At 39.1% G+C, this 71,882-nt stretch overlaps 2 protein-coding genes across 3 annotated transcripts; both read right to left on the bottom strand.

Moving 5' to 3' along the window:
* Window positions 1–13,533: 13,533 nt before the first annotated feature.
* LOC131995048 (tensin-1-like) lies at window positions 13,534–15,551 on the bottom strand. The gene has a single exon (XM_059362708.1). The coding sequence runs from the start codon at window positions 15,409–15,411 to the stop codon at window positions 13,630–13,632; it is 1,782 nt and encodes a 593-aa protein (XP_059218691.1). The 5' UTR covers window positions 15,412–15,551; the 3' UTR covers window positions 13,534–13,629.
* A 33,272-nt stretch (window positions 15,552–48,823) lies between these two features.
* Window positions 48,824–67,828, bottom strand: LOC106090590 (uncharacterized). Of its 2 annotated transcripts, none has more exons than XM_013256830.2 (6): window positions 67,559–67,828; window positions 63,384–63,537; window positions 49,641–49,833; window positions 49,426–49,578; window positions 49,213–49,364; window positions 48,824–49,149 (listed from the first exon to the last, which is right to left on the bottom strand). In XM_013256830.2, exons 2-6 carry the CDS (start codon window positions 63,455–63,457, stop codon window positions 48,915–48,917), a joined length of 807 nt encoding a protein of 268 aa, XP_013112284.1. In that variant the 5' UTR covers window positions 63,458–63,537; window positions 67,559–67,828; the 3' UTR covers window positions 48,824–48,914. The 2 variants fall into 2 exon arrangements, with proteins under 2 accessions (XP_013112284.1, XP_059218708.1); XM_059362725.1 differs by lacking the exon at window positions 67,559–67,828 and adding an exon at window positions 64,251–64,328.
* Between the last annotated feature and the right edge of the window lie 4,054 nt (window positions 67,829–71,882).

The following is a 71,882-nucleotide window of genomic DNA, read 5'->3' as shown; positions in this document are numbered from 1 at the left end:
ATCGGTTTATATGGCAGATATATACCAATTTGCGCCATACTTAGCACAGTTATTAGAAATCATAACAAAACACCTCATGCAAAATTTCAGCCCAATCGGATAAGAATTGCGTGCTCTATAGGCTCAAGAAGTCAAAATCCAAAATCGGTTTATATGACAGCTGTACCAGATTATAAACGGATTCAAATTATACTAAACACAGTTGTTAAAAGTGATACCAAAACACTACGTGCAAAACTTCAGTCAAATCGGATGAGAATTGAGCCCTCTAGAGGCTCAAGAAGTCAAGACCCAAGATCGATTTATATGGCAGCTATATCAAAACATGGACCCATTTAAACCATCCTTACAGCACTAATTGGAAGTAATACCGAAACACCAAGTGCAAAATTTCAGTCAAATCGGATAAGAATTGCGCCCTCTAGGGTCTCAAGAAGTCAAGACCCAAGATCGATTTATATGGCAGCTATATCAAAACATGGACCAATTTGGTCCATTTACAATCCTAACCGACCTACACTAAAAAAAAAATTGTGCAAAATTTCAAGCGGCTAGCTTTACTCTTTCGAAAGAAAGCGTGCTTTCGACAAACAGACTACGGACGGACGGACATGGCTAGATCGACTTAAAATGACAAGACGATCAGGAATATATATACTTTATGGGGTCTCAGACGTATATTTCGAGGTGTTACAAACAGAATGACGAATATACCCCCTTCCTATGGTGGAGGGTATAAAAATTGTGATGTGTTTAATATAAAACTACCGGAGTCATCCATTGGCGTTAATTTTTTTGACAGGTGAGGAGGAGCTCAAAATTCTACAACTACTTTGAGGCACCCCAGCACGGGATAAGCTCCAATTTGTGTCGAAATTTGCAGAATTGCGCTAAAGAAAGATATCCATAAATTGACAACCTTTTTTGGCCCCTTATTTTTATCATAAAATCCGTGGTGTGAATCTAAGGATCTTAAATGTTAATATATGTATAACTTTATGACATCAATACCTATAATACCCCACCCACTACTGTGGTACAGGGTATAATAACTTAGTGAATTAGATTGTAACACCCAAATGGAAGAGATATAGGCCCATTGGTAAGTATATCGATCGATTCAGAATCATTTTGTGCTTCGATTTAGCTATGTCCGTCTGTCTGTCCGTTTGTCTGTCTGTCGGTCTGTCCATGTTAATTTGTATACAATGTATAGGTCGCAATTTTCATCAGATCGTCTTCAAATTTGGTATGGTCATGTTTTTCGGCCTAGAGACGAAGCCTATTGAAATTGGAAAAAATCGGTTCAGATTTGTATATAGCTCCGATATATATGTGTTCGTCCGATTCGCAGTAATACTGCAATAAAATGGCCATTTATTAACAGATTCTCTCGAAATTTAACAAAATTGATTTTTCTATGATTCCCGACATTACGAATGAATTTCATCGAAATCGGTTCAGACTTAAACATAGCTCCCACATGTATGTTCGTCCGATGGCTATTTGTTAACCGATTCTCTTCAAATTTGTTAGGAAGGATTTTCTCTTGACTCTCGATAATATTAGTGATAAATTTCATGAAAATCGGTTCAGATTTAGATATAGCTCTAAAACCAATTGACCAATCTTACCAAAATTTTGCACAACGGCATTTTTACCAAAATTTATTGACCAATCTTACCAAAATTTTGCACAACGGCTTCATCGACTACTACTACAATATCTAAGAAGTTTATTCGCAATCGGTTCAGATATAGATATAGCTCCAATTCATATTCTCATCAGATTTTGGGTAATTTGCATTAACATTGTCATTTGTCAACCATAGTTATTGCAGTTTGAACATATTTGCTCGAAATTTGATACGGATTCCTTAATAACCCATCTAAAAACATCCGCCGAGGTCCATCAAGATTCGTTCCGAATTGGATATAGCTCCCACATTGTATTTATAGGGTAGGTATTATACAGTCCGCACCGCACCGGGTAGGTCCGCATCGCCCGACTTTTGCCCTTCCTTACTGGTTGCAAATATAAATCTTGCTCGAAAGCAAATTATCAAGTGACTGGTTTTGACATTTTCTTCGCGTTGTTGACATCAGTTACGATATACATGAACCCATTTTTGTATGGGAATGCTTACGTTTTTGTTCGGTTTGTCTTTCGAGAAATTCGTCGTTTAAAATGAGATACAAAAACCCAAATCAGTTTCGTTTACAGGCCGAACGAACGCTTGCATTCGACGTTGACAAACTGGCTAGATGTACCCCTCTCTTAAAAGACTTTATTTGGGCCCAATATTGCCATGGGGAATTTAGGAGTTGGACGGCCCCGTAGACATTTCGCCTCAAATGTGGATATAGAATTCGTTCTGTACTCCAAAATACCTTTCATTTTACCCCTTATCTCCATAATTGGCAATTATATACAGTTTTTAGTGGGTGGGGCGGCCATCCAGAAACTTTACCCTGAAAAAATATCAGCATGGTGCTCTACTCTCAAATATCATTTATTTGAACCCCATATTGTCAATGGTTTAAGGGCAGTTTATGGAATGAGGCGTCCCCCAAATACTTGGACCAACTTCGAATTTGATATCAAAGTCGGCAAATATGTTTAGTTTGGTGGTGGGCCTTTAAAAACTAACAACATCGTGCTTCTCTCTTTTTGAGCCACAAATTGCCATGGTCTGCACATACGTGGCACATGTCACGCGTTTCGTAATTGTATTTAGAAGTACTCATCAGTCATAATAGGTGTGAAGACTTCAAGTACCGTACCTTGGTATGTTTTACTTGTTCCCAATTTATTGCGATATGATACAAATACCACATTAGATACGCTCGACAACCCTGTCTATTAGTTTTACTTTTCCCAATGCATTTGTTTTTGTGTAATGGCAATTCTATTTTTATACCCTCCACCATAGGATGGGGGGTATACTAATTTTGTCATTCTGTTTGTAACTACTCGAAATATTCGTCTGAGACCCCATAAAGTATATATATTCTTGATCATCGCGACATATTATGTCGATCTAGCCATGTCCGTCCGTCCGTAGTCTGTCTGTCGAAAGCACGCTTTCTTTCGAAATAGTAAAGCTAGCCGCTTGAAATTTTGCACAAATACTTCTTATTAGTGTAGATGGCGCAATTCTTATCCGATTTGAATGAACTTTTGCACGAAGTATTTTGTTATGATATCCAACAACTGTGCCAAGTATGGTTCAAATCGGTCCATAACCCGATATAGCTGACATATAAACCGATCTTGGGTCTTGACTTCTTGAGCCTCTAGAGTGCGCAATTCTTATACGATTTGGATGAAATTTTGCACGACGTGTTTTGTTATGATATCCAACAACTGTGTCAAGTATGATTCAAATCGGTTTATAACCTGATAAGCTGCCATATAAACCGATCTTGGGTCTTGACTTCTTGAGCCTTTAAAGGTCGCAATTATTATCCGATTTGCCTGAAATTTTTTACGACGGATTCTCTCATGACCATCAACATACGTGTTTATTATGGTCTGAATCGGTCTATAGCCCGATACAGCTCCCATACAAATCGATCTCTCTATTTTACTTCTTGAGCCCCCAAAGGGCCCAATTCTTATTCGAATTGGCGGACACCCAAAAGGAAGATAGCTAGACCCATTGTTAAGTATACCGATCGACTCAGAACCATTTCCTAAACAGATTTAGCTATGTCCGTCGTTCTGTCCGTCCGTCTGTCTGTCCATGTTCATTTGTGTACAGAGTACAGTTCGCAATTTTCATTCGATCGTCTTCAAATTTCTTTGGCCTAGAGACGAAGCTCATTGAAATAGGAAAAAATCGGATCAGATTTGGATATAGCTCCCATATAAATATATGTTCGTCCGATTTGGACTAATACTGCAATAGTACTGTCATTTGTTAACCGATTTTCAATAAATTCGACACAAGGGAGTCTCTTATGAGCCTCGACATTACTGGTGAATTTGATAGAAATCGGTTCAGATACAGATATAGCTCCCATATATATCTATTGCCCGACTTTCACTTCCAGAGCCTTTGCAATCACAATTATCGATCTTCTCAAACCTTTGCTTTGCCACTTTCCTCTACGACAACCACAAATGAGCAGATTTTTGTCGAAATCGGTTCAGATTTGGATATAGCTCTCATATATATGTATTTGTCCGATTTGAACTAATATTGTAATAACGTGGTAATTTGTTAACCGTAATTTGTAATCACATGTAATTTGGCGCAAAGGATTCCCTTACAACTCCAACCATTACTGTTGAATTTCATAGAAATCAGTTTAGACTCATATATATATCACTTTTATACGTTTCAATCGATTTGCATTTTTAGAGCCAGTCAGCGTATTTCTTAACAGGTTTTCTCTAAATTTTGCACAATGTCATCTATAAATTTTACTATGTGTGCCGATTTAAGTAAAAATTAAATGTATTTTCCATACATATTTTCGTCCGATTTTGACTAAGATTGCAATAACTAGGTTATTTGGTAACCGATCCTCACAATTTTCCAATATTCCAAAGTTTCTCCTCGGATTTCATAGAAATCTGTTCAGATTTAGATATGGCTCCCATATATATGTATCTCCCGATTTTCATTTAGAGCCTATGCTGACACATTAATTAACCAATATTTTCAAAATTTCGCAAAATGATTTTCACTATGACTCCAACAATATGTCCGGATTTTGATTAAAATTCTACATTTCGAGTTTTGGAAAACTTTAGTTTCGAATACCAAGCCTACATACCCAATACGGTGAAGGATATCAAAAGGTCGGCTTCGGTCGACATTAGCCCGTCCTTGCGTGTTTTCATGGCTTTTAATAGTCAAGTACGGTCCATATCAGTCTATAACTTGAAATATCTTCTTTATAAATTAAAAAAAAGTCATTCCAAGAACGTGCCAAATGCGATTTATTGTGGAGGGTATATAAAATTTGGTCCAGCCAAACCTAACGCTCTTTTACTTGTTATATATGTATATGGAAGACTAGGGAGGCCGGTGCGTTTCGTTACATTCCTAAAAGGCTTTTTAAAAATAGATTATGCTTTAAATATTTTAAGCTAGTGCCCTGATGATCAACCCAACATGCTTATTGGTCCTTCTCATATCTACACGCAAAAATAATGCTATAAAAACGTTTGTAACATTTTTACAATAAGCAAAATACTTTTATTATGAAGATTTTCTTTATTTTAACTTGAAACGTTGCGCTTCGAAATATCAAACGTTAGCCAAACGTAGCATAATTGAACGTAACTTACTTAGTTTGTTGAAAACCATTTAGCAGCTTCGTCTATAGTAATAGGACCCTTCTTTTGTTGTAAAACGAAAAAACTCTTTTATGGCAAAAGTGTTTGGATAGCTGCAAACGATTACTCGTTTACCCGACAACTAATTATTCTTTGAGTCTCTCCTACTATAAAGAATGGGTGCGTAGTTAAGCCTATAGACCAGAGATGGCCTGTCAGAAACAGTGACGTATATGACATACATTTCCGACGTATATTACATACGTCGAAAACGTCGCAAACCTAGCCAAAAAACTAGGTTTCTGACAGAAAAAAAAATTCGAACGAAAATATGTCGAATTTTTGATCTGATTAACTAAAAATTTTGGCATAAGTAATTTTTTCCTCCTGGAGACGAACAATATTGAAATTGGAAAAAATCGGTTCAGAATTAGAAAAAGCTACCGTAGGTTTACACGATTTTTACCAATATTGCAATAATGTGGTCATTTGTTAACCGATCTTCACGAATTGTGGCACACGCAAAATCCCTCGCTAAATCCCTCTGGCTGTTGCGAGTTATTGGGTGGTTGCAACATTTTTATTTATTAATTATTTCTTATCCTTTTGCAAAATTATTTGTTTCTCCCGCTTTAATTTGCTTTTTGACAGCTGTTGACAACGACATATGTTATAAAATGAATGACATCTGAGGTAGTGTCAAGTGAAATGGTAGATGGCGTGTTAAGTATGCTAATGTGAGGTAATGTCAAGTGAAATGGAAGATGGCGTGTTAAGTATTTTATTGAATAAGTAATGTTATTTTTAAGTATTGTTATTGAATAACATAATTAACACTCCATGTACCATTTCACTTGACACTTCCTCAGATGTCATGCATTTTTAACATATGTCGTTTACAACAGCTTTCAAAAAGCAAATTAAAACGGGAGAAGCAAATAATTTTGCAAAAGGATACAAAATAATTGCAATTTCTAAATATAATTGATGAAAACTAATAATTTATTGATTTTTTGTTTCACAAAAAAATCCTTAAAAGTTACTTTATAAATTGACTTGAAATTTGCGTATATTTCCAATTTATTGTGTGAAAAATGTAAATGCAAAAATTAAAAAAAAAACTTAATATTTCTTTTATTGCGAAATTTCTATATACAACAAATAAGTGACAATAATATTTGTTTAAAATCAAACTTTTACACTGAGTTATTAAGGTTTATGACGTTTGCGACTTTTTCTACGTTTTATACAAGCATACGACGTTTTCGACTTTTACAACTTTTTGACAGTCGGAAACCTAAAAAATCGTCTTACGAACCGTCTCTGCTATAGACCGATGATGGGGAAAAATGCTCACACTACTGCATATTACGGCATACGTACACAAGAAATTAATCATAAGTATGTTCATGGGATTGTACATAATTGTAATTGTGTGCTCGTCACTGGTAGAAGCACACTAAATATTTTCCTTTATTTTGAGTCAGCAAAGAGCAGTCAGTATGTTGAGCAGCTCGGTCGAGTGCGGATGGTAGACCCGAAAAGTGAAAATTTTGAAAGTTTCGCCATAGGAACAACAAGTAAAATCTTGCTAAGTTCGGCCGGGCCGAATTTTGTTGGCCCACCACCATGGATTCTGCCAAAAATTTATGCAAAATAAATTTAGTTGAAGGGGTTAACTTTATTTTATATACCGAACTTACGTCAAACTAGCAAAAATTAAAGCTATGGTCCCGATTAGCAATTAAAGAGAGTTTTTGGGGCTTAGGCTGCCCCCAGACGCTTGTACACAAATATTTATAATGGACGAGCAGTTTACTCGCTAAGACCTTTCATTTGAGTCCCAATTTGTTATATTGAACAAACATGTTCAATGGGGGATTTTTTGGGAACTGAACGTGCAAATTTTTATACCCACCACCGAAGTATGGGAGTATATTCACTTTGTCTATTCGTTTGCAACACATCGAAAAATCCATTTCCGACACCATAAAGTACATATATTCTTGATCGTCGTAAAAACCTAAGACACCATGTCTAGTTAAGTCCGTCCAACTGTCTGTCTACTGAAATCACGCTACAGTCTTTAAAAATAGAGACATTGAGCTGAAACTTTACAGAGTTTCTTCGAGAGAAAACTCTGGGTCTTGGCCCATTAAAGGCGAATTTATTATATGATTTCGCTGAAATTTGACACAGTGACTTATGTTATGCTTTTCGACATCCGTGTCCTTTATGGTTCAGATCGGTCTATATTTGGATATAGCTGCCAAAAAGACCAAAATTGAACAGTGACTTGTACTTAGTAGACCACTCAATGTCCGTGCCGAATTTGGTCAAAATCGGACCATAACGCATTTTTCATTTTTCACGGATGGGTATCCAAAGTTCGTCCCGGCGAAACTAAATGCATTTGTACTTGTTTTTTTTAATTTTTTAATAAGATTCGTATCCAACTCTTTAATACCTTCTATTTGACACCCATATTATGCGTGGGGTGGGCGGACTAGTGTGCCGCCCACCCTTGGGACCAAATTATTATATCAAACTCGAACGCTTCTCTAAAATACCAGTCATTTTTATACCCACCATCGAAGGGTGGGGGTATATTCATATTGTCATTCCGTTCACAACACATCGAAATATCCATTTTCGACCCTATAAAGTATATATATTCTTGATCAGCTCAAAAATCTAAGACGATATAGACATGTCCGTCCGTCTATCTGTTGAAATCACGCTACAGTCTTCAAAAATAGAGATATTGAACTGAAACTTTGCACAGATCCTTTTTTTGTCCATAAGCAGGTTAAGTTCGGAGATGGGCTATATCGGACTATATCTTGATATAGCTCCCATATAGACCGATCCGCCGATTTGTGGTCTTAGGCTAGTAAAAGCCACATTTATTATCATATAGACCGATCCTCCGATTTAGGGTCTTAGTTCCATAAAAACCACATTTATTATCCGATTTTGCTGAAACTCGGGACAGTGAGTTGTGTTCGGCCCGTCGACACTCTTCATCAGTTTGGCTCAGATTGGTCCAGATTTGGACATAACTGCCATATAGACCGATCCTCCGATTAAGGGTCTTAGGCCAATTTATTATCCGATTTTGCTGAAATTTTGGACAGTGAGTTGTCTTAGGCCCTTCGACATCATTCTACAATTTGGAACTGATCGGATCAGATTTGGATATAGCTGCTATATAGACGGATCCATCGATTTAAAGTTTTGGGCCCATAAAATGTGCATTTAATGTTCGATGTCGGCAAAATTTGGGACAGTAAGTAGGGTTAAGCCTCTTGACATACTTCTGCATTATCGCACAGATCGATCCAGATATGAATATAGCTGCCATATAGACCGATCTTTCGATTTAATGTTTTGGGGCCATAAAGGCACATTTATTTTCCGATGTTGCCGAAATTTGGGACAGAGAGTTAATTTAAGTCAGTCCACATATTTCTGCAATTTGGTCTAGATTGATCAAGGTTTAGATATAGCTGCCATATTGACCGATATCTCGATTTAAAGTCCTGCCCCCATAAAAGGCGCATTTGTAATCCGATTTCACTGAAATTTTACATAGTGACTTATGTTAGGCTTTTCGACATCCATGTTGTATATGGTTCAGATCGGTTTATCTTTAGATATAGCCACTAAAAAGGTCAATATTCTGTTATAAACAATTGAACAATGACTTGTACTTATTAGTATTTGATCCAAATCGGACCATATTTGATATTACTGCTATTGGGCATATGGTATGCAATTTTCACCGGATTTTGATGAAAGCTGGTTTACATATATACCCGAGGTGGTGCGTATTTAAAGTTCGGCCCGGCCGAATGTAACGCCTTTTTACTTGTTTAATACTCATATTGCCACATTCGGTAAAACTTTCTTCTTGGAGGTTTACTGTGGGGGCTACCTTGGTGCTATTTTTATACCCATCGCCGTAGGATGGGGGTATATTCATTTTGTTCCTCCGTTTGCAACACATCGAAATATCTATTTCCGACACCACAAAGTATATATATTCTTGATCAGCGTAAAAATCTTAGACGATCTAGCCATGTCCCCCCGTCTGTCCGTCTGTCTGTTGAAATCACGATACAGTCTTTAACAAGTAAAAGCGCGCTAAGTTCGGCCGGGCCGAATCTTATATACCCTCTACCATGGATCGCATTTGTGGAGTTTTTTTCCCGGCATCTCTTCTTAGGCAAAAAAGGATAAAAGAAAAGATTTGCTCTGCTATTAGAGCGATATCAAGATATGATCCGGTTTGGACCACAATTAAAATATATGTTGGAGAACTGTGTAAAATGTCAGCAAATTTGAATAAGAATTGCGCCCTTTGGGGGCTCAAGAAGTAAAATAGAGAGATCGATTTATATGGGAGCTTATCGGGCTATAGACCGATTCAGACCATAATAAACACGTATGTTTAGGGTCATTAGAGGATCCGTCGTACAAAATTTCAGGCAAATCGGATAATAATTGCAACCTGTAGAGGCTCAAGAAGTTAAGATCCCAGATCGGTTTATATGGCAGCTATATCAGGTTATGAACCGATTTGAACCATACTTGCCACAGTTTTTTGATATCATAACAAAATACTTCGTGCTTAATTTCATTCAAATCGGATAAGAATTGAGCACTCTAGAGGCTCAAGAAATCAAGACCCAAGATCGGTTTATATGGCAGCTATATCAGGTTATGGACTGATTTGAACCATACTTGGCATAGTTGTTGGATATCATAGCAAAATATGTCGTGCAAAATTTCGTTCCAATCGGATAACAATTGCACACTCTAGAGGCTCAAGACGTCAAGACTCAAGATCGGTTTATATGGCAGCTAATCAAAACATGGTCCGATATGGCCCATTTATAATACCTACCGACTTACATTAATAAGAAGTATTTGTACAAAATTTCAAGCGGCTAGCTTTACTCCTTCGGAAGATCGACATAATATGTCGCGATGATCAAGAATATATATACTTTATGGAGATATTGAGCTGAAACTTTGCCCAGATTATTTTTTTGTTTATTAGTAGGTTAAGTTCGCATTTATTATCCGATTTTGCCAAAATTTGAGACAGTGAGTTGTATTGGGCTCTTCGACATCCGTCTTCAATTCGCCGTAGATCAGTCCAGATTTGGATATACCTGCCATATAGACCGATCTCTCGATTTATAGTTTTGAACCCATAAAAGGCACTTTTATTGTTCGATGTCGCCGAAATTAAGGAGAATGAGTTGTTTTAGGGCCTTCGACATTCTTCTTTAATTTGGCCCAGATAGGGTCAGATTTGCATATATCTGCCATACAGACCGATCCGCCGATTTAAGGTCTTGGTCACATAAAAGGTGCATTTATTGTCCGATTATGCCAAAATTTGGGACAGTTAGTTTTATTGGGCCCTTCGACATCCTTCTGCAATTTTCCTTAGATCAGTCCAGATTTGGATATAGGTGCCATATAGACCGATGTCTCTATTTATGGTGTTGGATCCATAAAAGGCCCTTTTATTGTCCGATGTCGCCGAAATTTGGGTTGTTAGGGCGTTCGACATCCCTCTTCAACTTGGCCCAGATCGGTCCAGATTTGGATATAGCTGCCATATAGACCGATCTCTCGATTTAAGACCTTAGCCCCTTAAAAGGCGCATTTATAATTCGATTTCGCTGAAATTTGGCACAGTGACTTACGTTAGGCTTTTCGACATCCGTGTCGTTTATGGTTCAGATCGGTTTTTATTGGGATATATAGCTACCACTAAAACCAATATTTTGTTCTACAAAATTGAACAATGACTTGTACTTATATGGTCCAAATCGGACGATATTTCGATATGGCTGTTATGGGGGCATAGATTATGTATTTTTCAGCGGATAATGACAAAAGGTGGCTGGCATATATGCCAGAGGTGGTGGGTATCCAAAGTTCTGCCCGGCCGAACTTAACGTCTTTTTACTTGTTTTTGATATTTAGGATCTAACATACCCTTCATTTGATACTTAGTATATTGTCCAATTCGAGTTACATACCGGTGGGCAAAGGTCATTTGACCCCGAAGCCAGATTTGTGTTTTTGGATTAAAATAAGGATGCAAACAACATTTCACCTAAATCAGTACACGCATCCCCGACATAAAACTTTTTCAACATTGTTTTCAGGGGAATACGTAGTTCTTTCTGCTTCAAATACTGTGAAATATATGATAGATTTTTTCAAAATCGCTTTTTGTTGTGCAATCTTTTAGGAAACATTCGAAGGTGAACATTTCAAAATTGCCCTTTTCATTGAAATGTATATCCAGTAAAACACGACAACAGAAACGTTGAAAAATTAACAAGTAAAAGCGTGCTAAGTTCGGCCGGGCCGAATCTTATATACCCTCCACCATGGATCGCATTTGTCGAGTTCTTTTCACGGCATCTCTTCTTAGGCAAAAAAGGATATAAGAAAAGATTTGCTCTGCTATCAGAGCGATATCAAGATATGGTCCGGTTTGGACCACAAATAAATTATATGTTGGAGACCTGCGTAAAATGTCAGTCAATTCGAATAAGAATGGGCCCTTTGGGGGCTCAAGAAGTAAAATAGAGAGATCGATTTATATGGGAGCTGTATCGGGCTATAGACCTATTCAGACTATAATAAACACGTATGTTGACGGTCATGAGAGAATCCGTCGTACAATATTTCAGGCAAATCGTATAATAATTGCGACCTCTACAGGCAGCCATATCAGGTTATATGACAGCCATATCAGGTTATGAACCGATTTAAACCATACTTGGCACAGTTGTTGGATATCATAACAAAACACGTCGGGCCAAAATTCATTCAAATCGGATAAGAATTGCGCCCTCCAGAGGCTCAAGAAGTCAAGACCCAAGATCGGTTTATATGGCAGCTATATCAGGTTATGAACCGATTTAAACCATTCATGGCACAGATGTTGGATATCATAACAAAACACGTCGTGCGAAATTTCATTCAAATCCGATAAGAATTGCGCCCTCTAGAGGCTCAAGAAGTCAAGACCCAAGATCGGTTTATATGGCAGCTATATCAGGTTATGGACCGATTTGAACCATACGTGGCACAGTTGTTGGATGTCATAACAAAACACGACGTGCAAAATTTCATCCCAATCGGATAAGAATTGCGCACTCTAGAGGCTCAAGAAGTCAAGACCCAAGATCGGTTTATATGGCAGCTATATCAAAACATGGGCCGATATGGTCCATTTACAATACCAACCGACCTACACTAATAAGAAGTATTTGTGCAAAATTTCAAGCGGCTAGCTTTACTCCTTCGGAAGTTAGCGTGCTTTCGACAGACAGACGAACGGACGGACGGACGGACTGACGGACAGACGGACGGACATGGCTAGATCGACATAAAATGTCACGACGATCAAGAATATATATACTTTATGGGGTCTCAGACGAATATTTCGAGTAGTTACAAACAGAATGACGAAATTAGTATACCCCCCATCTTATGGTGGAGGGTATAAAAAGGCAAACTAGTGCAACTTTAACTCAATAGAATTTATTATACAAAGTATCAGGGGCATTCCATAGTAAACAATTGCTGAAATCAGACTTTCTATGTAGACTTGTTTGCTTTAAAAGGCCTCAAAGTACAAACCCTCGCAAATTCCTTCTGTGAAAAGATTATACATACTCGTTAATACACATGTACATATTTCATTTATGCGTGACGTGTTTTTCTCCGTGACATCAAAGAAAAAAGCACGAACCAAGGCAGAGATTTTTAATGTGTAATTTTATTCCTTAGAAAAAAAACTGAAAAATGTCCACAACGCGACATGGAATAAAAACTAAAAACACGATTTAAATAATTTACCATAAAATCTTTGTATTTTCTTCAGAACAATACACTTTAGTTATGGGAAAACAAATGTTCACTATAAATTTGGCCTTTGGCGGCAATGTGTTTTAAAATCAACCACTGTGCTCATACATTTTCCCACGCAAAGCGCCACATACGCCCATGTAAGTTTTTATGAGGGCGGGCTGAATGTCTTTTATTAAAAATATTTTAAGAACATTTGCAATCGTTTATCAAGGGATTTTTTTTTTTTCGTCAAATTTGATATTATTGCGAAAGACATTTTTGATCTTTATTTCATTTTGCAAAAAAACAAATAAAAAAAAAAAAAACATGGGAGGTAGCATGAAGAACAAAAACTGTAGTCACCACTTGTTTATTTCAGAGAATTACAAAAGCATTTCTATTTTACTTTCAAACCGACCTTTCCTAATGTATGACTAAAGTATAACGCGCCTAGAGTAGTTCGGCGTTTTTATTTAAATGCAAAATTTTCTGGGCGAATGACACGATCGCCGATGCAGGTTGCGTTACAATCAAATCGCAAAATATGTGGCACTGATTATCTCGGCTACCTGCAGCAGCTCGAGCCACAAATGCAAATAGGGTTTTGTTGACTGCTCGACCCAGCCCTTCGTCGTTCGCCAATACACTCCAAAATCTATTGTCCGGATCCAATCCAATGTGTGATATGTTGTTGGGCGTGTAGTGGCGGCGAAAGAAAGCACGCCTCTTATTGTCGGTCAGTGTGATTCCATTCTGAGACACTTTAAAGTGCACCTCCACAGGGGCCCCCATTGCGGGCTGCAAGAACATTTCGTGTACGGCTCGTCGAATGGCCTCGTCGCCAGTCAACGACTCCATATTCATACTGAATAAATATAAAACGTTACAGGCGGCCCCTTGCTCCAGTAGTTGCCTTTGCCTATGAATGATTTCAACATCTTCTTCGGAAAGCATTAGATCGCTGTTTGGAATACTTAGGCGGCAGGGCAATGCCATTTGATTGATGGAGTGTTGGTAGACCAGGGCTGAGAGTGATGTGAAAGTGGGCTCGTTTACACATCCCTTAAGACGAACACCTCTTGTTGTGGGCTCCAGTAAAAAATGGCGAACAAGGACATCATTGCCATTCGCAGTATTTTCGGGCACGGGAACACCATGGGGCAGCGTAGCAACACGCAGCACCAGCCCGAAGGCACCCTTATACGTGGTGGAATTGCGAATAATGAAGGTGCCTGGCTCAGCATTCCTTAGAATAGCCACCGCCTCTTCGCGAGTCATATGGGGCTTATACCAAAATTGCGAAGAATCTCTAGCGAATTTAACGAGATGAGGAGCTACATCATGTGGAATATCGATTGGTACATGTTCTCTCGGCTTGGCTGCGACGATTGAGGACAAGTCAGGAATTTTCAATGGAGAAAGTTTTCTCTCCTTGTGCTTGTGTGTCAGAGAGTTATTTCGCTGAAGTTTGGGCGATGTCGGAATTGTCAGTTGATATGGACTGACGCAGCGCTCCTCTAAAAGTGCTTTCGATGCAACCGGAAATGAGGGCGTATCGGGTCTCATGACTTCCGATACTATGAGAGCAGATTCGTATTTGCTCGGCGCCTCAACAATAGCGTTCGACGGAAAATTCTCTTTACCGTCATGGAATTTTTCGTCAGGCAAATCTATTGTTTCCACAAGTTTCACCACTTCCCTGCAGAGATTCTCACTGGGCTCTTGTTTCAGTGTCTCCTCTTCCGACCTCAATAGCAATGCTCGTTTATTCAGTTTCTCCTGCAACGCATCCAGGTCCTTTTGTATGGACGCATTCTGAGCTTCCTTTAACGCAATATTTTGTTCCCTTAAGGACTGCTCTTGCCGTTCCCTTAGCATTTGCTCGAACTCCTCTCGAGATGGTGTCTTTCTTATAACTGGTCTGGAAGGCGAAACACTTGGTCGTGTATTTCTTCTTAGCGTTGAAGGGCTAAGTGGCAAAGCTGGTGGCGGTGGTCTAGTCACTGTCGCATTGGTTGGCAGAGCATCCGGAATATCCTCCAAGGGCACGTGATTCAAATCGCTCTTTTTGAAACCTTTGGGTAGTTTGCCATACGTAAAAGGTCTGGCATGCTCCCGTGCGTGATACGGAATTTCGTTTTCCGTCTCGTCAGTGTCGGATGACTCAAACCCGCTATGCTTCGGATCACTGTCATTCAAAAAAGGATTTCGCGTTTGCTCCAGTGTAGCCATTTCGCAATAATTCACAAATATGTATATTGTACTCCCAAATCACTTTTTCCAATCACTAATCATTTATTCCGTTCTAAAATAGATCTGTGCGCCTAGACAGCAGCGCTCCTCACGAAACACTAAGGCCATTGGGCACACACTCATTTGCCATCTGTTTGTTGCTCAGACAGCCGTTGGGCGGAATGAGAGCATTTGCGCTCTAGTGATACGAAAACATGAATATCTGGCACACTCTGAGCAGATCGAGATACATACGTACCAACAAACATGAATATATATAAAGGTACATCGCAAGATATACATTCAAGTAAGGCGCCTCCCACGGCAAATAACAATTCCATAACGAAAATGCAAAAAAAATAAATAAATATTCCCCGAAAAGACAACTGTATCCCAATGTACTCCTAGCTGTAACACACAGCTGTAAACTTCCTTGGAAAAATACTTATTTCAATATATTTTAACGTTTTGCTTGCCCGCCTATGAGGCGGTCTATTAAATCATCTCATGTGTATATTTTTATTTTTGTATTTACATCAAACGCACTGAACTACTATGCCGGTGTTCTGCCATCTACATACACATATGAGCAGTGGTGTGAACTCATTACTGATTCCTAGCGATTCACTAAATCGTATAGAAAGAACACCGCAGCAAATGACACTGGAATAAATGCTTTTCGACAAACGCTTGTACTTGCTAGTACATGTGTATATCAAATGTTATTTTCAAACATTACTTTATCGCATTTAATAGGTAAATACTACAATTTCCAAAATGTTTCCTTTGGAAGCTTTCTAATACATTACTGATCTTGGGCAGAATAGGCCAAATCCCATTATGGGACAGTAATGGCATTTGGCGTACATCTCGAAAAATGCGTCCATTTAATTCGCCAAGTACCAGCAGACTTCAATTCTGTTAACATAAACTCAAATAAGTTTGTTTGGCTACTCAGCATAGACTCAAACACGGCTGCATCAAAAAAATTAACTTGTTATATTCACTTGGGGTGAAGCAAGCTGGGCAAATGTCCAACCCCAAAACCCACCCAAATGGACATGTATCTCGATTGGGGCAATTGACATACAAATGAAAGGTATTTTAACGAAGAAATTGATTATGATATAAAAATTCGGCCAAAAAAACGCCCCTATATATCAATTTGACTGAATTTTCATATATTTATGAAGGTAAACGTGCTTCAATATTTGAACAGTCGCCCAACAGCCCACCATCTCGGGTATATTGCCCAAAAAGTAATTGCGGATTTTTCATATAGTCGGCGTTGACAAATTTTTTCAACGGCTTGTGACTCTGTAATTGCATTCTTTCTTCTGTCAGTTATCGGCTGTTACTTTTAGCTTGCTTTAGAAAAAAAGTGTAAAAAAAGTATATTTGATTAAAGTTCATTCTAAGTTTTATTAAAAATGCATTTACTTTCTTTTAAAAAATCCGCAATTAATTTTTGGGCAACCCAATATATGTAAACCCCATTTCGTCACAATCCGGTAAAAATTGCATAACTTATCCACCCAAATTCGGCACGGATATTGTGTTGTAGATGTATCCAATTATAACCAATCTGAACCATATTAAGATCGGATATGGTGAGGCTCAGAAAAACTCACTGTTTCAAATTACAGCGAAATCGGGTAATAAATAAAGCTTTTATGGGCTTCAGTCCCCTTATCGGCAGATCGGTCTATATGGCAGCTATATCTAAATATAATCCGATCAGAACCATATTTAGGTCGGATGTTGGGAGGTCTTAACCTACTCACTGTTTCAAATTTCGCCGAAATCCGATAAAAAATGAAGCTTTTATTGGCTTCAGACCCCTTATCGGCAGATCGGTCTAAATGGCAGCTATATCTAAATATAGTTTGATCTGAACCATATTTAGGTCGGGTGTCAGGAGGCTAAAAATAACTCACTGTTTAAAATTTTATCGAAATCGGTTAAAAAGTAAAGCTTTTATGGGCTTCAGACTCTTAATCGGCAGATCGGTCTATACACAGCCATGTCTAAATATAATCCTATCTGTACCTTATTTAAGTCGAATGTTGAGAGGCTTAAAACTGTGCACCATTCCAAATTTCAGCGAAATCGATTAAAAAATAAAGCTTTTATTGGCTTCAGAACCTTAATCGGGGATCGGTCTATATGGCAGCTATATCTTAATATAGTCCAATCTGAACCATATTTAGGTCAGATGTTGGGAGGATCAAAATAACCCAGTGTTTTAAATTTCAGCGAAATCGGGTAATAAATAAGGCTTTTATGGCCTTCACACCCTTTATGGGGAAGTCGGTGTATACGAGAGATATATATAAATAAAGTCCGATCTGGACCATATTTACATCAGATGTCGGAAGGCTTAAAATAACCCACTGTTGCAATTTTCAGCGAAATCGGGTAATAAATAAAGCTTCTACGGTCTCCAGACCCTTTATCGGTAGATCGGTCTATATGGCAGCTGTACCTAAATATGGATCGATCTAATCCATATTTAGGCCCAATGTCGGGAGGCTTAAAATAACCCACTGTTGCAAATTTCAGCGAAATCGGGTAATATCGACTTTATCGCCACATAGGCGATTACGCTTGACGAAAGAGAATTTGGCCGAAACTGACATATTTTTGATCCGAGGACATTCAACAAGTGGATGATTGTCGGTTTTCTGAGGTGACCTAGAGATTTTAGAAGAACTCGCGTTGGCCATATGAGATTGGACCTTTTTACATTCGGACTGGATGCTTGTTCAGTGCCTTTCATATCCTGAAGACACAAAGTTCATATTCTCTCGGTTAAAAGCCATCTAAATCCATTCAAAGTCAAATAGCTGATTTGTCCCTAACACTTTGTTCCCATAAAGTTTGCGTTATTTTCGGTAGACGTTGTAGACATAACAAGGAAGACCGTGCTAAGTACGGTCGGGCCGAATCTTATATACTCCCCACCATGGATCGCATTTGTCGAGTTATTTGCGCGTTATCTATCGTTATCTTTAAAGGCAAACAAAGAATAATGAATAAGAACTATTATGTTAGTGGAGCTATATCAAGTTATAGTCTGATTCGGATCATAAACGAATTGAATGCTGAACATTGCAGAAGTCATTGTATAATAATTCAGTTCATTCGGATTAGAATTGCGCCTTGTAGGGGCATAAGAAGCAAAATCGGGAGATCGGTTTATATGGGAGCTGTATCAAGCTATAGATCGATTTATACCATATTAGACACGTATGTTTAATATCATGAGAGAAGCCGTTGTACAAAATTTGTGCCAAATCGGATGAGAATTGCGCCCTCTAGAGGCCCAATAATTCAATATCCCAGACCGGTTTATACGGCAGCTATTCCTGGTTATGAACCGATTTGCGCCATACTAAGCACAGTTGTTGAAAGTCATAACATAACATAACATCTCATATAGAATTACAGCCAAATAGGATAAGAATTGCACCCTCTAAAAGCTGAAGAAGTCAAGGCCCCAGACCGGTTTATATGGCAGCTATATCAGGTTAAGAACCGATTTGAACCATATTTAGCAAAGTTGGTTGAAGTGATACCAAAACAACGCGTGCAAAATTTCAGTCGAATCGGAAAAAAATTGTGCCCTCTCGAGGCTCAAGAAGTCAAGACCGTTCAAAAGTTAGCGTGCTTTCGACAGACAGACGGACATGGCTATATCGACTTAGAATATCATGACGATCAAGAATATATATACTTAGACGCATATTTCTAGGTGTTGCAAACAGAATGACGAAATTAGTATACCCCCATCCTATGGTGGAGGGTATAACTGGCCAATAACGAATCCCAGTTTCCCATGGGTATGTCACACACCGACATTGCGGGTAAACTACCATTAATATCTCGTTGCAAAGTTTTAAGACCAGAACTTGACTCATTTTAAAGCACCGGTAGACGGAAAAGTTTCTTAAGTTGATTGTGGACAAGTAACTGCGCACTAGCACAAGTGTCCTTTAAAGCATTTCACGCTAGACCAAAACTCCATTGGGTCGGAGGAAATTTCGAGACAATTTCTCGATCCACACCAATGGTTTTTGGGCACTAGATGAAAAGGCGCTCTATATCGCTCCAATGTGAATTGTTTATATACACCGCGCTAAAAAGATCTAACGTAGGCCAAGTTTAAAAGTCGCCCTAAAAAACATCAGTATTACTCGGAGGCAATGCTAGTTTATGGACACTGCCAATATTTGGTAGATCAATTAAACTCTGACAAATACTAGAATTCCCAATACCTCATATTGGAGAGTTTATATCCAAAGCTACATCCGATTGCTTTAATTCTGTAGAAGTATCACGGGGATGCTGCGATAGCAAAGCTACTGAACTATAACTAGTGGAGTTCAAATAAGATTTCCTCACACACCGAAATTCTGAGAGTTAATGTTAGTTAAGCATTTCATATATTTCTGATACACTACATCATATTTACTATCGGCGGCCTCGATAACCTCATTAGTTCCATTATCAGATGTTTCCAAATAAACCATACGCACTTTAAAACTATCCTGCAATTCTTTCCACACCTTTTCTAATTCTGAACTACGATTTTCCAACGCAAAGAGGGAAGGTTAGATTTAAGTGGCAGTCTGCAATCAGACTCACTAAGACGTTTTTGTCCATTGTGATACCACAGGAACAGAAGAAGGAAGATGCCTCCTAGTTCCTACCGTTGAACGATCCAGATCGTTTTAAAAAGCCCAACTACTTGCGAATGTTCAACTCCGCTAAATCAGACAGGTTCTCAAAGAAATGAGAACCTAAAGTGGAACTCCTTCTGACTGGCAGTGCAGGACACACACACAGAAGGTGTCCTATAATCTCTTCTCTTCGATGTTGTCGCAGCTTCTACAAAAGTCGTTGCTGGCAACCTTGTTTTTCGATCAGACATGACGGACACAATGCCTGAAACGTCTGTTCTAGCCAGTGACAGCAAGACGGTAGATAAGGCCACATAGTTTTGGAATGCTTACGGCCCCTTCTTTGCGACCATCTATCATTCGTTGTCCTTCGGTCATGGTCCTGAAAACTTAGCTTACATGTCGCTGGAGCCATACCCACAGATTCTAGTTTGCCTGAAATGTGAAAGGAAGTTACTATTCTAGCAAGCTCGTCCACTTTCGTCCCGGCACTCAGAACAGGTGAATTTTGAATTGTTCAACCATCTCGTTGAGAGATCTGCGACAGTCGAGGGATGTTTTTGTGTTCAGGGATTTAATGGCTGCCTGAATGTCTGAGAAAATATTTATAGCAATCGTACTTATTACATTATATCTAAGCCATTCCACTACTTCCTTAATTGCAAGGATCTCCGCTTGATACACACTGCACTGGTCAGGTAACCTTTACGACATGGCCAGTTGTAGATCTTTAGCGTTGTCTAGTTTGGAACCACCCGTATAGAAGTCTATCTAACTTCTGTTACCAGGGATATCGTAGCTCTAATCGGTTCTATCAGGAATAATGGTACAGTACTTTTTATCAAAAAGCGACTCAGGTAGAATATAATCCACACTGCCTGGAACATCGGATATTGTATCAAGGATAACACTGTGACCGTAGCCGCCACATGACCATAGAGAAAGCACCTTTAGCCTCACGGCAGTGGTCGCACCAATTTGTCTAACCACAAAGCATTAAATTCAGTGCAACAGTAGGTGGACTTTAGAAGCGCCGTCCACCAGACCACAACACCATATAGCATTATAGGTCTGATAACTGCAGTATATACCCAATGCATGACGCGAGGCAGAAACACCTAACTTCTGCCAATGGCTCTCTTGCAGGTGTATAGGGCAAGAGTTGGCTTCCGTGCCCTTTCAAAAATTTAAAAAGCTTGACGTAATGCATCATACTACACGCATGGCAATATCCAGGGATCTTTGCCCTAAGATATGTTTCTTTCAACCTCTCAAGGGTCTTCAGCATAAAGGATGACAGACTAATGGGACGAACATCATTCGTCTTCGTGTGGTAGGGTTTTCCTGCTTTCGGAATGAAAATGACCTTTGTGTTCCTCTATCCCTCAGGTCTATCAGCCACAGCTTGTAATTCAACCCGTGATATATCATCACGGCGTGGCGACTTAAAGGAGGCGAAACTTCTTGTCGGTTTAAGGATTTTTGGCTCAGACACAATTTCCCCAATAACCACCGACGAATGCATAATAGGGACAACCCCTTCGGGAGCCACGTTGTCCGTTGGAGAAAATCAACGAGAAGTTCTAGTGTTTCCTCAGTAGACATTGTCCATACATTCTTCGACTTCAGAATATATTCCACCGTAATTGGTCTCTAGGACAGAATCTTTCTTAGCCTAGAGGCCTCAGATGTATCCTCCACGGAGCTGCAGAATTCCCTACAGGATTAGTTCTGAGCCTTTCTCAGCTTGCCCTTATATTTCCTTAGCTCACCCTTATACATAGCACCAATTGTGTGGTGCTCTTGTGGCTTTCGTCTGTTGAAGAGAAGTCTTTCCTTAGACTAACCGAGGGACCACTTCTGCAGTGTTTCCTCTAAGGCTGAAGCTAATATAACGACATCCAACACTTCCCAGTCGCATATTCTTGCGCTTACATCATCCGATATATAGATAATATCTAGTACCTCCTGCCAGTTCTCGGTAATAAAGATCAATTTATCCCCTTTATTACAAATCGCCATATTGAAACTTATAATATATTCGATAAGCAGCTCACCCATTTCATTTACATCCGAACTCCCCATATCTGGTGGCTGGCTGGCTACTACTGAATCTTCAGTGCTTTAGAGAAGGAAGAAGAAAACAAGTATGAGTAATCCACCATGGATCGCATGTGTCGGGTTCTTGCGCGGTATCTCTTTTTAGGCAAACAAAGAATAATTAATGTTATGCTATTGGAGATATTGAGTAATATTTCGGTCCATTCGGATAAGAATTGCGCTTCGTAGATGATCGAAAAGCATAATCGAGAGATCGGTTTATATGGGAGCTGTATCAGGCTATAGATCGATTAAGACCATATTAGACACGTATGTTGAAGAAGCCGTTGCACGAAATATCAGTCAAATCGAATGAGAATTGCGCCCTCTATTGGCTCAAGAAGTCAAGGTCCAAGATCGGTATATATGGCAGCTATATCAGGTTATGGACCGATTTGAACCATATTTGTCGCATTTATTGGATGTCGTAACAAAATACTTAATGCGAAATTTCAGCCAAATCGGATTAAAATTGCGCCCTCTAGTGGCTCAAGAAGTCAAGCTCCGAGGTTGGTTTATATGGCAGCTGTATCAGGTTATAGACCGATTTGAACCATACTTAACACAGGTTTTGGAAGTCATAACAAACAACCTCATGCAAAATTTCAGACAAATCGGATGAGAATTGCGCCCTCTATTGGCTCAAGAAGTCAAGATCCAAGATCGGTATATATGGCAGCTATATCAGGTTATGGACCGATTTGAACCATAACTACCAAAGTTGTTGGAAGTCATAACAAAACACTTCGTCCCTTCGCGCCCTCTAGTGGCTCAAACAATCAAGGCCCAAGATCGGTTTATATTGCAGTTATACCAGGTTATAAACGGATTTGAACCATACTTAGCACAGTTGTTGGAAGTGATGTTAAAACACCACGTGCAAAATTTCATCCAAATCGGTATATATGGCAGATATATCAAAACATAAACCGACTTAGCCCATTTACAATTCCAAGTGACCTACACTAATACGAAGATTTGTGCAAAATTTCAGGAGTCTAGCGTTACTCCTTCGAAAGTTAGCGTACTTTCGACAGACGGACGGACGGGCATGGCTAGATCGACTTAAAATGTCATGACGATCAAGAATATATATACTTTATGGGGTATTAGAGGCATATTTGGAGGTGTTACAAACGGAATGACGAAAGAAGGAAGGAATATCTTCCTTCTGGACTAAATCTAGTGCTGCGCCTGGCCAGATTTCACCAATCTTTTTTAAGACACAACAATACATTTCAATTGATCGTTGATCCCCGAAGGCAATTAGTCTGTATCGGCCCCGATACCAGCCTGCATCGTCATAAACCCAGGACATTCTGCAAGAAGATCGCAGTATACTGATACACCACGTTGAAGAACATCGGACCATACTTGTCATGTCTGTTAGAAGTCATAGATAAATACCTCCTCCAAAATTTCAGGCAAACCGAGAACAAATTGCGCCCTCCAGTGGCTCAGAGTGACACTCTTAGGAGATCGGCTTATCATATTATCAACCGATTTAGACCATACTTGGCACAGTTATTGTTAGTCATACCAAAACGATGTGTGCAAAATTTTAAAAAAATTGGATAAGAAGTGCGCCCTCTAGAATCTCAAGAATACTAATCGCGAGATCGGATTATATGTCGGCTATATTAGGTTATAAAATGATTTAGACCATACCTAGCACAGTGGTTGGAAGTCTTTCTTCAACGGACCTGATGGAATATTTCCGGCGTTACTACAAAAAGAGGCCGACTATCTGGCGCCTCATCTGGCCAATACTTTCACAGTGTGCCTAGGACCACAGGGGGCATTTTATCATCACTCCTTTGTGTGACCACCATAAATAACCTATTACGGATGCTGACTAAGTAGGGATTTGAACCCGTGCAGACGATGTTATAATACTTCTTAGAGGTAAGGATCTGAACCAGCTGTACAGAAGGGCCGAAAGGGTCTTGCATATGACGATTGGTTGTTCACGAGAAAGACCAAGGTGAGGCAATTTGACGTTTTCTCAATAAAACGATTTCAATATCTGACAAGGTCAAATACTTAGGTGTGATCTTGGATAGGAAACTTAAATGGAAGTGTCACATTCAGAAGCATACGGAGAAACCTCACTGATGTTGGGCACTACATAGACGGGCCGTAGACTCGGGCCTCATCTGGCCAATACTTTCACAGTGTGCCTAGGACCACAGGGGGCATTTTATCATCACTCCTTTGTGTGACCACCATAAATAACCTATTACGGATGCTGACTAAGTAGGGATTTGAACCCGTGCAGACGATGTTATAATACTTCTTAGAGGTAAGGATCTGAACCAGCTGTACAGAAGGGCCGAAAGGGTCTTGCATATGACGATTGGTTGTTCACGAGAAAGACCAAGGTGAGGCAATTTGACGTTTTCTCAATAAAACGATTTCAATATCTGACAAGGTCAAATACTTAGGTGTGATCTTGGATAGGAAACTTAAATGGAAGTGTCACATTCAGAAGCATACGGAGAAACCTCACTGATGTTGGGCACTACATAGACGGGCCGTAGACTCGGGCCACTGGCTCTATAGGAGCGTGATAAGACCAATACTTACTTACGTCTCAGTAGTTTGGTGGACTGCTTTGGAGAAAAAGTGCAACGTTAGGACCATACAACAAGTTCAGTGAACATGTTGTCTTGGCATAGGCGGAGCGATGAAGACCACGCCCACTTGGGCACTGGAGACTATTCTAATTATCCGACCCAATGACATACAGATTAAGTTTGAGGCAGCCACTGCGGCTATGAGACTTAAGACGATGGGAGAATGGATTGAGGATGGAATCAGCTCATACCATCGCGATATAATCGAAGGAACGATAGGAAACCTCTAAATAGGGAAGGTTTCCAATCGGATACCTGAGACGACACTTGAGGTCGAATGCAAGGCTCTGTTGCCAGCGACACAGTCTTGGACCGACTGAAACCTTGTATTGCCGTCTGGAAGATCATGTTACACGGATGGATCAAAGCTAGGTGAAAGAGTGAGCCTGGAAGTCTACATTGAGAACCCAAGGACTGAGATCTGTTTCAAACTGCCTGACCAAAATACGGTCCTGCAGGCGGAAATCCGGGCGATCACGGAATGCGTGAAGTGGTGCTAGCGAGGACCTCGAGTGTGAACATCTTTACGAACAGCAAAAATTGCCATAAGTGCAATTACAACCAGGACGGCAATGTCACGAACAGTCTTGTAGTGTAAGAAGAAGATTAACGCCTTCTCTGAGGATGACATAATCCGCATCGTTTGGGTTCGGGCCATAACGGATTAAGGGACCAGAGAACTTGTTTAACCCGAATTATTTCGGGTCGATGCAGTCCGCTTTAAGAGCGTGGGCGACAAACGCATGTAACACTGTGGAACACCGAAACAGTCGGTAGGACGGCAAAAATGGGGTGATCCGGATCGTGAGAGAACGAGGCTTTTACTGAAAGGAAGCAAGAAGGAAGTCAGTATAGATTTTGGTGTCATAACGGGACACATAAAACTACAAGCTCACGTATGCAAAACCGTTGCGGCATGTGAAGGACATGTGGGGAAGATGATGAGGCGTTAGAGCATTTCCTATGTCATTGCCCGGCTCTCGCGGCTAACAGACACCGATACTTAGGTGGGACACGATACCAGATATGAAACAACTTAGGGGAGTGGTATGGAAAACAATTAAGGATTTTGTAAGTAGCACGGAATTCCTAAATTAAAATCTCCTAGGTTACTTTTTATACCCTCCACCATAGAATGGGGGTACACTAATTTCGTCATTCTGTTTGTAACACCTCGAAATATGCGTCTGAGACCCCATAAATATATATTCTTGATCGTCATGTCATTTTAAGTCGATCTAGCCATGTCCGTCCGTCTGTCTGTCGAATGCACGCTAACTTTCGAAGGAGTAAAGCTAGCCACTTGAACTTTTGCACAAATACTTTTTATTAGTGTAGATCAGTTGGGATTGTAAATGGGACAAATCGGTCCATGTTTTGATATAGCTGCCATATAAACCGATCTTGGGTCTTGATTTCTTGAGCCTCTAGAGGGCGCAATTCTCGTCCGATTTGACTGAAATTTTGCACGCGGTGTGCTGTTATCACTTCCAACAACTGTGTTAAGAATGATTCAAATCGGTTCATAATCTGGTATAGCTATCATATAAAACGATCTTGGATCATGACTTCTTGAGCCAATAGAGAGCACAATTCTCATTCGATTTGGCTGAAATTTTGCATAAGGTGTTTTGTTATGACTTCCAATAATTGTGCTTAGTATGGCGCAAATCATTACATAACCTTATATAGCTGCCACATCTAGGCGGCGCAATTCTCATCCGATTTGGCACAAATTTTGTACAACGGCTTCTCTTTTGACCTTCAATATGCGTGTTCAATATGTTCTGGATCGATCAATAGCTTGATACAGCTCACATATAAACCGATCTCCCGATTCTGCTTCTTGAGCCCCTACAAGGCGCAATTCTTATCTGAATGAACTGAAATATTACACAATGACTTCTACAATGTTTAGCATTCATTTATGGTCCGAATCGGACTATAACTTGATATAGCGCCAAAAGTATAACAGTTCTTATTCAATATTCTTTGTTTGCCTGACGGACGGGCATGGCTAGATCGACTTAAAATACCATGACGATCAATAATATGCATACTTAATGGAGTCTTAGACGAATATTTCGAAAAGTTACAAACAGAATACCGAAATTAGTATACTCCCATCCTATGGTGGAGGTAATAAAAATATATAAGTTTGTATATAAACTCAAATAAAATATTGAATACAAATTTCTATTTTCACAATTTAATAGAAAAAATATAAAAAATGCGAAAAATATCGGTGCGATATAAAATAATACGAAAAATTATTATTTTTTTTAACCGATCAAAAATGTGACCAATGCGGACTGTAGGGTACACGATAATTATTTTTCCCACAACAAAGTTTGTTAATACTCATACACACTCCACTAATATATTTATCAAAAATTTCGACTTTGTTACAAACGTGTCAATCAACCACAATCGACCGACCCGAGTAGTGTGTCGTTCATGCAACAAAGAAGAAACCAGGTATAAATGCTTAATGGGCAAGCGGTGGCTGCCTAAACCAGATTTTTATGCCTTTAACTTCTATCATTTATATATTGCCATAGACAAAGGAAATCTATACACTTATAACTTATAAAAGCTCTAACAGATGGGTGAAATGTCAAATTCTCAGTCGTTTATATGTAAGTGCGCAAGGAACACGAGCGACGCGAAACGGAGAACTTTTGAATTATTTCATTAACATTTTGAGTTTCAAAGTCTATAGATATCTATTGTCTATGACAAGTGTGTAATTAAAGCTTCTATTAAGCAACAGAGACAATGTAGCATGATAATTATAACAATGTTAAAGCCTATATCAAGCAAAGAGCGTTTTAAATATTGGGTTGCCCAAAAAGTAATTGCGGATTTTTCATATAGTCGGTGTTGACAAATTTTTTCACAGCTTGTGACTCTGTAATTGCATTCTTTCTTCTGTCAGTTATGAGCTGTTACTTTTAGCTTGCTTTAGAAAAAAAGTGTAAAAAAAGTAAATTTAATTAAAGTTCATTCTAAGTTTTATTAAAAATGCATTTACTTTCTTTTACAAAATTCGCAATTACTTTTTGGGCAACCCAATATTTAAAACGCTCTTTGAGGTGAGGTGTGTTTGTCGCAATATTTTAGACAAAGGAAATCTATAGACTTTGAACCTCAAAATGTTAATGAAATGACTCAAAATTTCTCCGTACCATGTCGCCCGGGTTTCTTGCGGGCGACATGTCAAAATTTCTCCCCTCTATTAGAGCTTTTTTGAACATATTGTTATAAGTCTATAGAGTTCGGCGTTAAGTTCGGCCGGGCCACCACCTCGGGTATATATGTAAACCACCTTTCATCAAAACCCGGTGAAAATTGCATGCCTTATGTCCCATAGCAGTTATATCGAAATATGTTCCGATTTGAACCATATACTAATGAGTACAGTAGCTGTATCTAAAAATAAACCGATCTTCTTCGTATTATACGACACGGATATCGAAAAGCCTAACATAAGTCACTGTTTAAAATTCAGCGACATCAGACAATAAATGCGCCTTTTATGGCCCCAAAAACTAAAACAGAGCGATCGGTCTATATGGCAGCTATATCCAAATCTGGACCGATCTGGACTTAATTGAAAAAGATGTCGAAGGGCCTAAGACAACTCACTGTCCAAAATTTCGGCAAAATCGGATAATAAATGTGGCTTTTATGGGCCTAAGACCTTAAATCGGAGGATCGGTCTATATGGCAGTTATGACCAAATCTGGACTGATCTGGGCCAAGTTAACGAAGGATGTCGAAGGGCCCAACACAACTCAAGGTCCCAAATTTCAGCCAAATTGGATTATAAATGTGGCTTTTATGGGCCTAAGACACTGAATCGGCGAATCGGTCTATATGGGGGCTAAATCAAGATATTGTCCGATATAGCCCAAAAAGCCCAAAAAAGAATCTGTGCAAAGTTGCAACTCAATATCTATATTTTTAAAGAGTGTAGCGAGATATCAACAGATCGTCTTAGATTTTTACGCTGATCAAGAAAATATATATTTTATAGGGTCGGAAATGGATATTTCGATGTGTGGCAAACGGCATGACAAAATGAATATAACCCCATCCTTCGGCGGTGGGTATAAAAATATTATTTTCTAGAAAATTTGCACAGATGTAATCTACGCGTTTTTGAAGTATTTTTGCATTTGTAGGCTTCAATCAACATTTTACCATCTGAAAACAGCAGAAAATAATTGCTGTTTTAGAAAAAAGTTACTGCTGTCCCATATTCAGCAGACGTTTTCTACTTTCTGCAAACATTTTTGCTGTTGTTATTAACAAATTTCTCTGCGAAACATTTTCGACGCCGATACTTTTTGTCAAAAGTTGTATATATTTACACATGATCATCTATATAGTTCCAGAAAAAAACACACATAGTGGGAAAAATCAAAAAAAAACAAGTAAAAGAGTGTTAAGTTCGGCCGGGCCGAATCTTATATACCCTCCACCATGGATCGCATTTGTCGAGTTCTTTCCCCGGCATCTCTTCTTAGGCAGAAAAGGATATAAGAAAAGTCTTGCTCTGCTATTAGAGCGATATCAAGATATGGTCCGGTTTGGACCACAATTAAATTATATGTTGGAGACCTGTGTAAAATGTCGGCCAATTCGAATAAGAATTGCGCCCTTTTGGGGCTCAAGAAGTAAAATAGAGAGATCGATTTATATGGGAGCTGTATCGGGCTATAGACCGATTCAGACCATAATAAACACGTATGTTGATGGTCATGAGAGAATCCGTCGTACAATTTCAGGCATATCGGATAATAATTGCGACCTCTACAGGCTCGAGATGTCAAAATCCCAGATAATTTTATATGACAGCTATATCAGGTTATGAACCGATTTAAACCTTTTTTGACACAGTAGTTGAAAGTAAGAATGAAATACGTCATGCAAAATTTCAGCCAAATCGGATAAGGATTGCGCCCTCTAGAAGCTCAAGAAGTCAAGTCCTCAAATCTGTTTATATGACAGCTATATCAGGTTATGAACCGATTTAAACATTATTTGACACATTTGTTGAAAGTAGAAATAAAATACGTCGTGCAAAATTTCAGCCAAATCGGATAGGAATTGTGCCCTCTAGAAGCTCAAGAAGTCAAGTCCTCAGATCTGTTTATATGACAGCTATATCAGGTTATGAACCGATTTGAGCCATACTTGGCACAGTTGTTGGAAGTCATAACGGCACACGTCATGCAAAATTTCAGCCCAATCGGACAAGAATTGCGCCCTATAGTGGCTCAAGAAGGCAAGATCCAATATCGGTTTATATAACAGCTATATCAAAACATAGACCGATATGACCCATTTACAATCCCAACCGACCCACACTAATAAGAAGTATTTGTGCGAAATTTCAAACGGCTAACTTTACTCCTTCGACAGATGGAGAACGGTTTGTATGGGAGCTGTATCAGGCTATAGACCGATTCAGACCATATTTGACACGTATGTTGAAGATTGTGATCAGCCAAATCGGATAATAATTACGATCTCTAGAGACTCAAGAACTTAAGACCCAGGTCGGTTTATATGAACGCTATATCTGGTATGGACCAATTTGAACCATACCTATCACAGTTGTTGGAAGTCATACCAAAACACGTCGTGACAGATCGGATAGGAGTACCACCCTCTAGAAGCTCAAAAAAATTAAGACCCCAGATCGGTTTATATGACAGATTTATCAGGTTATGGACCGATTTGAACCATGTCTAGCACAGTTATTGGAAATCATAACAAAACATCCCGTGGGCCCATAATTCCCATTTAAAATCCCAACCGACCTACACTAATATGAAATATTTTTGCAAAATTTCAAGCGGCTAGCTTTACTCCTTCTAGAGTTAACTTGCTTTCGACAGACAGACGGACGGACAGGGCTAGATCGACTTAAAATGTCATGACGATCAAGAATATATATATACTTTACGGGATCTTAGACGAATATTTCGAGGAGTTACAAACAGAATGACGAAATTAGTATACCCCCATTCTATGGTGGAGGGTACCCAAATATGCCCTGTGAGAACGGGTAAAGATATATCCTTGAAATTTGAAATGGTTAGAGCTGAGGTTTTAGCGAGATTCAATGACCTTGATTGTTCGGGCCTTTTGGAAAGCCCCTATTGTTGGTCACCACAGTATTTCGAAAATTTTTGGGGCCGCCAAATCTTTGCTTGTGGTCCGATTTTCAATTTTTTTGCTGGATAGTGCTTGAAAATCCCTACAAAAAGACACCGCTTGAGGTCTACAATATCTCGTCCTTGTTTCGGGGATATTCGACTTTAAGTTTTTTTTTTGCAATTTTGACCGAGTCTGCTTCGTATTTTGCAATTCACAAAGCCAAAAGTGTCCACATCTGACTATTCAGTTAAAATTTATACAAACTAGTGCTATAAGTACTTCAAACTAGGCAATTTTTTATTAAAAAATTGATAAACCACTCGAATTCTCCAACTCCAAAGCCCAGATCACCTATTCGGGTTAAATTTTTTTTTTTATTCCATATGTCCCCTAAGCCCATGCAAAATAATTTTGTAAACCTTACAATATTTGTTACCTCCACAGCAAATTTACTTAAAAATGCCGCTCATATTTGCCCAAAAAGGAGTATTTAAGGATTTTTGTAAACAAATTGGGCGGAATTTATTTTAATGTTTTAAGAGCACTTTTATCTGCAAAATACAAAAATTACCATTAAAATATCTCTATTCGTTTTTTTTTTCTTTGAATTTTTGAAATTGGACCACAAACAAAAATTTGGCAGCCACAGAATTTTTCGAAATACCGAGGTGACCAACTTCAGGGGCCTGCGTCCGGACATCTTAGAACCTTAAAACTTTGCACACCCTCTCGACAACAAGGCTACCTCTCGACAGATGAAGACTACACTTTACAAGACACTGATACTACCCGTGCTGTTATATGGTTCTGAAGCATGGGTATTTGTAAAAGCAGATGAGGCAGTGCTTGGAGTATTTGGGAGAAATATTCTTCGTAAAATATATGGACCAGTTTGCGATAATGAAGAATATAGGCGACGTATGAACCACGAGCTGCATAATGAAAATAGCATAGTTACACGCATCAAAATACAACGGCTGTGTTGGGTAGGTCATGTTGTCAGAATGGATGAAGAAGCTCCAGCAAAGAAGTCTTTTGAAGGCAAGCACGGTGGTACACGCAAACCAGGAAGACTAAAAGCCCGATGGAAAGATCAAGTTGTAGGAGACACCTCGAAACTTGGTGTCAGAAATTTTAGAATGAGCGCAGAAGATCGAGGCGCTTGGAACGCTATTCTACTTTCGGCTAGTGGAACAAATATTCTGTCATAGCCAATTAAAGTAAAGTAAAGATTTTCACACCCGACGTCATCCAGTGAAAAACACATTACCTCACGCATTCCGTGATCCCCCGGATCTCTGTCTGCAGGATCGTATTATGGTCAGACAGTCGAAAACAGAACTCAGTCTCTGGGTTCTCAACGTAGACCCCCAGTCCCACTCTGTCCTCTAGCTTTGATTTATCTGTATAGCATGATCTCCGAGATGGCAACACCAGAGTTCCGTCAATCCAAGACTGTGCGTCTGGCAGCAATGTAAGTAAGTGAGGTGTAAGTAAGTTTTGGTCCAACCACGCTCCTGTAGAGCCAGTGGACTATCCTCGTATTCAAGCCAAATTTCGAGCCTACGGTCGGCCTACATAGTGGCCAACATATATGACACTTCCAATTGAGTTTCCTGCACAAGATTACTCCTAAGTATTTGACCTTGTCGGATATCGAAATCATTCTATCGAGAAAACGTGGTGCGGCAAATTGGACCACCTTCGGCTTTCTCGTGAACAGGCAGTTTTCAGTCTTTTTTGGGTTAACATTGATCAGCCCTTCTGCATAGCTGATTCAGATCCGTATCCATAAGCGGTCATTTATGGTGGTCACCCAAAGGAGTGGCGATAAAATGTCCCATGTGGCGTGTCTTGTGCCACTTTTCCCTTACATTTATGTTATGGTTAGATTAGGTTAGGTTGAAAAGAGGGTGCAGATATTAGTTCGCCCCATGCCACAATGGACATACACCTAAGCCAGTAATCGGCTTGTTGGGCGCTCTAAAAACTGTATGTCATACGACGCACAATTTGTACACCTGTTCCTTAGCATGTTTATCCAGCCTCTAAGCACCAGGTCCACCCGATACTGTTCTAAGTATTGGATCAATGTGCCGGTCTGCACATTGTTAAATGTCAATTCATACCTCCAATGAGTGCGTCTTAGTATCGAAGGATTCTTCTTTTTTATGCTTGACATAGGCATGTTGTTTGTATTTGAGCAGTTCGCTGGATGCCCTACTCATTATCATGGTATTCACAATACGTTCCATGGTTTTGAGTAGAAAGGACATAAAGCTTATAGGTCTGTAGGCCTTTTGTGTCGCATACTTGCCTTGCCGTTCTTGGGTATACATACAACCCTTGCCTCCTGCCAGGCTTTCGGAGTATATGCGCCAAATAGTCGGCCTCCCTCTGTAGAAACGAAGGAAATATTCCATCAGATCCGGGTGACTTAAATGGCTTGAAGCTCCTCAAGGCTTCCCCTATCATATGCCTTCGATCAACCCCATTATTCCCAGATTCCGGTGTCTCTGTGAGTCCCTCAACATGTATTCCGTTGTCTCTGCTCTATCTTCCATGTCGTCTACTAGCGTTTCAGTTTGGATATAGGTTGTTGAGAGAAAGGTTTGGTTTGGTTGGCGGCGTCATTAACGCTATCAACCCGGTCATAGAAAAGCTTCCAGGATGCACGTTTTGCCGCTCTGGTAATCTTATTGTATTCCTTGAGACGCGTATAATAAACATCCCAATAAACGTCCGCTTTTTTAAGACGTGCTCTGTTATAAAATCTGCGGACCTCTTTCCCAATATTGCGAGACTCCCCGGTCATACAGATTTTTTCTTGGGCTGATTTCCTTGCTCGAGGAGGACAACTGTCTTCGAAAGATCCTACTAGTGCAGGAAAATATAAATTATATTGCCCTAGCTTTCTTCTGAGTAGTCTTCCGAGTTTTGTCCGGTTGGTTTTATTACGGAAGCTTATCAGATTCGGCGCTGGCCGTGCCATTCTAAACCTAATGAAGCGATAGTCGGAGAAAAAATGCTCAATGGAGGCCCTCCAATTCTGAACCTCATCGACTGGATTTGCCGAACATATTGTAAAAGTTAAAAAGTTAATTTCATTGTTTTGTCTATATAAAAAAAAATACCTAAAGCTTTCGATTAGCTTATAAAAGAACGTTTACTTAATCCGGATTTATGATCTTTTCGAGATTTAAGTGCTATATGATGTATTTTTTTGCAGGTTTTTGCATAGAAAAATACATCGCCTTTTTGCAGGATTTATTTTTGAATCCCACATAAATAATCGATAAAAATAGCAAATCACATCTGTCCAGATGACTGCGAAATTTTGCACTGGGTGTTTTGTTATGATTTCCAATAACTGTGCTAAGTATGGTTCAAATCGGTCCATAACCTGATAAACCTGTCATATAAACCGATCTGGGGTCTTGACTTCTTGAGCCTCTAGAGGGCACATTTACCATCCAATTTGGCTGAGTTATGACTTCTAACAACTGTGCTAAGTGTGGTTCAAAACGACTCATAACCTGATTTATCTGTTATTGAAACCGATCTGGGGTCTTGATTTTTTTGAGCCTCTAGAGGACATAATTCCTATCCGATCTGTCACGATGTATTTCGGTATGACTTCCAACAACTGTGCATGCTTCAAATCGTCCATAACCTGATATAGCTGTCATAAAAATCGATCTAGGGTCTTGAGTTCTTGATCCTATGGAGGGCGTAATTATTATCCGATTTGGCTGAAATTTAGTACAACGTCTTCTCCCATGATTTCCAATAAGGTGTCAAATATCGTCTGCATCGGTCTATAACCTGATGAAGCTCTCATATAAGCCGATCTCCCTCTGGCGAAAGCGCGCTAACTTTCGAAGGAGTAAAGCTCGCCATTTTGAATTTCGCACAAATACTTCTTAATAGTGTAGGTCGGTTGGGTTTGTAAATGGGACATATCGGTCTATGTTTTGATACTGCTGCCATATAAACCGATCTTGTGTCTTAACTTGTGAGCCACTAGATGGCGCAATTCTTATGCGGATTGGCTGAAATTTTGCTTAACATGTTCCATTATGACTTCCAAAAACCGTGCCAAGTATGGTTTAGATCGGTTCATGACCTGATATGGCTGCCATGTAAACCGATCTTGAATCTTGACTTCTTGAGCCTCTAGAGGGCGCATTTTTTTTCGTTTGCTTATTACTTCCAACAACTGTTTTAAATAGGTCCATAACCTGATATAGCTGCTATATAAACCGATATGGGTACCCACTTATAGTGAAGGAAACTCTTGATGACTAGGTTCTAAATCACAACGAAGAAAACAAATACTGTGGCCTTTTTGGATATTTTGCTTTTTGATTTAGATCCTAGGCATCAAGAGCTTCCTCCACTATAAGTGGGTACCCAGCACCCCTCTTAGTTTTTCCACTTTTCGCTTTGGACTTTTTGGTGTTGTAGATTTGTCCCTTATGCATTTTTTACTTTGTTAGGTACTTTTTTACAAAATTCGCAATATTTGTGGTCCTTTTAGTGCTCTTGTTGTCGTTTCTTGTTAATTTTTTCATTATTTTTCTTGATTTTTTTTAGATCTTTTCTGTTAAATTGTTTGCATAGCTCTGCTAATATCGTAACAGGGTACTATTAATTGAAAGGGTTTGTGTATCTGCTAGTTAAAGTTAACTTTATCTTCACGGACAAAAAACTTCTCCCCGAAGAGGTGACGCACTGCGGGGCGCCGTTTGGAGGCGCCTTATAACTAACTTGAAACGGACAGCACTCAATGATATATGAGAAGTTCGCAAATTTGCATTTACAGATGCAAACATACGCATAAGTAGTTAACTAACGAATTTAAAACCTATCAATTTTCTTTACTTTTTACAAAAATGGCAAATTGGCGTAAATCATCGTTAAAAAATATTCTTCGATCATTAATCTCGCCTCGAAAGAAAATTAGAAAGGTTAACCATCAATGTTGCATTTTTATACCCTCCACCATAGGATGGGGGTATATTAATTTCGTCATTCTGTTTGTAACTACTCGAAATATTCGTCTGAGACCCCATAAAGTATATATATTCTTGATCGTCGTGAAATTTAATGTCGATCTAGCCGTGTCCGTCCGTCTGTCTGTCGAAAGCACGCTAACTTCCGAAGGAGTAAAGCTAGACGCTTGAAATTTTGCACAAATACTTCTAATTAGTGTAGTTCGGTTGGTATTTTGAATGGGCCATATCGGTCCATGTTTTGATATAGCTGCCATATAAACCAATCTTGGGTCTTGACTTCTTGAGCCTCTAGAGTGCGCAATTCTTATCCGATTGGAATGAAATTTTTCACGTAGTATTTTGTTATGATATCCAACAACTGTGCCAAGTATGGTTCAAATTGATTCATAACCTGACATAGCTGTCATATAAACAGATATGGAGATTTGACTTCTTGAGCTTCTAGAGGGCGCAATCCTTATCCGATTTGGCTGAAATTTTGCATGACGTATTTCATTCTTACTTTCAACTACTGTGTCAAATAAGGTTCAAATCGGTTCATAACCTGATATAGCTGTCATATAAAATTATCTGGGATTTTGACATCTCGAGCCTGTAGAGGTCGCAATTATTATCCGATTTGCCTGAAATTTTGTACGACGGATTCTCTCATGACCATCAACATACGTGTTTATTATGGTCTGAATCGGTCTATAGCCCGATACAGCTCCCATATAAATTGATCTCTCTATTTTACTTCTTGAGCCTCAAAAGGGCGCAATTCTTATTCGAATTGGCCGACATTTTACACAGGTCTCCAACATATAATTTAATTGTGGTCCAAACCGGACCATATCTTGATATCGCTCTAATAGCAGAGCAAGACTTTTCTTATATCATTTTTTGCCTAAGAAGAGATGCCGGGGAAAGAACTCGACAAATGCGATCCATGGTGGAGGGTATATAAGATTCGGCCCGGCCGAACTTCACACGCTTTTACTTGTTTTTATACCCTCCACCATAAGATGGGGGGTATACTAATTTCGTCATTCTGTTTGTAACTACTCGAAATATTCGTCTGAGACCCCATAAAGTATATATATTCTTGATCGTCGTGACATTTTATGTCGATCTACTCGAAATATTCGTCTGAGACCCCATAAAGTATATATATTCTTGATCGTCGTGACATTTTATGTCGATCTAGCCATGTCCGTCCGTCTGTCCGTCCGTCCGTCCGTCCGTCCGTCCGTCCGTCCGTCCGTCTGTCTGTCGAAAGCACGCTAACTTCCGAAGGAGTAAAGCTAGCCGCTTGAAATTTTGCACAAATACTTCTTATTAGTGTAGGTCGGTTGGTATTGTAAATGGGCCATATCGGTCCATGTTTTGATATAGCTGCCATATAAACCGATCTTGGGTCTTGACTTCTTGAGCCTCTAGAGGGCGCAATTCTTATCCGAATGGAATGGAATTTCGCACGACGTGTTTTGTTATGATATCCAACAACTGTGCCAAGTATGGTTTAAATCGGTCCATAACCTGATATAGCTGCCATATAAATTGATCTTGGGTCTTGACTTCTTGAGCCTCTAGAGGGCGCAATTCTTATCCGATTGGAATGGAATTCCGCACGACGTGTTTTGTTATGATATCCAACAACTGTGCCAAGTATGGTTCAAATCGGTCCATAACCGGATATAGCTGCCATATAAACCGATCTTGGGTCTTGACTTCTTGAGCCTCTAGAGTGCGCAGTTCTCATCCGATTGAAATGAAATTTTGCACGACGTGTTTTGTTATGATATCCAACAACTGTGCCAAGTATAGTTCAAATCGGTCCATAACCTGATATAGCTGCCATATAAACCGATCTTGGGTCTTGACTTCTTGAGCCTCTAGCGTGCGCAATTCTTATCCGATTGAAATGAAATTTTGCACGACGTGTTTTGTTATTATATTCAACAACTGTGCCAAGTATGGTTCAAATCGGTCCATAACCTGATATAGCTGCCATATAAACCGATCTTGGGTCTTGACTTCTTGAGCCTCTAGAGGGCGCAATTCTTATCCGATTGGAATGGAATTTCGCACGACGTGTTTTGTTATGATACCCAACAACTGTGCCAAGTATGGTTTAAATCGGTCCATAACCTGATATAGCTGCTATATAAACCGATCTTGGGTCTTGACTTCTTGAGCTTCTAGAGGGCACAATTCTTATCCGATTTGAATGAATTTTTGCTCGAAGTATTTCGTCATGATATCCAACAACTGTGCCAAGTATGGTTGAAATCGGTCTATAACCTGATATAGCTGTGATATAAACAGATCTACGGATTTGACTTCTTGAGCTTCTATAGGGCGCAATTCCTATCCGATTTGGTTGAAATTTTGCATGACGTATTTTATTTTAACTTTCAACAACTGTGTCAAATAAGGTTCACATCGGTTCATAATCTGATATAGCTGCCATATAAACCGATCTGGGTTCTTGACTTCTTGACCCCTAGAGGTCGCAATTATTATCCGATATGCCTGAAATTTTGTACGACGGATCCTCTCATGACCATCAACAAACGTGTTTATTATGGTCTGAATCGGTCTATAGCCCGATACAGATCCCATATAAATCGTTCTCTCTATTTTACTTCGTGAGCCCCAATGGGCGCAATTCTTATACGAATTGGCTGAAATTTTACACAGGTCTCCAACATATAATTTAATTGTGGTCCGAACCGGACCATATTTTAATAGCAGAGCAACTCTTTTCTTATATCCTTTTTTGCCTAAGAAGAGATGCCGGGAAAAGAACTCGACAAATGCGAGCGATGGTGGAGGGTATATAAGATTCGGCCCGGCCGAACTTAGCACGCTTTTACTTGTTTTTTTTTTTTTTTGATTTTTCCCACTATGTGTGTTTTTTTCTGGAACTATATAGATGATCATGTGTAAATATATACAACTTTTGACAAAAAATATCGGCGTCGAACATGTTTCGCAGAGAAATTTGTTAATAACAACAGCAAAAATGTTTGCAGAAAGTAGAAAACGTCTGCTGAATATGGGACAGCAGTAACTTTTTTCTAAAACAGCAATTATTTTCTGCTGTTTTCAGATGGTAAAATGTTGATTGAAGCCTACAAATGCAAAAAATACTTCAAAAACGCGTAGATTACATCTGTGCAAATTTTCTAGAAAATAATATTTTTATACCCACCGCCGAAGGATGGGGTTATATTCATTTTGTCATGCCGTTTGCCACACATCGAAATATCCATTTCCGACCCTATAAAATGTATATTTTCTTGATCAGCGTAAAAATCTAAGACGATCTGTTGATATCTCGCTACACTCTTTAAAAATATAGATATTGAGTTGCAACTTTGCACAGATTCTTTTTGGGCTTTTTGGGCTATATCGGACTATATCTTGATTTAGCCCCCATATAGACCGATTCGCCGATTCAGTGTCTTAGGCCCATAAAAGCCACATTTATAATCCAATTTGGCTGAAATTTGGGACCTTGAGTTGTGTTGGGCCCTTCGACATCCTTCGTTAACTTGGCCCAGATCAGTCCAGATTTGGTCATAACTGCCATATAGACCGATCCTCCGATTTAAGGTCTTAGGCCCATAAAAGCCACATTTATTATCCGATTTTGCCGAAATTTTGGACAGTGAGTTGTCTTAGGCCCTTCGACATCTTTTTCAATTAAGTCCAGATCGGTCCAGATTTGGATATAGCTGCCATATAGACCGATCTCTCTGTTTTAGTTTTTGGGGCCATAAAAGGCGCATTTATTGTCTGATGTCGCTGAAATTTTAGACAGTGACTTATGTTAGGCTTTTCGATATCCGTGTCGTATAATACGAAGAAGATCGGTTTATTTTTAGATACAGCTACTGTACTCATTAGTATATGGTTCAAATCGGAACATATTTCGATATAACTGCTATGGGACATAAGGCATGCAATTTTCACCGGGTTTTGATGAAAGGTGGTTTACATATATACCCGAGGTGGTGGCCCGGCCGAACTTAACGCCGAACTCTATAGACTTATAACAATATGTTCAAAAAAGCACTAATAGAGAGTCCAAACCGGACCATATCTTGATATCGCTCTAATAGCAGAGCAAATCTTTTTTATATCCTGTTTTGCCTAAAATAGATGTCTGGAAAAGAACTCGACAAATGCGATCAATGGTGGAGGATATATAAGATTCGGCCCGGCCGAACTTAGCACGTTCTTACTTGTATTGACTGCAAATATTGCAATGGTACAAAGTAAAGCCTTCGCTGACATTAGCTACCACATGGTTAGAGCCCTCCAATTTGACCTTTTAATCTTATTCCGTTATTAAGCCTCCTTAATTGCCTGCATATCCTCAGTAAACAGACATACCTGTCTCACCACCATCGTACATTTCTCCCACTCCATTGTTGGGTATTCTTTCCAAAGTATCACCTAAGGTTAATCGTTTCACGTAATCACCTTCTTTATAGGTATTTTCCCATATTGTCTGCCATAGATGGTTCATTTCTTATTTGATCCTCTTCAGAACGTAAAGCTGATGCCAAATATTTACTTCGAAGTTATTTGTAGTTCCATTTTCATTTTAATGAATGATTTTGATGGGTGATAATTTTGCAATCACCTTGCCGCTAAGTGTCTAATTTTTGGTCAAGAAGCATTTTCATGGACTAGTCTTTATTGAAATAACTTGCTTAAATTGCTAAAAATTGTCTTTCTATTTTGTAAAGAGGACATACGTTATATGCGTTTAAGTGAAGTTTGCACACCATTTGTAATTTTAAATGGTTGCAATAATGTAATCATCTTTGTCCGAAATGGGTATATTATGGATTTGGTGATAAAATTCGGACAATCATTTTTATTTTTTTAATGACACTTTTATCTGAAAAAAATAAAAGGAATTATTAAGATTTCTCTATTCAGTGTTTTCTTAATTTTATAGATGGAAGTTGAGCGGTGGAATATCTGAGAGATAAGTTCACACAGACTTCGCCTGATATGCTAGATCTGAGTCAATATAGCAATGACTCCAGTGATATGAACCTGCGCCAAGCAAAAAAAAAATTAAAGAAAGCTAAAGATTTTAGAAAACACTGTATAGATAATATTACTTTATTTTAATTGGCTACGACAGAATATTTGTTCCACTAGCCGAATGTAGAATAGAGTTCCAAGCGCCTCGATCTTCTGCGCTCATTCTAAAATCTCTGACACCAAGATTCGAGGTGTCTCCCACAACTTGATCTTTCCATCGGGCTTTTGCTCTTCCCGGTTTGCGTGTACCACCGTGTTTGCCTTCAAAAGACTTCTTTGCTGGAGCTTTTTCATCCATTCTGACAACATGACCTAGCCAACACAGCCGTTGTATTTTGATGCGTGTAACTATGCTATCGTCGCCATATATTCTCCATTAACGCAAACTGGTTCATACATTTTACGAAGAATCTTTCTCTCAAATACTCCAAACACTGCCTCATCTGCTTTCACAAGTACCCATGCTTCAGAACCATATAACAGCACGGGTAGTATCAGTGTCTTGTAAAGTGTAGTCTTCGTCTGTCGAGAGGTGGCCTTGTTTCTAAACTGCTTACTTAGTCCAAAGTAGCATCTGTTTGCCAGTATTATTCTTCGCTTAATCTCAAAACTGGTGTCATTCGTTTCGGTTACGGCGGTGCCGAGGTAGATAAAGTTACTGACTATCTCAAAGTTGTTGTTCCCAACTTTCTCCATTTTCTTTATCTGCTCGGTTGTACAAGGCGTTTTGGGAGTTGAAACCATCCAGTTCGTCTTATCTCCATTTACTGCCAGACCCATTTTCACTGACTCTCTTTCGATTCTTTCAAAGGCTGCAGTTACTACTTCCGGTGACCGACCTATGATATCAATATCGTCGGCATAGGCGAGTAGCATGTGTTCTCTTGTTATTAGTGTGCCATATCTATTCACATCTGCATCTCGTATAATCTTCTCCAGCAGGATATTAAAGAGATCACATGATAGGCTGTCTCCTTGTCTGAAACCTCATTTAGCATTAAATGGTTTGGAGAGATTCTTTCCTATTCTTACTGAGGATCGCGTATCAGCAAGTGTCATCCTGCAGAGTCTTATTAATTTTGCAGGGATACCAAACTCATGGCTTGAAATACCTTTGAACGTAAAGGAGTATCGAAGGAGTATCGAGAGATGGTAGGTGTTGATTTGTCCTTCTTGGGTCTTTTCCAGGATTTGGCGCAGTGTGAATATCTGGTCTAGGGTGGATTTACCAGGTCTAAAGCCGCATTGATAGGGCCCAATTATCTCATTGACTTTAGGTTTAAATATTTCACACAGTACGCTCGAGAATATCTTGTATGCGATGGGGAGGAGACTTATTCCTCTGTAGTTGGCACATTCCGTCTTGTCTCCTTTCTTGTGTACGAGACATAGTATGCTGAGGTTCCAATCATCGGGTATGCGTTCTTCTAGCCAGATTGCGCAGATAAGCTGATGCTTACGCCTTTTTGGCGTGTCGCCTCCGGTCTTAAATAGTTCAGGGGGTAACCCGTCGGCTCCTGATGTCTTGTTATTCTTTAGTCGGGTCACTGCTACTTGGACCTCATTCTGACTAGGAGGTAAACATTCTATACCATCATCAGGGATTGGTTCTGCGGTATCTTCTTCGTCGCCAACATCGGACACTGGCAGTTGCGTAAAATGTTCTTTCCATATCCTCAGCATATTATCTGTGTCAGTTACCAGATTTTCTTCTTTGTCTCTGCAGGAGGATGTGCCTGCACCAAAGCCATCGGTTTGATGTTTAATTCTTTGGTAGAATTTCCGGATTTCATTCTGACTCCTGTACATCTCAATTCGTTCACACTCACGTCTTTCCATTCCCTTTTTCTTTCTGCGGAATAGACGTTTCTCCTCTCTCCTTTTCTCCCGATACCTATAGATAATATAGAGAGTATTAATAAGGAATTGACTGATAACATAAAAGCTATGAATAAGATAAGTAATGAACCTTTGAAGATTCAGAAAGAAATAGCCGAGACCGAAAAAGAAAGGAATGAAATATTGAAGGACTTTTTAGCTGTTTACAAAAAAAAAAAAAAAAACATTTCAAATCGTTAATTTAATTCAAGTTTATTTTTTTGACATAAACTTTTACTATTTGACTATTAATTTGTTTAATAAATACATTTTGTTATATGTCATTACTATGCTATTTTAAAGAATAAAACAATATTGTTTGCTAATTAACTAACAGTATAGGGCTACATTTGCGATCGCCACAGTAATTTCAAAAACTTTGCAATTACATGCAAAGTCCTCAGGCTCGTGATAAAGTTTTCTAAGAACTATGTTCCAACCACCGTGGGAAAGGGGGTATATTCATTTACTCATTCCGTTTGCAACACATCGAAATATCAATATCCGACCCTACAGAATATATATATTTCGGATTGTCGTAAAATTCTAAGACGATTTAACAATGTTCGTGTGTCTGTTCGTCTATCCGTCCGTCTGTTGTAATCACTCTACAGGATTCAAAAATTGTGATATTAAGCTGAAATTTGGCACAGATACTTCTTTTTGATGCATGCAGGTTAAGTTCTTGAACGGGTCAAATTTGGATATAGCTGATTTTCCGATAAAGGGTCTATTGCCCATAAAAACTTAATTTTTCATCCGATTTTGCTGAAATTTAAAACGGTGAGTAGTTTTAGGCCTACCAACATCTAACCGAAATATGGTTTAGATGGGACTATATTTGGCTATAGCTGTCATATAGACCGATCTGCCGATAGAGGGTCTGAAGCCTATAAGAGCTTTATTTATTGCGTAATTTCGATGAAATTTTAGCCCATAAAAGCTTTATTTTTTATCTGATTTTGCTGAAATTTAAAACGGAAAGTAGATTTAGGCCTACCAACATCTGTCCCAAATATGATTTAGATCAGACTATATTTAGATATAGCTGCCCTATAGAGCGATCTCCCGATAAAGGTTCTGAAGCCCATAAAAGCCCTATTTCTTATCCGATTTTGCTGAAATTTAAAACGGTGAGTAGTTTAAGGCCTACCAAAATCTGACCCAAATATGCTTTAGATCGGACTATATTTGGATAAAGCTGTCATATAGACCGATCTCCCGATAAAGGGTCTGAATCCAATAAAAACCCTATTTATTATCCAATTTCGCTGAAGCCAATAAAAGCATTATTTTTTATTTTATTTCACTGAAATTTGAACAGTGAGTAGTTTTAGGCCAACCGCCATCCGACCCAAATATGGTAAAAATAGGATTGTATTTAGATATAGCTGTCATATAAACCGATATGCAGGTTAAGAGTCTGAAGATCATAAAAGCTTTATTTATTAGCCGATTTTGTTGAAATATTGTATGAAATACAAAATTCAAAAGTGACTTATATTTATAAGACCACTCAATGTCCGTGCTGAATTTGGGTGTATAAGTTATCTAATTTTCGTCGGATTGTGACGAAAGGGGGTTTACATATATACTCGAGGTGGTGGGTATCCAAAGTTCGGCCCGGGCAAGCTTAATGCCCTTTTTACTTGTTTTTTTTTTTCCAAATATTAACTGGACTAATATGTGTGTTTTGATTTTACAGGAATCACATTCACCTTGTCCAAATGGTGAAAACATGTGAACGATTGGATAAATCAGGTATTGTCGGCGTTAAACCGCCTTCAGAAAGGCCAATCTGCTACAACAAAAACAAGACGACTTAACAATTTATATGTCAGCACAAATCTTCTAAATTAAACTGCGAACTCAAAACTCACCGTTCCGTTTAAAGCGGCTGGATAATCCCAAAAAGAATCAATCGGTTTACTTACAGCGAATTATGTCGATTTTCAAAGGGCTCAAAATCCTCTAGGATCCTAGTAATAAACGAAAGCAGAAGGAAATTAGAGAGCTGAAACTATGGCATAAATCAATTCTATCTTGTGACATAGTATATGAAAATTACAGTCTTGTTCAAGCTTCCTTTTAATTAGTCGTTACATTTCTATACCCTCCACCATAGGATGGGGGTATACTAATTTCGTCATTCTGTTTGTAACTACTCGAAATATTCGTCTGAGACCCCATAAAGTATATACATTCCTGATCGTCGTGACATTTTATTTCGATCTAGCTATGCCCGTCCGTCCGTCCGTCTGTCTGTCGAAAGCACGCTAACTTCCGAAGGAGTAAAGCTAGCCGCTCGAAATTTTGCACAAATACTTCTAATTAGTGTAGGTCGGTTGGTATTGTAAATAGGCCAACATGGACCGATATGTTTTGAAATAGCTGCCATATAAACCGATCTTGGGTCTTGACTTCTTGAGCCTCTAGGGGGCACAATTCTTTTCCGATTTGAATGAATTTTGGCACGACGTGTTTTGTTATGATATCCAACAACTGTGCCAAGTATAGTTCAAATCGGTTAATAACCTGATATAGCTGTCATATAAACAGATCTGGGGACTTGACTTCTTGAGCTTCTGGAAGGCGCAATTCATATCCGATTTGGCTGAAATTTTGCATGCCTTATTTTATTCTTACTTGCAACAACTGTGTCAAATAAGATTCAAATCGGTTCATAACCTGATATAGCTGCACTATAAACCGATCTGGGATCTTGACTTCTTGAGCCTCTAGAGGTCGCAATTATTTTCCGATTTGGCTGAAATTTTGTACGACAGATCCTCTCATGACCATCAACATACGTATTTATTATGATCTGAATCGGTCTATAGCCCGATAAAGTTCCCATATAAATCGATCCCTCTATTTTACTTCTTGAGCCCCCAAAGGGCGCAATTCTTTTTCGAATTGGCTGACATTTTACACAGGTCTCCAACATATAATTTAATTGTGGTCCAAACCGGACCATTTCTTGACATCGCTCTAATAGCAGAGCAAATCTTTTCTTATATCCTTTTTTGCCTAAGAAGAGATGCCGGGAAAAGAACTCGACAAATGCGATCCATGGTGAAGGGTATATAAGATTTGGTCCGGCCGAACTTGGCACGCTTTTACTTGTTTTTTTTACTTCAGAGTTGTTCAAAAGTTGAATGTGATTTTGTCAATTTTTTTGAAAAATCTACAATTTTAATACCAATCACAAATCATAGGTTAAATTGCCACCTTTTCGAATGTTCTAGCCCGGATCCGAAACCAGATGTACGGCGTCAATGACGGACATGCTTACTTATCCACCACGGTGGCTGTAATAGTGTGCTATGTTAGCCTGGGCCGAATCTTGGTAACAAACCACCATAGATTCTGCTAAAATATGGGAGCTATATCTGGTTAAAGACCGAATTGAACCGTACTTTGCGCACCTGTTGAGAGTCAAACAGAACACTATATGCAAAATTTCAGCCGATCGGATCAAAACTGCGGCTCCCAGGGGCTCAAGAAGTCATGTCGGAAGATCGGTTTATATGGGAGCTATATCAGGTTCTTGGCCCATATAGACCGTACTTGGCACATTTGTTGGAAGTCATAACAAAACACTTTATGCAATTAAGCCAAATCGGATGAAAATTGAGGCTTCCAGGGGCCAAGAAGTTAAATCGGGAGATCGGTTTTTATGGGAGCTATATCAGGTTCTTTAGCGAGTCATAACAGAACACCACATGGGAAATTTTATCCAAATCGGAAAAAAATTGCCGCTTCCAAAGGCTCAAGAAGTCAAATCGGGAGATCGGTTTATATTGGACTTGCAAATGCAAATTTTGCCCGTGAACATTCCAATAAGGAACAGGGGCAAACTTCTCACATATCAATGAGTGCAGTCCGATTCAAGTTTAAGCTCAATGATAAGGGCGACACCTCTTTGGAGAGAAGTTTTACATGGCATAGTACCTCATAAATGTTGCCAGCATTAGGAGGGGAAAACCACCGCTGAAAATTTTTTTCGTTTTTTCTGATGGTCTCGCCAGGATTCGAACCCAGGCGTTCAGCGTCAGGTGGCACTGGTTCTTAATTAAATACTGAGTGCCAATGATACTCGAGATGACAAGGCGAGTTATTGGCGCCTTCAAATAACCAATGGCCAACATCAGCGTCTGTTCCCAGGTTAGGGGCGGCTGGAGGCGAGCGTCGGATCTTGGAGCAAGCTGCTCGCCACAACGAGGGATACATGTGCAATTCCGCAAGACCCATGCAATTGGGGCGCTGGGCCAGTAACCTTCCCCCGGAAAACTATGATAACTACTATGAGAAACAAGGGAATAGTAAAAACGGACCCCCAACGTCGACGAGCCACGCAAACGAAAAAGGTTTATATGGGAGCTATATCCAAATCTGAACCGATATGGCCCATTTGCAATCCCTAATGATCTACATCAATATTAAGTATCAGTGCGAAATTTCAAGCGGCTAGCTCTTTTCGTTCGACCCCTATCGTGATTTCGACATACGTTCGGACATACGGACATGGCTAGTTTGACTCAGAATATCGAGACGATCAAGAATATATATACTTTATGGGGTCCTAGATCAATACTCCGAGGTGATACAAACGGAATGACTAGATTAGTGTAGCCCCATCCTATGGTGGTGGGTTAAAAAACCCCTGCGCAATGTAAAATGTAACTTTTCAACTATATATAATTCATTGGATAATATTTTATTTTATTTTTAAACGTCGGCATTATGAACTAATAAATGCTGCTTTTCTGGGTTTCAGACCCTAAATCGGCATGTCGGTCTATATGGTACCTATATCTAAATATAGTCCGATCTGAACCATATTTGAGTCGAATGTCGGAAGGCCACCGTAGCGCTGAGGTTAGCATGTCCGCCTATGACGCTGAGCGACTGGGTTCAAATCCTGGCAGAAGCATCAGAAAAATTTTCAGCGGTGGTTATCCCCTCCTAATGCTGGCGACATTTGTGAGGTACTTTGCCATATAAAAACTTCTTCATGGACAAATTTGCATTTGCATGTCGGTGTCCCCCCTGCAAATCACTATTTCAACTTTCAGCGAAATCGAGTATTAAATGCATCTTTTATGGGTTTCACATCTTACCCTCTGCGTCGCCTGTTCCTGGAATTTAAAAAAATTAATTGAATTTAATTCAACTGAATTAACCCATTACGGCGCGACCCTCGATTCCCTTGCCCGATTATGATGAAATTTTGTATATTTTAACTTAGAGCACTTTAATAACTTTCATTTAAAGTCTGCGTCAGGAGTTGTATGGACCATGTCGGTTCAGTTTTGGATCCCCTATTTGATTCCCCTAGCGCCTAGATGCCCCAATGTTTATCGATTTTGATAAATGTTTGCGTGTACAGCACACTGACGACCTCCAACACCCATAGCAAATACAGACCAGACCAGACCAACTGAAATAATTTGTATACACTTGTTATAAAATCCATGGCTTTTTACTTGTTCGGCATTCACTAAACTATTGTAATTTGCGAGAGAGATATAATGAGAATGTGTAAGTTTTTCCTGAATTCAATTTGCCGTTCCAACAATTGTTGGTGTAACATTAGCTATACAACTCAAAACAGGTTTCTTTCGCTGATACTTCAAGTCGACCAAAGTATTTGTCTGAGATAGACCAACGATTAGATAACTTGCGCATTAAAGCATCATGGTTGTGATTTGCCCTATATGAAATGCATACAAAATGCTACATTAAATAATCGCACAACTCCTCATTTTTTTAGGATTTGCCAATGTTTTACATTTTATTTTGCAAATATCGGTAAAACGAGACTACTTTAGAATCACCTGAGCATTTTTGGAGCTGTTGTTTAAAATCAGTTAAATTGTATACCGACACCTACAGCAACCAGTCAATTATATTTGGTAATTTTTTTAATATGCAACGTTACAAATTATTTTCTATACTTTGATCTTTCATTCATTCTGTTTCGTGCTTCCCGTTAAACCACCTAGAACTTGTTTAACGAAACCATGCAATTCCAGTGGGTCTTCGTTGTTAAAATCATCCATCACAGTTTGCATCTGGTCTTTGAGCCCATCCGATATCGAGGTTGTTATGCGATCCTTGAAAAGGTTTGTTATCGGGCTCAAAATAATACCCGTCAAGTGTCTGAGAAATCGTGTTTGATTCAATTGCACCTGTATTGTTCTAAGGTAGACGTCACGAAATGAGAGAGGGCTTCTACAAGGATTAAAGCAATGGAACATTTACCTGAATTTTATAACACGGAAGTCGAAAAGCTTCATCTTTAACGTCACAATGTCTACCGCCAATTCGGCATAAATGACCGTATCTTCCAGGGATCCAATGACTTTGCCATAACCCTCCAAGGCCATCAGTTTAAGCAAGAAATTATACTCAAACTATGGGAAATTGGCTAAAGAAATTACATTACATTAACTCAAATAGGTTCAATTTTTTTACCTGCAAACTCTTTGTGTTCAGATAGAAGCGGGTAAGAAATGATTTTTGTTTATATGTCATGTAGGCTGGTCCGTATCGCTGAATTCCGGCTAAGTTATAAACGATTCCATTTGTTAGAAAAATTCCAGCTTCGTATGTTATCAATAATGGATTCTAAAACCAGACGTTTTCAAATGAACGACATGGATATTGGTTTTAATATACGACATACATACCACAGTTATGTTTTCCTTTATATCCGGAAGTTGCAAGTGTTCAATTCCAAGCTTTTGTAAATGAGACAACAGCAGAGGAATCACGGTATCGACTTCTTCGTTAATTGTTGACCATCCAACTTCATCGTCATCGTTCCTCTTTGGTCTACTTTTGAAATGTGATTTGGTTGTAATTTCCTTTGCTTGAACTGACCTTTGACCGGAAAAACAAATATTCCGTCAATTGGATAGAAATGGCTAGGAATAGCTTATATGGCAAATATTTAGTAATATAAAACCGTATGTACCGATCCCCAGACTTAAAGTTTGAGGCAATAGATTGGTAATTTTTCATTCGATTTTTATGAAATTGGCCACAGCCTTCAACCTTTTGTTGAATCATGTCCAGATCGGACCATATTTGGATATAGCTGCCATGTAGACAGATCTCCCGATATGTAGTGTTGAGCCCAAAAAGGAGCCACCTTTGATGAAACTTGGCGCAGTGAGTTTTGGTAGACCCCTTCCCATTCTTGCGAAATGTGGTCCAGATCGGATAATATTTAGATAAAGCTGCAACATAGACCGATCTCCCAATATAGAGTATTGAGCCCATAAAAGGAGAATAAAAACACTCGCAATTCTATCACGTAAGTTATAATTTATTACTTGATTGACAATAATAGAATCACAAAATCGTGTAGTATATGCTGCTTTTATGGGCTCAATAGCTTAAATCGAGAGATCGGTCAACATGACAGCTTCAAATATGGCCATATTTGAACCACATTTGCCAATAACGTATAGGGATCTTCCAAATTTAACAGCTGCAAATTAAGCAGCAATCGAATGAAAAATTCGACTTCTATGTACACAGTACCTAATAGTCCTATCTAGACGATAATCAACAAAAATATGTAGAGGTGTACCAAATGTCACTGTTTCAAATTTCATCGAAATCGGATGAAAAATGCTCCTTTTATGGGCTCAATACTCTATATCGGGAGATCGGTCTATATGACAGCTATATCCAAATGTATTCCGATCTGGATCTACCAGGGGTCTACCAGAACTCACTGTGCCACATTTCATCGAAATCGGATGAAAAATTACCAATTTATTGTCTCAAGACTTTAAGTCTTGAGATCGGTCTATGAAGCGGCTATATATTTAGAACAATAGTCCGATTTTACGAAATCAGAAAGTGAGTTTAAGTCTCAAAGAATATGAAGTTATAAAAAAATTGTTGAAAAATGATGTGTGTTACCAAAATATCAGAAAATTTATAAATACCCAAACAAGTAAAAGCGTGCCAAGTTTGGCCGGATCGAATTTGTCGAGTTCTTTTCCCGGTATCTCTTTTTAGGCAAACAAAGGATAAAAGAAAAAAATTGCAATGCTATTAGAGCTTTATCAAATTATGATCCGATTAGGACCGAATTCGGAATTGAAATGCATGTTGGAGAGTAAGAATTGCGCCATATAGAGACTCAAGAAAGAAATAGGGAGATCGGTTAATATGGGTGCTGTATCAGGCTATAAACCGATTCAGACCATATTTGAAAAAAAATTGTACCCTCTAGAGGCTCAAGAAGTCAAGATTCAAGATCGGTTTGCATGGCAGATATATCAGGTTATGAACCGATTTGAACCATAATAAGCACAGTTGTTGGAAGTCATAACAGCACATGCAAAATTTCAGCCAAATCCGATAAGAACTGCTCCCTATAGTGGCTCAAGAAGTAAAGGTACAAGATCGGTTTATATGGCAGCTACATCAAAACATAGACCGATATGACCCATACGACCTATTTACAATCTCAACTGACCTACGCTAATACGAAGTATACATATCTTTACAATATTATATATCGCTTTCATAACAATTTCTAAAAAAAAAAATCTAAACAAGTAAAAAACAAGGGCCAAACTTTGGATACCCACCACCTCGGATATATTTGTAAACCACCTTCCGTCAAAATCCGGTGAAAAATCCATACTTTATTCCCCTTAGCAGCTATATCGAAATTTGTTCCGATTTGGGCCAAATACTAATAAGTATAAGCATGATCGCCTAAGACGCTGAACGTCTGCGTTCGAACCCTAGCGAGACCTTCAGAAAAAATTTCCCCCTCTTAATGGTAGCAACATTTGTGAGGTACTATGCCATGTAAAACTTAAAACTTGCCTTCAAAGAGGGGTTGCACTGCGGCACTCCTTAGTGGAATGTCCATGGGCAAAATTTGCAAATATATATAATATATATATGTATATATATATATATATATATATATATATATATATATATATATATATATATATATATATATATATATATATATATATATATATATATATACTAGCTGACCCGGGCCCGCTCCGCTGCGCCTTCTTTTACTTTATATGGAAAAAAAGTTTCCTTGGAATATTTATTTTCGACAATTAAAGAGCTTTTAGTGAAATACCATGCTACGAAAATAGTATATCGCTTGACTAACAATTTTACAATATAAGCGCCTTTGTCCGAATCCCATATGATTTTTATTGGTCTACGAATTTAAGTTTGGATGTAAAGTGTACTCCTTTCTTTAAATACTTTATTTCGGCCCTTTCATGATATCTGATTTAGGGATGTTTTCGGGGGTGAGGTGGTCTCCCAGGCACTTGGCCCTGAAAAATATCAGCATCGTGCTCTTCTTTCAAAAACCATTTATTTAAACCCCATATTGCCATTGGTTTAGGGGAGTTTACACAATGAGGCGTCCCCCAAACACATGACCCAAAATAGGTTATCAAATTCGTTTTCTAATCTTAAATACCACATATTGGCATAATCGAAAATTTGTTATACCCACCACCGAAGGATGGGGGTATATTCATTTTGTCATTCCGTTTGCAACACATCGAAATATCCATTTCCGACCCTTTAAAGTATATATATACTTGATCAGCGTAAAAATTTAAGACGATCTAGACATGTCCGTCTGTCTGTTGAAATCACACTACATCCTATCTTGCTGAAATTCGGGACAGTTAGTTTTGTGAGGCCCTTCGACATCCTTTGTCAATTTGGCTCAGATCGGTCCAGATTTGGATATAGCTGCCATATAGACCGATCCGCCGATTTAGGGTCTAAGGCCCATAAAAGCCACATTTATTATCCGATTTGCTGAAATTTGGGACTGTGAGTTGTGTTAGGCTCTTTGACATCTTTCTTCAATTTGGCCCAGATCGGTTCAGATTTGGATATAGCTGCCATATAGACCGATTTCTTTATTTATGGTTTTAGGCCCATAAAATGCTTATTTATTGTCCGATGTCCCCGAAATTTGGGACAGTGAGTTAAGTTAAACCCCTTGACATACTTCTGCAATATCGCACAGATAAGTTCAGATTTGGATATAGCTGCCATATAGACCGATATCTAGGTTTTAGGTTTTGGGGCCATAAAAGACGCATTTATTGTCCGATGTCGCTGAAATTTGAGACAGTGAGTTTGGTTACTCTTCGAAGTCCTTCTTCAATTTTGCCCAGATCGGTTTATTTTTAGATATAGCCAGTGTACTTTTAGTATTTGGTCCAAATCGGAACATATTTTGATATAACTGATATGGTATGAATTTTTCACCGAATTTTGATGAGGTGGTGGGTATCCAAAGTTCGGCCCGGCCGAACTTAAGGCCTTTTTACTTGTTACCCTTTGCGGGGTGTTTTGGAGAAGGGGTGATTCAACAAAATACATGGTCCTAAATTTGGATATCAAATTCGTATTCTACACCCAAATACATTTATTTGAGCCCCATTTTGCGATGGTCACTAAAAAATTGCTGCTTGTGGGGTATTTTGGGAAAGGCGTTGACCCCCAGAAAATTGGTCCCAAAAAGGGGTATCAATTCTTATTCTACCCTCCAATACCTTTCATTTAAGCTCCACATTGACATGGTGGGTAAATATGCCCGATTTAGAGGTGTTTTGGGGATTAGGGTGGTCGTCCAAACACTAAGCCCGGAAAATATATCAGCAACGTGCTCTATTCTCATATATCTATATATCATTTATATGAACCCCATATTGCTATTGCCCTCCAAATTGGATTTCAAATTCGTTTTCTAATCTCATTTAAACTCCTTATTGCAAATGTTAGCTAATATGTCCGGTTTGGGGTATTGGCCCTAAAAACTATGAGTATTTAGTTTCACTCTCTTTACGACCCAAATTGTCTTGGTGAGCATATACGTCCTATTTGGGGGTTGTTAGGTGGTGGGATGTCCCCTCGACAGTTGGTCCCTAATGTTGATATCAGATACGTGGTCCAAATACCTTTAATTTGAGCCCCATATTTCCATAGTGGGCAAACGTGACCGGCATGGGGAGTGTTTTGGGGGATGGGCGGCCACTCAGCAGCCCTTGAAAATATATATCGGATTCGTGTTCCAGTCTAAAAACCCTCGTATTTGAGCCTCATATTGCAAAAGTCAGCAAATACTTACTTATTGAGTGGTGTTGTGGGGGTGGGGTGGCCCCATAGACACTTTTCCCAAATATTGATATCAGATTCGTGCTTTACTCCCAAAGACCTTTCATTTGAGCCCCATATGGCTATGGTCGTAAATTTGTTCCCTTTGGGGGATGTTTTTGGGGAGAGGCGGCCCCCAAACACTTGGTCCCATATTTAGATATCAGATTCTAATTCTACAATCAAATACCTTTTATTTAAGCCCCATATTCCCATGGTCAGTAAATAAGTCCTGTTTGGGGGGGAGTTTTGGGAAAAGGTCCACCCCCAGAAACGTGGTCCCACATTTGGATATCAGATTCGTATTCTACTCGCAAATACCTTTCATGTGAGTCCCATTTGCAATGATAGGTAAATATGTCCGAATTAGGGGTGTTTTGGGGTTGGGTGGTGTTGTGGGGTTGGGGTGGACCCATAAGCACTTTTCCCGAATATTGATATCAGATTTGTGCTTTACTCCCAAAGACATTTCATTTGAGCCCCATATGGCTATGGTCGTAAATTTGTTCCCTTTGGTGGATGTTTTTGGGGAGAGGCGGCCCCAATACCTTTTTTTAAGCCCCATATTCCCATGGTCAGTAAATAAGTCCTGTTTGGGGGGTGTTTTGGGGAAGGGGTGGACCCCCAGAAACGTGTTCCCACATTTGGATATCAGATTCGTATTCTGCTCTCAAATACCTTTCATTTCAGTTCTATATTGCCATGGTCGGTAAATATGTTCTATTTAGGGGTGTTTTGGGGCTTAGGGTCATCCCCCTAACACTTGGTCCGACAATTGGATATCAGATACGTTTTCTTATCCTTAATACCTTTCATTTGAATCCCATATTGTCGTGACTGGTCTAAATATATGTTTGGTAGGTTTTAGGGTGGGGCAGCCCCCCCAGGTACCCCATCCGAAATTTGGATACCAAATTTTTATTTTTAGGGTACTATATGAGAGCACACAAAATTTCGTTTAAATCGCACCACCCATATCCTAGATCTGAAAATTAGGGTAAGGGGGAGGGTTCGCCCCCCCTTCAGATATCAAAAAATGTAGTACCCTATTTTCACCACGGGATCATTATGCACCACCTGAGAAAATTTCAAGAAAATCGGTTCAGCCGTTTTTGAGTCTCTAAGGAACACACAAACATACAAACAAACAAATCTACAAACACAATTTAACGTTCGTTGGACCGCAGTATGTTCTTCCATTTTTCTATCAGCCAATCGATACGCCCTTTAGCAAACTGGACTGACTGTTTCTTTGTCAGCAATGGTACCATTCTTGGACTTTTTTCGACTAAGTTACTTTCCAAAAATGGTTTGCGAATAGTGGCTCCAACTACAATCGGATTAAGCTCTTCTTGAATATTTGTTGAAGATGCAGTAGGGTTTGCTTTGATATACAGGGTGGCTGATGAATATTGCTACAATGATGAATATTGCTACATTTTTTTTTCGGTGTATGGAATACATTTTTCTTTTATTCATGTTAAATTAAATTATTAAATTAATTATTAAATTATTATTAATTAAATTAATTAATTAATTAATTAAATTAATTATTAAATTATTATTATTAAATAGAAAAAAAGTTATTACATTTTTTTTTGGTAGCGGCTTTCATCAGCCACCCTGTATATTTGTTTCAGGTTATTTTCACATGATATAGAGCATAATTCAGAAATTCTTTGGTTTGACACAATAAAAAAAATTATTTTTCGAGTTAAGGTTAAGTTCATTTATATATATTCCCTACACCACTGCTGTGGCACAACCAGAAGGAAGAGAGATAGACCCATTAATAAGTATACCGATTGATCCAGAATCACTTTCTGATTCGATTTAGCTATGTCCCTCTGTCTGTTCATGTTAATTTGTGTACAAATTACAGGTCGCAATTCTCATCCGATCGTCTTCAAAATTGGCGCATGCATTTTCTTGGGCCTAAAGACGATGCCTTTTGAAATTGGAAAACATCGGTTCAGATTTAGATATATCTCCCATCAGGGACCAAGCCAGGGGGCGGCCCTCGGGGCCGAGTCCCCACCAAATTTATATTGTCTATAAAAAAAATGTTACTTAAACTTTTTAAAATTACAAAATTTCATATTTTTAATATTTTATTGGGACAAAATTTGATCAGACCAAGACAACCTTAAAATTATTTTTTTAAATTTTAATGATTTTTTTTCAAAACAAATTGTAATGAAATTTAACAAAATTTCGGCGTAATATTTTTGAAGAAAATACTTCATCACAATATTTTCTAAAGACAAAATTTTAATAATTCTGCCCGAAAGCATGCTAACTTTCGAAGGAGTAAAGATAGCCACTTAAAATTTTGCACAAAAACTTCTTATTAGTGTAGGTGGGTTGGGATTGTAAATGAGCCATATCGATCCATGTTTTGATATAGCTGCCATATAAACCGATCTTGGATCTTGACTTCTTGAACCTCTAGAAGGCACAATTTCAACAACTGTGCTAAGTATGATAAAAATCAGTCCATAACCTTAAATAGCTGTCATATAAACCGATCTTGGATCTTGACTTCTTGAGCCAATAGAGTGCGCAATTCTCATCCGTTTTGGCTGAAATCTTGCATGAGGTGTTTTGTTATGACTTCCAATAACTGTGCTAAGGATGGCGTAAATCGGTATAGAACCTGATATAGCTGCCATATAAATCGATCTGGAATCTTGACTTCTTGAACCTCTAGAGGGCGCAATTCTAATCCGATTTGGCTGAAATTTTGTACAACGGCTTCTCTCATGGCTTTCAACATACGCGTCTAATATGGTCTGAATCGATCAATAGCTTGATACAGCGCCTATATAAACCTATCTCCCGATTTTGCTTCTTAAGGGCGCAATTCTTAACCAAATGAACTGATATATTATAATCGATATAATTTTTGGACCCATAAAAGGCGCATTTATTGTCCGATGTCGCCAAAATTTGGGACAGTGAGTTAAGTTAGGCCCCTCGACATCTTTCTGCAATATGGCACAGATCGGTTCAGATTTGGACTCAGCTGCCATAGAGACCGATCTCTCGATTTAAGGTTTTGGACCCATAAAAGTCCCATTTGTTATCCGATTTCGCCGAAATTTGGGACAGGATGTTGTGTTAGGCCTTCGACAGCCGTCTTCAATTTGGCTCGGATCGGTCCAGATTTAGATATAGCTCCCATATAAACCGATCTCCCGATTTGACTTCTTGAGCATGTGGGAGCCGTAATTTTTGTCCGATTTGGCTGAAAATTTGCACAAAGTATTCTGTTATGACTTTCAACAAACGTGCCTAGTATGGTCGAAATCGGTCTATAACCTGATATACATAGCTCCCATGTAAACCGAACCCCTGATTTGACTTCTTGAGCCACTAGAGGTCGTAATTATTACCAAATTTGACTGAAATTTTGCATTTGGTATTCTGTTATGACTTTTAACATCTGCCATAAATACAGTTCAAATCGGTATACCCGATAAAGCTCCCATATAAAGCGATCTCCCGATTTGATTTCTTAAGTCCCTGGATGCCGCGTGCGGTGTTCCGCTACAACTTCCAATAACTGTGCCAAATACGGTCCAAATCGGTATTTAACCTGATATATTGTAGCTCCCATATAAACCGATTTCCAGAATTGACTTCTTGAGCCCTTACAAGCCGCAATTTTTGTCCGATTTGGCTGAAATTTTGCACAAAGTTTTCTTCGAACAACTATGCTTAGCATGGTCCGAATCGGTTTATAACGTGATATAGCTCCCATATAAACCGATCTTCCGATTTGACTGGTCCGTATCGGTTTATGACGTGATATAGCTCCCATATAAACCGATCTTCCGATTTGACTTCTTGAGCCCTTACAAGCTGCAATTTTAGTCCGATTTGGCTGAAATTGAGTATGTTCCGTTTCGACTACCAATTACTGTGCCAAATACGGTCCAAATTAGTCTGTAGTCTGATATTGATGTCTCTCGATCATCCTTTTTCGGTTTTAGAAGGTTTAAATTTTGCTGGTTTGACAGAAGTTTGATATGTGGAATAAAATTATGCCGTTCACCTAATTTTATACCCTACACCACTACTGTGGTACAGGGTATCATAACATAGTGAATTAGTTTGTAACACCCAAAAGGAAGAGAGATAGATCCATTGATAAGTATACCGATCGACTCACTTCCTGATTCGATTTAGCTATGTCCGTCTGTCCGTCTGTTCATGTTAATTTGTGTACAAACTACAGGTCGCAATTTTCATTCGATTGTCTTCAAATTTGGTATGGGCGTTTTATTCAGCCTAGAGACGAAGCCTATTGAAATTGGAAAAAATCGGTTCAGAATTGGATACAGCTCCCATATATATGTTCGTCCGTAGTAATACTGCAATAAAATGGTCATTTGTTAACAGATTCTCTTGAAATTTGGCAGGAAGGATTTTCTTATGACTCTAGACATTACTGGTGAATTTCATTGAAATCGATTCAGATTTGAACATAGCTCCCAAAAAACATAGTTCCCATATATATGTTCGTCCGATTTGCAGTAATATTGCAATGAAATGGTCATTTGTCAATCGATTCTCTTGAAATATGGCAGGAAGGATTTTCTCTTTATTCTCGACATTATAGACGACTTTCATAGAAATCGTTTCAGATTTAGATATAGCTGTCATATATATATCGCCCGATTTTCACTTTCAGGGCCACTGCAAGTGCATTTTTTAACCAATCTTGACAAAATTTTGCACAACGCCGTACCACAACGAGTACCACATTATCTGAGAAGTTTGCTTGAAATCTATTTAGAATTAGATATAGCCCCCTTTTATATGTTCGCCAATTTTTGGGTAATCAAAATTGTTTCAGAATTAGACATAGCTCCCACTTTGTACCTAGAGGGTAGGTGTAGGGCATTAAAAAGTCGGCACCGCCTATTTTTTGCCTTTCCTTACTGGTTTTTAGTTATCGGGTGGAGGTGGACCCTCCCCCTTACCCTAAAAACGCCACCCATATCCGAAAGTCGTCCGATGGGCACAATAGGGGTTTCAAATGAAAGGCATTTGGGTCCAAGTACCCAGCGGGCCACCAGGAAACACCAGGAACCGAGCAGGGGCAAACTTCTCACACATCAATGAGTGCTTTCCGATTCAAGTTTAAACTCAATGATAAGAGGGGATCACCACTGCTTTGTCCGATGTTCTCGCCAGGATTCGAACGCGTTCGGTGTCATAGGCGACAATGGCACGAATTCGATATGCGCATTCAGGGTGAAGTGTCCCCACCCTAAAAATATATTAGAGATTTTAAGAAGACGCAGCGGACGGGCCCGGTTCGGCTAGTATTTCATATGCAGGACCCTTTTGGCCCTTCTGCTAAGCTGGTTCGGATCCTTACCCCTAAGAAGTATTATAACATCGCCTGCATAACAGATCGGTTCAAATCCCTCCTCAGTCAGCACCCGTAATAGGTTATTTATGGTGGTCACCCGTAGCAGTGGCGATAAAATGCCCCTCTGTGGCGTGCCTTTTGCCATTTTCTCCCTTATATTTATGTCATGGGACACACAATTTATCCACCTGTTCCTTAGCATATGGTTATACTGTCTACCGGGTGGACGTTACTGGTCTATGGATTGGATCAGTGTATCGGTACGCACATTGTTAAAAGGACGCATCGATGTCAACGCAAACCGCAAAGTCTTCTTCTGAGTAGTCTTCCGAATTTTGGCAAGTTAGTTTTCAACTTATTCCGGAAGCTTATCGGATTCGGCGCTGGCAGTGCTATTCTAAAGCTAATGTAGCGTTGGTGTGAAAAGGAATGCTCCATGGGGACACTCCAATCCTTAACCTCATCGATTAGATTTTCCGAACATATTGTCATATCTAATACCTCACCCTAATCCTATTAAAAAAGGTAGCGGTGTTATCAATATTAAGTGTCATTAGGTCGTTAGTATTCAAGAATTTTGCCAGGACTTGGCACCGCTTATTGATGTTGGTACTACACTATGAAATGTGGTGAGAGTTCGTATCGCACCCTAATAGTATCTCATTGCCAGTCGTTTTTGCTTTCTTCATTAATCGTTGAAGCTCTGACTTGGGTGGCGGTGTCGGAAAATCGAAAGGCATTAAAAGTGATGCCAGGTGTGCTCCACCGTCTCCCTGTCTCATCACTGTTGCTTCCGATTTTGACAACTCTGGGGAAAATACATAATTTAAATTTGTATGACAAATAAGGCAGTGTTATCATAGAATAATTGGTAGTTTATATGGTTTAGTCCAGAAACTTTGTTCCGTGTCGTCCATGGCTCCTGAAATAAGGCAACATGAATTTTGCCCTTACTAATTTTCTCCATCAGAGCGTGAGTAGCTGTCTCGCTACGGTGGAGGTTTATCTGGATGAACTCAAATATTGCTCCTCCATTAGATTGGCTTCTTGGGAGTGGGTCTCATGGTCTGCTCCCTTTTCTTCAGGCTGCGTTGAGTTTCCCGTATTGAGTCTTCGTCCTTGCACTACCTGATGTTCCAATATTATGATCTTTGCCTATACTAGTCATCCAAATCTTGTAAATGGACTTCTTGGGGGTAGGTTATGGTGTCATCGTTGGCTCCCTGTACGTTAGGAGGCATTGAGTTCTCTGTCACTGCACTGATTGTGTTTCAGCATAAGGATCTTTTCCATCCTAGTCTTCCTAATCTCGAGAAAATCGTTGATGGTTCCGTCGTCGGGTCCCTGTTCGTTTGGTTGTGTTGGAACTATCGCCCCTGCACCACCTGATGTTAAGCTTATCCTAGTCTTCCCAATATAGAGTGAGTCGGAGATTGTCTCGTCGCCGGCCCCCTGTTTGTTAAGCGGTATTGAATGTCCCGCAACTGCACTGCCTGATGGCTCCATATGAGGATAGTTGTATGTCCTAGTCTTGTGCGCCATGCCTTTAGTCTTAGCCAAACTTTTCACGGAGATTTGATCATTGCCCACCACAAGCAAAGTTCCTTCCTCCCTCTAATCCTTGTGGAAAACCTCTCATTTTTCCACGACCAAATCTTGGTTTCGCTTGTTTAAGACATCCATCATGCATTCCGTCGCGATTTCGCCACCCACATCGTTGATAAAGACCGTCGCGTTTGTGAGCTGTGGGATGTCCATCTGTCTCACAAGGTCGAGCTCTGCGCCCCAGGGAGTAAGCATACTTCCAAAGAGCTTTTGTTTGGTCTTCCCAGAGTACTTCAAAGCGGGGAGCTCTTGCTCATTGTTAGTATGACGATTGGTTGTGCGAAGCATTACTCTCGACTACAGGTGCCAAGGCACCCACACCTATAGGAGGGGAGGATCATCATGCTACGGTCTGATACCGCCACCTCAGCTGTTGGCTCCTTGGAGTCCATTTTAAGCCTTCTCTTGAAAGGCTTTAAAATTTTTACAACTAAATAAATTGGAAACATTTTGGCGCACTCATTTGACGCGAAAGAATCATTCTTTCAGATATGATTTCAATAAGTTTATCAGATAAAATGGCATTCAGTTTTTGAATTAAAGATGTGTATACTACTCCGTCTAACGACGATTGGTATAAATATCTTCTCAGACAGCCAGGCAAACATTAAATCCCTGGAGAACGTATTTCTGAACAAAAAACCGCCCTCGACTGTCGCAGATCTCTCAACGAGATGGCTGAACAGTTCAAAATTCACCTGTTCTGGGTTCCGAGCCACAGAGATATCACAGGGTACTGCAAAGCGGACGAGCTTGCGAGATGGGGCTATAAGCATTCCAAAACTATGTGGCCTAATCTACCGCTTTTCTGTCACTGGCTGGAACAGACGTCTCAGTTATTGTGTCCGTCATGACAGGTCACCGTGTAATCGGAAAACATGCTGACAGACTGACGGTTGCCAGCAACGACTTTTGCAGAAGCTGTGAGGACATCGAAGAAGAAGAGTCTATAGAACACCTGTGTGTGTGTCCCACACTAGCAGTCAGTAGGAGTTCCACTTTAGGTTCTCATTTCCATGAGAACCTGTCTAATTTAGCGGATGTGAACATTCGTTGGGCTTTTTAAAGTGATCTAGATGGTTCAACGGAAGGAACTAGAAGGCATCTTCCTCTTTCTGTTCCAGTGGTATCACAATGAATAAAAACGTCTAAGTGAGTCTGATGGCAGACTGCCACTTAAACCTAACCTAACCTAACACAATACTCCGTCGAAACCTTGGGAGATTTCTTCAAAATCGTGAGCACTTTTATGAATTTGCTCTGTTGTAGAATGGCCTTTGCGAAGCCAAACTGGTGACGCAAATGATTGCATTTAGTCTTTTACATATAATCTCCTCATATAGTTTTCCAATTAATGGTAATAATGGCATTGGTCTGCAAGAGCTGGCCTCATTTGAGTCCTCCCCAACTTTTTATTTCTTTTTCCGAAACATGATGACGCCAGCTCTTACAGACCAATATCTTAATTACTGGCTTGGTTTCCACAAATCCAACGAGCAATACATCCTTAACCTATGAAATGACTCACTAACACACATGGGTCATTTTATATGTGATCCCGGTAGACAACGCAAAGATAACTCAATAATACAGAACTATAGTTATAGTACACGCAAAAAAATTAAACGTTCGGAAAATCTTTGAGATTGTGTAATATTTCCCTCCACTGTACAACAATGGTAATGTGAAAGCCAATTCGTTTATGGTAAAACTTTTAATAACTTCGCCATTGGTAAAAAATGGCTCCATTAAGAGAAAAATCAAATTGTTTGAAACTCAAAATATTCTTTTGCAGCAAAAGACACTTTGTTGTTTATAGAATACAGCAGACCATGATAAGATTCGAAAATGGATAGCTTCAACAATACCGTACACCACTTCTGAGGTTCAGGGTTATATGATTTTGCTTGTAACCCCCATAAGAAAGAGATATGGAACCATTGATAAGTATGTAGACCGACTCAGATAAGTATAGGCTGTCCATGTTATTTTGTGTACTGATCACAATTTTCAATTTTTTTTTTCGCCTAGAGACAAATCGTATTGAAACTGTAAGAAATCGGTTCTGATTTGCATGGGTGCTATACCCATGTATAAGTAATATTACAAAAATGTGGTCATTTTTCAAACGATCCTTGCGAAATTTGGCACAAAGAATTATTTTATGACTGTTCTAGACAGCTATTCTTTTTATTATTCTTTTCCAAAAGACCTATTTTTTTACGTGTAAAGACAAACGAAATCATTCAACTGCACTTACCTCATTGAATCTGTTGAGAAGACAGTCATAACCTTCACACACGTCAGCACCAATATCACGTAGTTCAGAATCATTGTACGAGAGAATTGTGATCTCAATAATTAATATTTGCAACAGGCGAGTTGATAAGATCTTGTAACACTAGCCGGACCACCTATGATTAATCAAAAATAAGCTCATGGAATACAAATGTTCAGTAAGGCGAAAGTCTAAATCATATTTAAGTCATACAATGCAACACAACAGTTTAAGTATTCAAACAAGTTACGCTTTCGCGAAAATAAATTTACTGAAATTTCAGTTCTCAGTTAAAGCACATAAATCTTTTTCATTGAGGATGTACTATTTGTATACCTTCCACCATAGACTAATTATATCATTCCGTTTGTAATACCTCAAAATATTCGTCTCGGACCTCATAGAATATATATATTCTTGATCGTCATGGGATTTTAAGTTGATCTAGCTATGTCCGTACATCCCTTTGTCGAATGCAAATACTCTCACAGTCTTTCGATTAACTAATTAAAATTCTAGACACAACTACCCGTGTCGTAACTATGAGTTAGTTACATTATACAAGTTAGTTCATGACATTTATCCACGATTAGTTAAAAATTCTTAAAAAAGTTAAAAAATTTACTTTGTACAAATAAAACGTACTACTGATAAGTTTAGATAAAACAGCTAACAACTCGTTTGGAGTTAGTTATTTTTCTTAACGATAATTTTGTAAATAAGCGAGAACTTTACTAAAAGCATGTCACGTTGACGACACATTTTCTGACATTTGTTACTGAATGAACTACTAAAACAATTTGTATCTTTAGTTCAATATAACTTAACGTTAATTTCCATTTCCATTACTTGTCAGGCATTGGGTATATGCTGCAGTTGTCAGACCTATAATGCTAGTTGATGTTGTGATCTGGTGGACGGCTCTTCAAAAGTCTATATACTGCTCAATACTTAACCGGATCCAAAGGATGGTTTTTTTGTGCACCACAGCCGCACTGAGGACTTCGCCACCTAATAAACTGAATTTAATGCTACACCTAATGCCTCTGGATACTGTGGACAAATTGCTGTGAACACTACTATGAGGCTAAGGGATCTTTCTCTTTGGCCACTGTATTATCCTTGATACAATGCTCGATACAGCAGGTTGTGTGGATTACACATTGAGCTGCTTTTTGATAAAAAGTAGTGTACTACTATTCCTGATAGAGCCCATTGGAACTGCAATATCCCTGGTAACAGAAGTTGCGTGGACTTTTATACGGATGGTTCCAAACTCAATCACGAAAGAGTTGGAGATTCTAGACATCAGCACTACAATATCCCTGGAAATAGAAGTTGCGTAGACTTTTATGCGAATGGTTCCAAACTCAATCACGAATGAGCTAGAGATTCTAGGCTTATCACTACCGTAAGAATGTTTATTAATAACTTACTTACTAAACGATGCATAACGGCAGGCTTTTGATTCGTAAATCTTAAAAGATGGGTCTGCAGAGGAACACTTCAGGGACTGCACTGTCTCCTATATCTTGGAATATGATCATTAACAAAATATTATTGGCTCTGGAAGAAAAATGTGTAAAAGCGGTCCCGTATGCTAATGACGTGGCTGTTGCGGTTAGGGGACAGTTTTTAAGCCCTCTTAGAGATATACACAAGGAAGCTCTACGTACGACAACAAAGTGGGCTACCGAAAGTGGTCTAGGCGTAAATCCTTGTAAGACAGAAATAGTTATTTTCAGCAGGAGATACATGTTGCCTACAGTGGCACTTGTCTCCTTGAGAGGAGAGAATGCTCCATTTTCTGAAAGCGAAAAATACGAATACGAAAGTTGGGGGTCTAACAGCGTTTCATGCACTGGGTGTACACTGCAGTTGTCAAACCTATAAGCCTATATGGGGCTGTGGTGTGATGAACGGATGGCGGGGCCACTGCAATATCTCGCAAGCTCGACTAGGAACTTCCTAAAACATTCCAGGTGAACTGGAATCTGTGGGTATGCCTCTAGGGAAATGTAAGCTAGATATTAAGGACTAGGCCCGAAGGGCAATGAGTAACATATGGTCATAAAGGGGGGGTTGTGAACATTCCGAAATTATGTGATCCAATCTAGGCTCGAAGAGGTCTACAGTTTTACTGTCGCTGGTTGGAACAAAGGTCTCAGTCATTGTGTCTATCATGACAGGTCACTGCCTGTTCGGAAAACATGCTGACAGACTGAAGGTTGCAAGTAAATTTGCAAATTTTGCCCATGAACATTCCATTAAGGAACAGGAGCAAACTTATCACATATCAATGAGTGCAGTCCGATTCAAGTTAAAGCTCAATGATAAGGGGCCTCCTTTTTATAGCCGAGTCCGAACGGCGTGCCGCAGTGCGACACCTTTTTGAAGAGAAGTTTTACATGGCATAATACCTCACAAATGTTGTCAGCATCAGGAGGGGAAAAACACCGCTGAAAATTTTTTTTTCTTATGGTCTCACCAGGATTTGAACCCTGGCGTTCAGCGTCATAGGCGGACATGCTAACATCTGCTCTACGGAGGCCTCCGTTACAAGTAACGACTTTTATTGTATGGACATCGAGGCAGAAAGACTATAGAATATCTACACACAGTGTCCTGCAGTGGCAGTCAGAAGGAGTTCCACTTTAGGTTCTCATTTCTCATGTGAACATTTGATGGGCCTTTCTAAAGCGATGTGGACGGTTCAACGGTAAGAACTAGAAGGCATCTTCCTTCTCCTGTTCCTGTGGTATCACAATGGACGAAAACTTATAAGTTGGTCTGATCTAAGTGAGATTGCCACTTAAAGCTAGCCTAACCTATGGTCCTAATCGGTCCATTGCTGAATTCATCTTCCATATACACCGACCTCTCTAGTTGACTACTTGAGCCTCAATGTGACTCAATTTTTATCCGATTTGGCTGATATTTTGCCCGTAGAGTTTTGTTTCGACTTGAACTATGCACGCTAAGTATGGTTTATATCAGTCAATACCTTGATATAGCTCCCATATATGCCGATCGCTTGATTTGACATCTTGAGTTTCGAGAGGGAGCAATAACTATCAGAGTTGGCTAAAATATTAAAGGTGATAGTATTTTATGACTTCTAATAGTCATGATAAGTATGGTTCATATCGGTCTTTATGTTGATACACTCAAAAAATGTTGAACCTCAACAATAGTTAAAATGAACTAAAGAATTATATGCTCGCTACGAGTTCAATAAGTTCATAACAGCAACGAAATTGCTTTCACATAGTATAAGTTCACTTATAACTTCCCACAGGTAAAATGTGAACTAACGAGCATTGAGCATTTTAATTTCGATACCATATATTTATTAACTCAAGTAATGAAAATGGGAACTAACGTTTAAGTTACGTTGAACTCAAATAGCATAATGCTTCAGTAACAGGTTTAAGAAAAGATGTCGTCAACGATGATTTTATCTATGCTTATGGGTAGTGTACAGAAGTTTTATTTGTACAAAGTTAATGTTCTAACTATTTAAGAATTTTTAACTAATCATGGATAAGTGTCTTGAAGTGTCTTGAGCTCCTATATATTTGAATAGTCATTTAAAGAACTTATCCCATTTGATCCATGGTATAGGGTATGTAAGATTCGGCTCGTCCGAACTTATCGCACTCTAACATAAATGATCTTGGACAATTTAGTTTTTCCCGCTATTATTTTCAGAATTCCGCAGTGTAATAGTTACTCGTATTATCTTACATGTGTTAAGCAAATGATCCACTGTGCTGGGTATTAAAACGTTGGCCCTGTTAAACAGTTTATTTGCTTATTAATTTTAAAAGTTTGGCGTCTCGTCCATTTGAATACTATGTTGTAGATCACAATACGTTTGTGGGTTTGTCGAAACAATGGAAAAGGTTGTTTGTTACTGGACATATTAAGGAATTATAGGAAATTTTGACAGCGTCAATGAATATCGCACGATGAAGCTCAAGAGGTATTAATTAAGAACAAAAGTACTAGTGGTCTGTTTTCAAATACGACGGCTTCTCTTCGAACAAACCACACAGTCTCTACATAAAGGAATATTATCAATGCCACACATTTTACGAAACTGGTTTAGCCTATATTTTCGCAAAGCATGTACATACATATGTACGTTTACTTACAGTATGTTGTGTCATCGGAGTGGGAGCTTGCAACCAATAGATATTGAATACTGGAATCGGTTTTACTATATCAATGTTTTAACTATTACCATGCTTTTTCGGAGCTAGTGTGCAACTTTGATTACGAGTTTAACAAATGTTTATGCACACAATACGAAAGCACTTAAGCGAAAACTTAAATTTCAAAGTACACACAACATTCCCAATTGAACGTAGCGCCGCGATTGCCTAGCACAGCTTTATGCTTAGTCTCTGACTCGAATACTGATTCTGGTATTGTCCACTGTGGAAGTAACTATTTGTCTCACCTGGAGAGGTCTGTCCGTCCGTTTGTCGCTGCGAGTATATTATTCTCACAAACCCCCATGGGTTTCGTAGGAGAATTTAAGATGCTGGTAGAGACGGAACGAAGCCCACTTTCTGTAAATACGACGAGTAATAATGTTTTGAGAGAATGCTGAATCACAGTTCTGGTCGTGTATTGTTCATGTAACTGAAAATAGCATGCATGTGTGTGGGAAAATGCTTATAAAATGTTTGCAATTGACAAATTAATCGAACACAAAATACAATATATGTATGTAGTTTTGAAATTATTTTGCATTAGAATCTGGGCACATATTTCCCTCAAGGTCAATTAACCCATTTTGTTCTGGTAATAAATTTACACAATTACAATATTTTAAAATCCATGCCTTATTTAAGCAAACATACAATGGTGGTCACATAATTCGAGGCATCCTCGAATTTGTCGAATCTTTTCTGTTTATTCATGGTATGCTAGAGGCCAACTGAATGATTTAGGGTGCCTTTTAATGTTGTTGTTGTGCGTTTCTAAACGCAAGTTAACTCAAAGATGGATAACTAACTTTTCGCACATAGATGTTATGGAAAAATGCAATGAATATATCTTCAGATCGAAACATGCCACCCCCATTCGATTTAATTCACGATAAGGGCCCAAACCAAATCACCAGGAGCGTACAACCCTGGTTTTCTAATAAAAATATAGATCTATTGCAATGATCCTTACAGAGGCCCGACTTAAAACCCATTAAAAAAAAAACTCTCGAAAAATGTCTTGAGTGTAGCGGATGTACTTTTATTTCACTCCGCAAGAATATTCTGTATCTCGTAAATGGTAGTTATTTTCGAAGAAATTTTTTAACGTCATCCAATATGGACAATATGGGACTTAAATGAAAGGTATTCAAGATTAGTGTAGGAATTCCAAATTAAAAATTGGGTCCAAGTAATTGGGGGGCCGGCCCGATCCCAAAACCCTCCAAATAGGTTTATTGGTCGATAATGGCAATATGGGGCTCGAATGAAAGGCATTCGAGAGTAGATTGCAAATATGGTCGGGAAGGGGGTATAGGCCATGTAATTTGTTAATGTTGGAAGGGGGCGGACCCTCCCCCGTTACCACAAAAACGTCACCCAAAATCAAAAGTGGACGAATATGGAAAAAAATATTTGGTTTCAAGTATCCAAGGGGTCGCCCAACCCAAAAAAAAAATGCTCCAAATAGACATATTGAACGTATATATCAATATAGGACACCAATGAAAGGTATTCGCGATTAGACTACGAATATGAAATAAAAACTAGGTCCAGATAATTGATGGTCGCCCCATCCCCGATAAGCTCCCCAAATGGGAATATACTCGATCATAGCTTGATGAAACACAAATGAAAGGCATTTGAGAGCAGATAACGAATATGATATAAACTTGGTGTCCAAGAATCTAGGTGGTGCTTTACCTCCTAAAATTGCCTCCAATAGGTTATTTGACCTATTAAAACAATGGGGAATCAAGTGATAGCTTTTTTTAAGTAGAGTGCGTCATTCAAATTTGTGCTCAAGTGGCAGTGTGGCGCACAACCCTCATGTAGACGCCCTCCACCAAACGGCTGTATACACCAATCATAACAATATGAGGTTAAATTAACAGTATAAGGTTGTGAACTGCGAATCTGATATCATTTATTCTGCTCTGCTAGCGGACCACCTCGCCCTAAAACAGTCGATTAATTATAATAATCTAACGGGACACTGTGTGATTTAATTAACTTGTGGGGACACAAATAAATGTAGGCCGCCATAGCCCCGAAATTATAACGTTCAGCATGATAGCAGGAGTTGCAAACCTTAATTAGACAAGACCAAATGACGTGTTGCTGGGCAACACTTTTTGTTCCAAAGTTATACATGGTTTAATATTAAAACTATCGCCACCCCAGTAAGTAGCACGAAATTAAGAACTTAAATTTTTCTTTTTAGAGGTTACTTTACTGGCTTAGATGTATGTCCATAGCGGCATGGGGCGGGTTAGTATCTACACCCTCTATTCAAACTAGCCTAACCTAACCATCGCCACCCCACCAATTATATAGACTGGCAAATTAGTTCTTTACTACAGAAAATCGTTTAATATGGCAATTTTATTTGATTTAAAACAAGTAAAAAAGCGTTAAGTTCGGCTGAGTCGAACTTTGGATACCCTAATAAGTACTAATAAGTACCAGTCATTGTTCAATTGTGTTTAACAAAATATTGGTATTTTTAGTAGCTATATCTAATAAAAATAAACTGATCTGAACCATATACGATATGGATGTCGAAAAGCCTAACATAATTCACTGCGTCAAATTTTAGTGACATCAGATTATAAATTTGCCTTTTATGAGGCCAAGACTTTAAATCGAGATATCAGTCTACATGGCAGCTATATTCAAATCTAGACCGTTCTGGGCCAATCTGAAGAAGGACGTCGAAGAGCCTAACACAAATCACTGACTCAAATTTCAGCGACATCGGATTATAAATTCGCCTTTTATGGGCCCAAGACTTTAAATCGAGATATCGGTCTACATGGCAGCTATATTCAAATCTGGACCGATCTGGGCCAAACTGAAGAAGGATGTCGGGCAATAAATGCGCCTTTTATCGGACAATAAATGCGCCTTTTATGGCCCCAAAATCTTAAATCGAGAGATCGGTCTATATGGCAGCTATATTCAAATCTGGACCAAATTGAAAAAGGACGTCGAAGAGCCTAACACAAATCACTGTCTGAAATTTCAGCGAAATTGGACAATAAATCTGCCTTTTAAGGACCCAAAACCTTAAATCGAGAGACCGGTCTATATGGCAGCCATATCCAAATCTGGACCGATCTCTGCCATATTGCAGAAGTATGTCAATAAGCCCCTTGACTGTTCCAAATTTCGGCTACATCGGACAATAAATGCGCCTTTTATGGGCCCAAAACCTTTAATAGAGAGATCGGTCTATATGGCAGCTATATTCATATCTGAACCGATCAGCGCCAAATTAATGACGGATGTCGAATGGCCTAAGACAACTCGCTGTCCAAAATTTCAGCAAAATCGCATAATACTTGTGGCTTTAATGGGCCTAAGACCCTTAATCTGAGGATCGGTCTATATGGCAGCTATATCCAAATCTGAACCGATCTAGTCCAAATTGACGAAAGATGTCGAAGGGCCCAACACAACTCACTGTTCCAAATTTCGACGACGTCGGATAATAAATGTGGATTTTATGGTCCTAAGAGCCTAAATCGGCGGATCGGTCTATATGGCGGCTATATCCAAATCTGGATATAACTCACTATCCCAAATTTCAGCAAAATCGGATAATAAATGTGGCTTTTATTGGCCTAAGACCCTAAATCGGTGGATCGGTCTACAATATATGGGGCTATACCAAGATATAGTCCCATTTAGCCCATCTTCGAACTTATGCTTATGGACAAAATAAGAATCTGTGCAAATTTTCAGCTCAATATCTCTATTTTTAAAGACTGTAGCGTGATAGCGGATATGTCTAGATCGTCTTAGATTTTTACGCTGATCAAGAATATATATACTTTATAGGGTCGGAAACGGATATTTCGATTTGTTGCAAGCGGAATGACAAAATGAATATATCCCCATCCTTCGGTGGTGGGTATAAAATGACTTAATGATAGTATGGGGGCTATCTATGAATGACTATTCATTCCTCCACCCCCAAAAACCCCTCAACAGGACACCGCTTGGGCAACGGGGATCAAATGAAAGGTATTTAAAAGTAGAGTACAAATCTGGCATACAAATGTATTTCTTGGTGTCTGAAGGTCCTCCCCAACCCCAAAACCCTCCAACAGGCCATATTCACCAATTGGGACAATATAAATATCAAATGAAAGGTATTTAAAGTACAGTAAGAATTTGATATAAAAATGAAATCCTAAGTATCAGAGGCGCCTCCCCTCCCCCCAAAAGCCCTCAACAGGACATATTTACTGATTAGGAC

Source organism: Stomoxys calcitrans, chromosome 2 (genome assembly GCF_963082655.1).
Source record: "Stomoxys calcitrans chromosome 2, idStoCalc2.1, whole genome shotgun sequence".
NCBI classification, from domain to species: domain Eukaryota; kingdom Metazoa; phylum Arthropoda; class Insecta; order Diptera; family Muscidae; genus Stomoxys; species Stomoxys calcitrans.
Note: the sequence above shows the minus strand (reverse complement) of the source record. Positions and strands in the feature narration are given on the sequence as shown.

Bases quoted from the DNA above. Each gene is read 5' to 3' on its own strand.
- LOC131995048 (XM_059362708.1), bottom strand. From the start codon at position 15,411: ATGGCTACACTGGAGCAAACGCGAAATCCTTTTTTGAATGACAGTGAT.
- LOC106090590 (XM_013256830.2), bottom strand. From the start codon at position 63,457: ATGATTCTGAACTACGTGATATTGGTGCTGACGTGTGTGAAGGTTATG. The intron at 49,834-63,383 runs GTAAGTGCAGTT...TTCCGGTCAAAG, and splicing joins TTCTCAACAGATTCAATGAG to GTCAGTTCAAGCAAAGGAAA. The intron at 49,579-49,640 runs GTATGTATGTCG...GTCTGGTTTTAG, and splicing joins TAAAGGAAAACATAACTGTG to AATCCATTATTGATAACATA.